The following is a 72,089-nucleotide window of genomic DNA, read 5'->3' on the forward strand; positions in this document are numbered from 1 at the left end:
TCCCCATGCGTGCCACAGGCTAATGTGCTTTGTATGACACCACCGAGACCTTTCCCGTGGCCATTTTTCACAGAATGCATCATTAAAAAAAAATCTTCCCATGAGCTGAGCACCAGTGGCTCATGCCTGTAATCCTAGCTACTCAGGAGGCTGAGATCTGAGGATCAAAACCAGTCCTGGCAGGGAAGTCCATGAGACTCTTACCTCCAATTAACAGCCAGAAAACTGGAAGAGGTGCTGCGGCTCAAGTGGTAGAGCACTAGCCTTGAGCTGAAGAGTTCAGGACAGCACCCAGGGCCAGAGTTCAAACCCCCTGATCCCCCCCAAAAAAAATCTTCAAGTGAAATCCACATTAGCAATAGACATTGTCTTTTTTTTTTTTAAGTCGTGGGGCTTGGACTCAGGGTCTGGGGCTAGATGTTGTCTTTTTTAAGGATTATGTGGAATTTTCTCACATAGGTATGCTAGAATATGATGAATCAATCCCCAATTATTAGTTGTTTCAATGTAAGTCCCTCTTATGTCTCACAGTTAAAGCATACAATTGTTACATTGTTATATAAATATCTTTATACATTTATCCACTTATTTCCTCAACTCTTAGAATTGCATTTCTAAGTAAGGAGATATGTATTTTTAAAGGTTTTTTTTATATAATCTGCCGAAATCCCCACCCCAAAGTGGCGCCTAGATAGGCTTCCAGCAGATCTCTGACTGGATCACTAGTGGCCTCATCTGGTTTCTTGGTTGCCCATCAGGTTTGTTCCAACAGAATCCAGTGGCCAAGTACTACCAAGCACATTTCCAGATGAAAAGTTTGTCATTTTTCCACATTGGGATAGATTTGAAGAAATGATACTGAGCTGGGCACTGATGGTTCATGCCTATAATGTTAATGGGTCAGGAAGCTGAGATCTGAGGATTGAGTTTAAAGCCAGCCTGATGGGAAAGGTGGTGAGACTCTTATCTCTAATTAAGCATCAAAAACAAAGCTAGAAGTAGAACGATGGCTCAGGTGGTAGAGCACTAGCCTTGAGCAAAAAAGCTCAAGAAGGACTACACATCAAGCTCCCCTATGACCCAGCAATCCCACTTCTAGCATTTACCCAAATGACTACAAACAAGGCCACACTAAAGCTATCAGCACAACTATGCTTATTGCAGTTTTATTTACCATAACTAAGATATGGAACCAACCCAGATGTCCCTCAGAAGATGAATGGATCAGGAAAATGTGATATATAGATATAGATACAGATATAGATATATAATGGAATTCTATGCTTCCATCAGAAAGAATGACACCGCCCCATTTGTAAGGAAATGGAAGGTCTTGGGGAAAAAAATCATATTAAGTGAAATAAGACAAACCCAAAGAAACGTAAGTCCCATGGTTTCCCTTATTTGTAATAATTAGTGTACATTTAGGATAATCTTAGCAGATACGCAGACTAGCTCAAAAGCTATGTACATATGACCAGATAAGATGATGTTAAGCAAAATGAATTCCAAGACATGGACACAAGAGGTTTTACTTTGTTGTTGTTGTTCTCAATGTACTATGTGATTTCTTTTGTGTTTTTCCCCGTATGGTTTATCCCCTGTTGTCACTGTATTCAATTTTGGTGTCCTGGGAATTGTATTTACATTTATCTGAAGTAGGGAAGGGCAGGGAACAATAAAATAGTGAGACAAAGGACAAAGGAGGAACCTATGCAACAGTGATACTCACAAGACAATATGTTGGAAATGATCTGTACATCTTGCGGGGAGGGGGACAGAAAGAAGAAGAAAAATGAGGGAAGGGGTAACAAGTCAGACAAGAAATTAATCACTACCTTACTTATGTAACTGTAAACCCTCTGTACATCACCTTACAATAAAAATATTTTTTAAAAAAAAGCTCAAGGACAGTGCCCAGGCCCTGAGTTCAACCCCCAAGACTGGTATCAAATAAAAAAAGAAGTGATACAGCAGTGGGAAAAGGGTTTCTCATCAGCATGCATCTTACTTTTGATGACTTGATGATGATATCGTTTCTTTTTGTAAATCTGCAGCTTGAGCTCGTGACTATTTCTGTGTAGTAATATTACTATTCTTATTTTGCTCATCGGTATTTTCTAACTTTTTTTTAGATATCCACACAATACTAGTGTAACTTTTCATCCTCAACAGAGATAATATCTTGTTCTGGATAATTCTTCTGTGACATTATCTTATATACTGTAGACTCTTTAGCATCACCTTTGGCCTCTACCCATTCTGGCCAATAGAATTCTCTAATTGTGACAACCAAAAACATCGATAGATTAAACCAAATGTCTCAGAGAATCAAAAGTGACCCAAATTGAGGACCATGCTACTAGAGTAATCAACACTACTAAAACATATGCAGGGTTCTGTGGCATAACGTAATTCCCAGTGTTTCAGAAGTAATATCTTGATTCTTCCCAACAATCATTTGGGGGTGGGTACTATTATTATATCCATTTTACCTATAAAGAAACTAAGAACAAAATGTTTGAGTAACTTGTCCAAGATCACACAGCGTGAAAATACAAGACCCCAGATTGAAACCTTAGCAAACCCAGAACCCATGTTCCTTGTCATTTTTCTGTAGCTACCTCCCATCAAGAGCTGTGTTCTTTAAAGGTTCTTTTTAATCACTTAATTTCTCCAGAAAATCTTTTAGTATTTTCAAATAATATAATCATATTCACATTATCAGCATTTGCTTCACTTGATCTATTTGTCCCTCTTTTTTATTTTCCTTCTCTCTCTGTTTTTCTCTCTCTTCTTCTTTCCTCTCTTCTTCCTTTGTATTATATCATTGAAGCCCCTATACAGCCCTAAAAACTTCAGCAATTTTATTACATAGATATAATATCATCATACCTAACAAAATTAACAATTATTTCTTATCAATTCTTAAAGTTTCCTAGTCATCTCAAAAATACTGTTTTAAGTTCTTTGTTGTTTTTGTTGTTGTTTTGTTTTAAGATGGAGTCTCACTGTGTTGTTCAGGCTAGTCTTGAACTCATGGGCTTGACCCTCCTGCCTCAGCCTCCAGAGTAGCTGGGACTACAGGTATGCGCCAATGTACTTGCCCTTATAAGTCTTAAAAGGTGTCTGCCTTGGAACACTGAATAATGACCAGGAGGTACTTCCTACCTAGCCTAGTGACTCCTGGACAGAAGAATGGTAACCATGTCAGTACATTTTGTAGGCCCTCCACCTCTGATAGGAAAATACAGAGCCCACCCAAACAGTCATGATCCAATTGCTGGCTTTGAGGGTATGAGTCTTTGCATGAGAAAGAACAAGGTTGATCATCCGAGTTAATTTTAATAACAGCAGGGAATTGCCTGACCCTTGGAGTTCCTCAACTCAGCTTTTCTAATGCATATTTATGATTTCATTTTAGTGCTTATTGATTTACTATTAGCCTAGAAAACCTCTGACTCTTGCTTTTTGTTGTCCTTGAAGCACAGTGGAACTCCCTCATGGATCTATGGTTAAAGACTGGCCTCTGAGGGGTAAAGCCACCAGGATAGAGTGGGCAAGATTCTTTGGAGACCAATGGAAGTTGCTGCTGGCCTACCACTGCCATGGTGGGTTGGAGGCAACCAGCAAAGCACTCCATTCTAAACCTGCAGCAACAAGTTACTGTACCATCAGTGACTTGGAATAATGCACATTTATTCTCTTAGAATGGCAGAAGTCAAAAGTCCAAGGTCAATAGTACTAGGAAAACCTCTGGCCTCAACAAAAGCCTGGCTGGGCATGCCTATAATCCTGGTACATGCAACATGGCAAGAAACAAAAAGCCTCCAGGTGTTGGCAGCGCAGAGACAAATTGGTTTTTAGCCCCTGAAGTGGCATTTCTTAGGTCCCTTGGCCCTTGGGCCCTTCCTCCATCTTCAAAGTAAGCAGCTAACATCTTGCTCCAGCGGTCGCATTGCCTCCTCCTGGGTCAAATCTCTCTTACTTCCCTCTCTTAAGGGTTTATGATAACATTTATAGCCCATAGTCCCCACCTCCATAAAAGGTAATGCTCTCAGGCTTGGAGCTTTTGGGGACGCATCACTTTACCTTCATCGCTTGAAACTGAAAGCGTTTCAAAAATTACTACTTCTACGTGTCAGTTTGGCTAGGCCACGGCACCACAGTATCTGAATATTGTTGTAAAAATACTCTTCGATGAAATTAACACTTTAACCAGTGGACTTTTGAATAACAAAGATGAGTCTCCATAGTGTGGGCGTGGCTCACCCTCTTGGCCAATGACCTTCATAGACACAGAGGGACGTCCCCAGAAGAGAGAATTCTCTCTGCAGACTGTCTCCTGACTGAAACTGCCGCGCGTCCTCCAGCAGATCTTAGACACTCACACCTGCGCAATCACGCCAGCCAATTCCTGGTAGGCAGAACCAATTTGCTTTATTTCTCTAGAGAGCACCAGTAGAGTGATCCTAGTTTTAGGATTTTGGTATTTTGTTCTTCGTAGATTTGTTCGTTGATTTTTGAGCTGTAGAACGACTGCATCACTGAGCTGTCTGAATTTTACACCTGAGGCTAGCGCCACACTCTGGTCTTGACACTTCCGTTCTGTACCAGTTGGATAACACGAGTCAGCACAATGGCTGTTGGAGGGGAATGGGAGTGTAGAAATGAGAAGGGGTCATGGTGTGCTGCTAGAATGTGCTTCTTGATCTGGTGCAGGTTATATGGATCTTCTCTTGCACATTGGTAATAAAAACTGAAGTCACCAGGTTCATTTTCATATCACACTCACAGAAATATCTTCTTCTATCCAAGATGCTGATTAAAGGAAATACTTAAAAAAAAAACATTCTAACTCCAAAAAAATGGACACTATTATAAAGGTGCTAGAAAAACTCATGGGGGGGGGGGAGGGGGATTGATGTGACAGAATTTAAATTCAAGGACTTGTTCTTACTAGGCCAGCACTCTACCACATAAGCCACTCCAACAGTCCCTTTCTATGATGGCTATCTTTAAGACAAGGTCTTGCTTTATGCTCAGCCAGCCTTGACTGTGATCCTCCTACTGTGTTTCCTTTTGTTACTAGGGTAAGAGGCACCTACCACTGGTCTCGGACTCCTCATCTCCGCCTCGGACTCCTCATCTCCGCCTCCCAAGTAGCTAAAATTACAAGCTTGCGCCACCATGCCCAACAACTCTCACTACTTGTAAGAGTATGGAGTTCTGTTGGCCTTCATGAGAATCTGAAATATCAGCATCATTGCAGGGCATTCATCGCCTTGACAGCTTCTGCTTGCCTGTACTGAAGAGCAGCCCACGGGATCCAAACACAGCTTTGTCACTGAGGGAGATGAAGCCAGGACATGAGCATGCTTTCTCATTCTGACCTCATTACCTTTCTATCAGGCCTTTCTTAGTATTTCTGCTCTTGAATTTCTTCCTGTTTTCCAGGGCTATAGTGGAACTAATCTTAAACTGCTTATTCACACAAATTCCTTAATCCCATTCCTCACTGTCGAGAGTCTGAGGAAGAGAATGGAGCATCTGTACCTTATTTGTCTTCTCGATTTAACATGCAACTTCACTTAATGATGACCACACGGTATCTTAGTGTGTTGATATAACAGAATACATATAACCAATTCACATTTCCATCTTAAAACTGTCGACGGTATCATTATATAAAATTGTAATTTATTCATGTATTCTGAATAAAATCTTTTAATGCCTGTCAATGAAATAGTAAAATGAATTGGTGCTCTCTCTCTCTCTCTCTCTCTCTCTCTCTCTCTCTCTCTCTCTCTCTCTCTCTCTCTCTCTCTCTCTCTCTCTCTCTCTCTCTCTCTCTCTCTCCTCTCTCTCTCTCTCTCTCTCTCTCTCTCTCTCTCTCTCTGAGTGTGTGTATGTTCCAAAGGTCAATTATGTAACTGTACCAATATATTTAGTATAAGAGAGTAAGAAAGTTAGATTGGGGTAGATGTGGCCAAAAGATACAAAATTTCAGTTATACAGGAGGAGTAACTTCAAAAGATCTATTCTGTTAAATAGATCTAAAACTGTAGATATCTACATTATGTCTACAGTTAGTAAAAATATGTTACATACAATATACTGAAAAGGAAGGTTTTAAGTATACTCATAGCAAAACAATAAGATATATTAAATCACCTGATGTTGTCATTCTATGCTGCATACATGTATCAAAATAACATGTTGAATGTCTTAATTATACACAATTTTTGCTTGCCATTATGTTAATTATATAAAAATTTTACTTGTCATTATGTCTAAACAAATGTTTAATAAAGAAAACCAGATCAATCTCTAAGGGGGCCAATCCCATCAGAATTCTCTATTTTGGGGCTGGGAATGTGGTGTAGTGGTAGAGTGCTTGACTAGCATGCATGAAGCCCTGGGTTCGATTCCTCAGTACCACATAAACAGAAAAAGCCGGAACTGGTTCTGTTGCTCAAGTGGTAGAGCTCTAGCCTTGAGCACAGAGATGCTCAAGGACAGTGCCAAGGTTCAAGCTCCACAGCAGGCAAAATAAAGAAAAAAAGAAAAGAATTCTCTATTTTCTTGCCCACCACCAAAAGATCTTGTTCCGAATCAAGAGAAAAGTGGAGAGAGTTCTAAACTGTTAAATAAGCTCAGTCCTAGAGAGGAAATGGATGATGGTGTCAATGGTGTCAATCCTTTTGGTCTTGGACTGGCCTGGAATGGCAGACTTCTCCTGGGTTACTAGGATTATCAGTGTGCATCACCAGCACCAGCCTGCACTACTGATTTCTTGAGAGAATGCCTTTCTGTCTTTTTTCTATTATAGTTCCTCTAGTAGTCAAGGCCCAATCATGTATAAAATTCTTTATTCTTAGGATTTTTCACTTAATATTTTACTGAGAACATTTTTTCAGGAGAAGTACAATCAATATTTTAACCTTTAATTGTATGCCTATGTGCTATTCTCTCCACTGACTGTCCAGTGGAGGCAGTATACAACATCTAATTGTCCCTCTGTTGCTGGACATTTCCAGCTTATCCAGTATTTTACTGTCATACTATGAATGAAACCTTTCTGGACTTTATTTGTACAATAAAGAGTTGTAGACATTTTACTAGGTATCTACAAATGGTGGCATGTCAAAATTTCTATAATTTCAAAAATAAAGGGTTTTTGTCTTCTGAAATGTTCACATGCCAAAGCTTCATTTCAACCTGAATTTTCTTTCTCTGACAATGGAAAGCTTTTGCACACAGCTGTAGGTGCTCACAGCATTGGAAGAGTGACTTTAGGTTCCAAAATCCTACTGCAATTGTCCCATACGAGCAATAAATTAAACACCAAGAGTTACCTGTCTCTGAATGATGTCTCTCAGCTCTACCCACTATTGTTGCTGGCTTGGGCAAATATACCTGCTGTTGAAAGATCATCTAAAATTACCTTCTGGAAGGAATTGTTTTGAAAATGAGGCTTCTAATTAAACAGTAATTAATGTTTCCTTTGGTTTTATGCATGGATCTTAATTAATGCCTAACTAGTTGAACTGTATGGTTTCAAAGCCAGGGAATTAGATGTTTGTATCAACAACTCTGTTTTCTCTAGCACCCAATGGAGTTTTCAGCACCATGGTCAGAGCACCTGCCACACACCCATGTCCACTCAACCCTGCAGAAATGAGCAGCTTAGAACCAAGGAATATTAGGGCTGAACTGGACCTCAGCTGGCTTCAGATCCAAAATCTTTATAAGAAGTTGACACTCAGGAAGGTAAAGTGACTTACTACTTGCCTTCACAAGGTGATGGGGAAATGATCAAGAGACGAGAAATAAAAGTATGATATCTTGAGTGATTTACTGAATGTAGGTTGCTAGAGAAAGAAAAGATACATTATATTCATAAGCTGCTTGGTTAAATGACAGCTCCCTTGTGAAACTACTTAAAGATAATAATTAATTAATTTTAGAAGAATAGAGGACAATTTCAAATATTCTCAGCCAGCAAACTGGAGAAATGACAGGGCCAAATGAGAAAGAGCAGCCTTGCTCCTTCTCGTGATGGGCTTGGTTTGTGTCAGGCTGAAGGCCGAATGTCTATGCACTATCTACAGACTACAGTATTAAGCAGATCCACAGCTGAGAAAAGAGGACAAGCTAAAGACAGTCCAGAGGCACCTGCCTATCCAGGCAGTCTGGAATGACTATAGAACATGGAAGAAGACAAGAGAAATCAGGGAAGTAACAAAAACAAAAGTGATTGAGCACCAATATCTAAGGAATTTGTCAAGACTTAAAATACTTGTTTAGGAAGTAGCCTTCAGATGAGTAAGCAGGGGGATAGGGAAGCACTCAGGACAGGTGTCAGTAGAGGTAGGGAGAGGAGACAGGCTAGAGGAAAGAGTGTCCAACAATTGGAGTACACACAGCAGTTATTTTTCCTATATTTGCTCTCCTATTTATTATTTTTTTTGTCAGTCATGGGGCTTGAACTCTGGGCCTGAACGCTGTCCCTCAGCTCAAGGCAAGCACTCTACCACTTGAGCCACGCGCCACTTCCAGTTTTCTGAGTGGTTTATTGGAGATAAGAGTCTCATGGACTTTCCTGCCCAGGCTGGCTTTGAACCATGATCCTCAGATTTCAGCCTCCTGAGTAGCTAGGTTTACAGGCATGAGCCACTGGTGTCCGGCTCTATTTTTTTTTTTAACAAAACCCTGACTTTCTTTCAAAGCAACCATGAATCTGTGTCACAAACGGACTTCATTTCCCAGGCTTCTTTGTGGTCCACAGCACAACCTTCCAGCCCATTATAAGCAAATGCATAGCTACTTAGGAAAACTACTATATTTCTGACAGAAATGGCCAAATACCTGGCCTCTCACTTTTGCCCTCTGCCTTTTCTCTCTTCTTCCTTCTCCTCCCCCTCTCCTCCTCCTGTCCTCCTCCTCTCCTCCTCCTCTCCTCCCCCTCTCCTCCCCCTCTCCTCCCCCTCTCCTCCTCCTCTCCTCCCCCTTTCCTCCTCCTCTCCTCCCCCTCTCCTCCCTCTCCTCCCCCTCTCCTCTCCTCCTCCTCCTCCTCCTCCTCCTCCTCCTCCTCCTCCTCCTCCTCCTCCTCCTCCTCCTCCTCCTCCTCCTCCTCCTCCTCCTCCTCCTCCTCCCCTTCTCCTCCTCCTCTCCTCCCCCTCTCCTCCCCTTCCTCCTCCTCCTCCTCCTCCTCCTCCTCCTCCTCCTCCTCCTCCTCCTCCTCCTCCTCCTCCTCCTCCTCCTCCTCCTCCTCCTCCTCCTCCTCCTCCTCCTCCTCCTCCTCCTCCTCCTCCTCCTCCTCCTCCTCCTCCTCCTCCTCCTTGTTTTTCTTCTGTTCTAAACCCAAAGGTGGAGCAGCTGTCTAGTAAGTATGGGGAGAAGACACATAGGATAGATAATAGGAGTGAAAAAATGAGGAGAATCCTGATTCCTGATCCTTCTGAGCACATCCCTCCATCTCCCTTCCCTATGCTCCAAACCACTTTATCCTTCAGATCCACTTTCTGCTCACAGGTCTACTAGCTGACCTCCTTCATACTCACCTCATGTCTTAACCACACTCTTCAAGAGTCTTTATGCTTCAGCCATATCTGCTCGTCTGCTGTTGCTATTTGTCAAAAACTGAATACTTTTGTACTGATCTCTGCTTCAAGTAGTTCCACTGTTCTTCACTGCCTAGTGGACAAAGAGGACTTAGTCCCACGGTCAGGCTTCTATGGTTTGGCATTGTCTCATATAACAAAGCACACCAGTGATGATGACACACTTTTCATCTTCATGCTCCTTCATATAAATTGGTATTAATAGTCTCATTTTACAGATAGGAAGGACTGCTGACTCTCAGAAGGGTTGAGCTGCCTGCCTGGGAACACACCGCTGGCTGATGCAGAGAAGATCTGTGTGTCAAAATTCTTTCCACCATCTGCACACTGACGGCTTGTGCCTCAGGAGGCTGAGAAAACCAACCCAGAAAGAAAAGTCCATGAGATTCTTAACTTCAAATAAGCAGGAGAGGAAAAAAAAAAAAAGCCAGAAGTGGAGGTATGGCTGGGGGGCTACAGCACCCACCTTGAGTAGAAAACATAAAGAAAAAGCAAATGGGAAAAAAAAAGCAATTGCCTGAGGCCCTGAGTTCAAGCGCGCGCGCGCGCGCGCGCGCACACACACACACACACACACACACACACACACACACACACACAATTGCTTTCTCCAAGGCAGCGCCTGGGCGTGGAATACCATCCCCACCGTCCTCCTCCACCCTCAATGGTTGGCTCTGCTGAAGAATCTCAGCCAAATTCTCTCTTGCTCCTGGGGCCAGAGTGGGCAGTGCGATCCTTCCAGCCAAGCCCCCACTTCTCACCAGCGGGGATACTCAGCAGGGGGGCGTGGAGGAGGGGCCTTTCCATGCTCCAGCCGGCCTACATGGAGCCAGGCCCACATGGTTTGGAAGTTCAAAGCCATCCTCTGCAGGTCCAGAGCTGGAAGACCCCCCCCCCCCGAAAGGTGTTCACCCCAGCCCCGGGAACCTATCCTTCACCCCAAACTAATTCAGCGCAGCGCTGGCCAGGACCACTCCTCCGTGAGGCCACTACAGCGCCCGCCGGGTGCAGTCTGTAAGCTGTGGGTCCTTTGAGGGACCCCGGAGAAGCTAGGTGGAGGGAAGGGCGATTCCAGAACCCAGACACACACCCCGACTCTCCTCCTCCCACGCCGCCGCTGTAGATCACTCCGATGTGTAGCTGGAGACGCCTACTGCTCCCTAGCACATCTCCCTCCAGCTGTTCCCTAAACCATCACACCCCGAACCTGCAACCCAGACGCGGGCAGTCCAACAGCTGCCCCCTTGAAGAAACCGGTGCACGGTTCCCAACTCTCGCCAGCCACTAGCCGCCACGCGCCCTACACCCGCCCCAGGGCACACCCGAGCGCTCACCCCACCTGGGCAGAGGAACAACGAACCCCGGCGGTCCTGGGGAACCCCAACAAGACTGGAGGAGCCCCTTGGCCTCTCGAGGGGGAGGGGTCCTACCCCCTGCGCCCCCCGCGAGCCTGCCTGTGCCAGTGATGTAAGGAGCTCTCGCGCGTGCTTTCTCCCCTGCCGGGGCTAAAGCGCTTCCCCCCACCCCCTCCCCAGCCGGGACAAGCTAGGCAAGTCCTAGCCGCGCGCTCCCCGCTCCCCAGAGCGCTGCGTCCTCCTCTGGCTGCGCCCAGGAGCTGCCGCCAGAGCGGAGACCCACTGGGAACCAGGCTCCCTTTCGTTCTCCTTCCTGGATGTGGTATCCGTGGAGGGAGGGGAAAGCAGGCTTGTCTCCAGGGACCGAGAGAACCGAGGGGGCAGCTGCTGAGAAGCGCGGCGTCTGGAGAGACTCAGACTCTCCCGTCCCTCCTCGCAGGAGGCAGCAGGAAGCGGCAGGTAACTCTGTGACCCCCAACATGCGTTTTAGTGCATGGTGTGAGCGCGTGTTGCTATGGGGGGGGGGGGGATGCAATAGGAAGGAAGGGTGGCAGAGGGGAAGAGGACACGAGAGGGAGAGGGAGATCGCCAGCGAGACAGGGAGAGACAGAGATTACAAGAGAGACCGAGATTGCCAGACAGATACTGGGGGACGTTCCCAAAGAGCCAGAGACTGAAAGTTGGTGAGTGGGAACTTGGAGTGAATGTTCTCTCTCTTTATTGGCCCTCTGTGGTTTCGCCTCTGACAGAAGCTAAGGCAAACTCTGCTCCCCCGTCCAGCCAACAGCCCCCAACCTGGATGGAGTGAAAGATGCGGCCTGATGACATTAATCCGAGGACTGGGCTGGTGGTGGCCCTGGTCAGCGTCTTCCTGGTCTTTGGTTTCATGTTCACCGTCTCTGGGATGAAGGGAGAGACGCTGGGCAACATCCCCCTCCTGGCCATCGGGCCAGCCATCTGCCTACCAGGCATCGCGGCCATTGCCTTGGCCAGGAAAACCGAGGGCTGCACCAAGTGGCCCGAAAACGAGCTGCTGTGGGTCCGCAAATTGCCCTGCTTCCGGAAACCCAAGGACAAGGAGGTCGTGGAACTGCTGAGGACCCCTTCGGACCTGGAGTCGGGCAAGGGCAGCTCGGATGAGCTGGCTAAGAAGGCCGGCCTCAGAGGGAAGCCGCTGCCCCTGGGACAGGGTGAGGTGCCCATGGCCAGCTCCATCACCTCCCCCAGCCCCACCCCCACGCCCACGGAGGAGAGGGAATGCCACAGCCTGGTCCCCAGCTGCCGTCCCGAGGAGACATCCAGATACCTGGACGGCTACTGTCCCTCGGGCAGTTCCCTCGCCTACAGTGCCTTGGATGTCAAAGGCTCCGCCTGGGACAGATCGGACTGCCCTGAGCCAGAGGATAGCATCTTCTTTGTGCCCCAGGACAGTGTGATCGTTTGCTCCTACAAGCAGAACAGCCCGTATGACAGATACTGTTGCTACATCAATCAGAGCCAAGGCAGGTGGGATCATGAGACTATAGTCTGATCTTGGCATCCAAGGGTCTGGTGGCTGTATTGGTAGCAACAGGACGCTCAGCTCCCAATGGGAGGAAGTTGCTCGGCTCCAACAATCTACCCTGTCAGGTGTTGACCTGGTATGTGGTGAGCATGCACACCTCTGGTGCCTGATAGTCGTGTACATAGGCATGAGGAGGACCCATTTTAGGGGAAGTTGGATGAGGAGTAAGGACACTGGAAGAAGTCCCAATTGCTTCTGGATAATGGGAACAAAGTCCAATGTTTGGTTGAGAGCAAGATAAACTGAGAGTGGGCTGTAGATGCCAGGCGTTAAAGGAGGCCTGGGCTAGCCACAGGAAGCCTGAGGTGCTTTGTATCTGAAGAAACCAAAAGAAACAAATCTAGGGCTTTGTGTTATGAAATTATGTTTGCCTGTTGAAAAGCTTTCCACACTTATTTGGTGAAAAGAGAAAAAAATAGAGTCAGGATAATGATTCTATCATTAAACCTTGGTTAGATAGAATGGATTTTGGAGGAAGAGGAGTTAAAAACAGCTGAATTGTATGATCTAGTTTAGTGGCGGTGTTCTCAGAGAAGATGAGTGTGATCAGTTACATGAAAAATTTATTTTAAATTGATGTGCTACTTCTTAAACTCTGTTTAAATTGATTTCCTGAATATGTATCTTAAAAAACTAAACATTATTATTCATGTATAATTTCACCAGGTGCATAGTGACTTTATGTAATATTTTCAGAGAATAGAATTTGTTTTCATCAACACAAAATGAATTTTAAATATATATATATATATATATATATATATAAAAGTGTCTTTAGTATTTCTGGGACATATATACTGGTAAAACCTTTCTAAAACCTGGAAACTACAAAGTTAATACATTAGTCCTGAACAATATGCAAAAATCTGCGTAATGGCTAAGTTTCTGGAGGTATCATTATGGACAAATTTGTACCACATTGCCAGAGACTGTAAATGCAAGCAAAGCCAGAGTTAATCTGTTAGAATTAATTGAAGTCAAGCTTCTTATTAAATTCACTAGGTCAATGAACTTTACATGATAAAAAGTCTCTCTTTTTTTTGCAACTGAGGTTAAAAAAAATCAAAATGGTATCCTAAAACGCAGTGGTGTATTCTAAAATATAATTCCTATTTCTCCTTCTCTAGACAAAATAACAATCCACAAGAATACTATCCAGTCCCTGTTGCAGAATTATATTGAATTTTATATAGGAATGAGGATATATTCCATGGGGGGTGGTTTCAGGATTATCTTGTATCCCTCAAAGAATAATGACTTGTTAGGTTATTGGAGTGTTTTAGTCACTTTATCCCAAAAAGTGACTTGAGGACAAATTTTTAGGCTTATCTCTTCCATTATTTTAAGTCCAACTTTGTAGCAATTGTTCTTTCTTATGAATCATGCTCTTTAAAAAAATCACAATTTTCAGATTAAGTTTAAGGTCACAAGGAAGAAATCTGTATTAGTAGAGCATAGCTGTCAAAAAAATGGAATATGTGATATTGGACAGATTTTACATTGTCACACTTCAGTTTGCCACTCTGTGAGGTTGAGGGAGGGACTGCTTTATACTAAATTGTTTCTATCATTCACTCCCAGCTTGAACATTGTATGATATTACATCAAACACTCTCTATATGTTGCCAGGAAGTGAGTTATAGCAAAGTGCATGCCAAAATTATGCAATCTGTGATCAAAATTATGCAACATGAATTACATTTCTACTATTCAAAAGAATTTTGTGGATGTGTGAAAGCAGATGTATTTTATTACCAAGTATTATTTGTTCAACTCAATATATTTCTGGGAATGAAACTGAAGATGTAAAACATTTTTGAGGAGAAACTTTGCACTAAATATAATTGACTGTGGATTTAAGATGGGGAAAGAACTTCCTAAAATCATGATGCCTTTTAATAATGTCAACATATTTTGAAGTTGATAAATAATAATTAGATAGAGGAGAAAATTATTGGCTAATACAAAGGAACAAAAGCTTTCTCTAATGTGTTTACCAGTGGAACACCTTTAGAAGTAGGAAATAGCCAGACAGGTGCTCCAGACTCAGCAAATCTTACCTAGGTCTCGAGGATGTCTGTCATGTCAGGGATGGCTTGGGGTTTGGGAAAGTTGCTTTCTGATTTCTTAGAACCAGCTCAAACTCCTTTATATGACACACACATACGCACACACACACACACACTCACACACACATCATCTGGTTTCCAAATCAAGAGTCAATTACTGACTTAGAGACACTAGGTAATTTATCACATTTCCAAGATCTATTTCAGAAGAAATCAATTTCAGGTTTCTTCTTCCATCTATTCAGATGCTGAAGGTATCTAAGTATGCATTTGAGGGAATATTTTCCTGTGCTAAAAGAATGGTCTGCAATGGTCAAGCTGGGGCGGGGGAGGGAATATAACTTTGTTTACTAAAACCAATGAAAATGTGTGATTGTGTCATATGTAAATTTTCTTAACATCTTCAATTAGGCCACTCCATCCTATAATCAGGAAGGTGCCTCAATGCTCTAAACCAACCTTTGCAAATATCATCCAGGGTAAAACTGATGTTCTTTGGAACGAGGGAGAAAAAAGAGAAGAAAAACACTCCCAGCCCTTTAGAACAGACAAGAGTAGTTTGTTCCAATCAACAATTTTAGACAAGATGATTGGTAGCCTTTAAGAACTTCCAGACAAATAGAAATTTAAATACCCATTAGCTTCATCTACTTTGCTATTAATCCAAATACCTATTTCTACTTGATTATAAGTAAGCATTTTATTTCCAAAATTTCTCTATTCAGTTTCTCTTGTTCTCTATCCTTAACTACTAGGCACATGAGTTCTTTTCCTAAACTGTTTCTGTCATTCTTAGAGGTAAATTCAGCCAAGATACCCAAGCTGGGCCATATTAGACAATTATTTCAAGAATCATTTTCTATTACAAACATCCTCACAAAACAAAACACAGACATACGCTGACACTCTCTTCCAAACCCTACAAACCAGCTCCTCGGAAAAGGTTTTCAATACTATGGATCTTAATATCTATTAAGTTGGCAAGTGGAAGAAGGGAAGATTCATTCTTTTAAATGTTTTTTCTCTTTTGTCAGATCCAATCTACTAATTTGTTAATGTTACCCCTTTGGTTCCACAGCATCATTTATTTAATGAATTCACTATAAATATTTATTACTGTTATTTTATCAAATTAAAGGAATTATTTTCAAGAATCTACAACCCTGGTCTCCTAACAGAAGCTTTATATTTCTCTTCAGGAATCTCATCTTCCAGATCTCCTTCACTGCACTTGTGACATACATATTATAATAGAGTGATTTTCTTTTTCATTTCTCCTTTGAATCTATCCTAAGCATGTTTCTGTGTGGTATTCCTAATTAAAAATAATTATGTCATATGATTCTTAGTGATACTTGATAATTTATCATATATTCCTTACCTCATACCAACTTGTAATAGATTGTGTGTGTGTCTGTGTGTATACACACACATGTGCACCTGCCTGTGTGTACCAGTACTGGGGCTTGAACTTATGGTCTCACACTTTTACTTGGCTTTTTCCCTCAATGCTAGCACTCTGCCACTTGAGCTATACTGCCACTTCTGACTTTTTTCTGGTTAATTGGAAATGAAGTCTCACAGACTTTTCCTCCTCCGATTGGCTTTAAACTGTGAGCCTCAAATCTCAGCCTCCTGAGTAGCTAGGAAGACAAGCTTGACCTACAAACACCCAACAGGCGTGTTTTTTTAATATGTTCCCTTGCTATTTTTGTAATGCTGCTACACGATGTGCAATCAGCCTATAAGGATGAAAATGTGCAATTAATAAGCAGTCTCCCTATAGAGGAAGAAGCCAGAGCCTCCATCCTGTTATTTGCTCTTCTGGATGCCCGGCACACGGGAGACAGCCACCAGGCTGTCTCAGGATACTGCTCCTCAAAACCAGATTATGGCAGCATCAGTCTTCACAAGCAAAATGATAGATTTACAGAACAACTTGTAATATTCCGAAAGCATTTTTTCAAATATCTCTCTCCTCCTACATTTTAGATTTCTTTCAGGTGCACCTGGATTGCTACCTATTAATGACCTTTAAATGGTCTGAAGGTAATAGTCTCCCAAAGTTTTCAATTAAAAAGAAAAAACCTAAACTGAAGAAGGAAATGTGAGCCAAGAAGATCATAATCAGTTTACAAAAAAAAAAGTCAGCATTTTGGAGGTTTCAGTCCATGTTTTGGCAGAGCACCCCATCCTGAGACAGAGCAAGCTGCCTCGCCCCCAGGGGTCCCGACATCTCCTTCAAGGTCACATCCTTGGTAACCAGAAGACTTCCACCCAGCTACTGTTTAGGTTTCCACCACCTCCAGTAATACCAAGCTGGGGACCAAGCCCTTCAACCACATGGGCTTTGGAGAGACTCCAGATCCAAACCATAGCAAAGGCCTTTTGTCTCTCACAATGTACCATGGGCTTCCCACTCTATGGACAGTCAACAGGAAGGAGTTCCTATAGGCTGAGTCTCCCTTACCCAAAATTTAGTAGGACTAAGAATTAGTTTAGATTGGAGAATTGATTAGATTTGGGAACATCCACATAGACTTGACCGAGTAATCATGCCTCATTCAGAAATTCTTTTTTTTTTTTGGGGGGGGGGGGTCCAGTCGTGGGGCCTGAACTCTGGGTCTGGGCATTGTCCCTCAGCTCTTCAGCTCAAGGCTAGCGCTCTACCACTTGAGCCACAGTGCCACTTCCGGCTTTTTTCTTTTTGCTTATGTGGTGCTGAGGAATCAAACCCAGGGCCTCAGGCATGCAAGGCAAGCACTCTACCACTGAGCCACCTTCCCAGCCCCTCATTAAGAAATTTTAAATCTGGTATTCTATAAGATAAAAAACATTGTGACTGTCACAGCAGTGGAGATTCCAGATTTTTGAAGTAGGGGTAATCAGCCTGCACATGATGCTGACCCCATGCTCATACTAGACAGACACTGGCACTATCCCCACGGTCTTTGGTGAGCTATTCCAGGAACCCACCCTGGTTAGGAATCCTCTTCCTGACCCCAGATTAGAGCCCATAGACATGGTATCCTTGGCAACAGTGCAAGATTTGAATGCTTTATCCCTAGTAAAGTACAAAATTCCAAAATGGACCAGTTATTAAACACAATATAAAGGCTATTTAAAAAAACAACTATATTCCTGTCTTTGATAGATCCATCTCTAGAAAGTGAAACATAAAAGATGCTTTTGCTCCCCAGCAACAAATCCTCAAAGAAACTGCCCCATAAACAAGTGGGCTATTTAATAAACAAGTGGACTAAAGACTTAAAGAGAAACTTCTCTGAAGAGGAAATAAGAATGGCCAATAGACATATGAAGAAATGCTCAACCTCTCTAGCCATAAAAGAAATGCAAATCAATACAACATTGAGATACCACCTCACCCAGTTAGAATGGCTATAATCAAGAACTCTAATAACAACAGATGCTGGAGAGTATGTGGCCAGAGAGGGGAACCTTACTGCATTGTTGGTGGGAGTGTAAATTGTTCAACCACTTTGGAAAGCAGTATGGAGATTCCTCCACATAGAGCTTCCCTATGACCCAGCAATCCCACTTTTGGGCATTTACCCAAAGGATCACAAACAAGGCCATACTAAAGCTACCAGCACAACTATGTTTATTGCAGCATTATTCACCATAGCTAAGATATGGAACCAACCCAGATGCCCCTCAGTAGATGAATGGATCAAGAAAATGTGGTATATATACACACAATGGAATTCTATGCCTCCATCAGAAAGAATGACATTGCCCCATTTGTTAGGAAATGGAAAGACTTGGAAAAAATTATATTAAGTGATGTAAGCCAGGCCCAAAGAAACATAGGCTCCATGGTTTCCCTTATTTGCAATAACTAGAATATGTCTGGGACAAGCAGAAAAGATCAAAAACTATGTACATATGACCATATATGATGATGTTAAGTGAAATGAACCCCAAGATAGGGACACAAGTGGTTTTTTCTTTCCTTCTATTGTTTCTAATGTATTTATAATGTACTGTGTGTGTTTTTTTTTGTTTTTTTGGTATGTTCCTCCCCCACGTTATAACCCTGTTTTCACTGTATTTGATGTTGGTGCCCTGCATCTTGTATATACACTTCTCTAATTTGGGGAGGGGAAGGAAAAAAACAAAATACTTAAATAGGCATACAGGTTAACCCACTGTAACAATTAGATATATAAGACACTATGTTGAAAAACAAACTTTACAATTTAGGCAGGGAGGGGGGGGAGGGGAAAGGGTGGGGGAAAAACAAAGGAGGAGGTAACAATCCTTGATAGGAAATGAACTCATTACCTTTCTCATGTAACTGTATCCCCTCTGTGCAGTATTTTTACAATAAAAAAAAACATATTTTTTAAAAAAGATACTTTTGCAATCAATCTTTTTAAAAATTTCCATGGTAATGAGCTATTGTATATGAGACAACTCTTCAGGATGAAACAAAATCATATTTTTTTAAACTGGGCTTTTGAACCTCATTTGTCTATCATTCAACATGAAGAATATGGACAATTGCCTTTTGCATAAGTGCACCAGGACCCGCTCAGAAAGGCCCACGGGGCCTCCCCTCTCATCCTCATTCTATTCCTCAGCGTGCCCTGATCACTCTGAGCCTTTGCCAGAGCCATTTTTCCTGTAAGGGCAGAGACCGTGCTGTATTCATCTTTCCCTCACCTTCCACAATGCATCTTGTCTAGCTCAGTGAAAATTTCAGACCATTTCATCCTCCTCAAAGCCTATTCCCTTTCTATATTGCATGCATTCAATATATTCATCGCCAACAACAATACAGGTTAACACAGGCTTCTGTGGGTTGAGACCCTAACTTATGCTTACTCTAAGGTTTCAGGGAAATCATATCTTACATAACCAGGAGAAGAAAGAGATAAATGCTTCCAGAACATTCCCTAACCCCATGACTGACCTTAACTCCCACTGCCTGCTCCTTTCTCTGAGTCAGTGGCTGCACCAACTACATGACAAGAACGGATGGTTCTAGGAGCATGTGACAACCAATCTTCTGAATTTCCTCTTCAGAAAGAGGTAAAGCAATGTGTTCGGGTGAATCTTGCAAGTAGGTCAAAGGAATAGAATTCCCTAGCGTTGACTATTGTCTTTCTATTGAGTGTCACTCCAATAGTTCTTCATGGGGCCTTTGCGACATCCTGGTCATTCCTTGGGGTCAGTGCTAGGGAGCTGAGCCTCAGATTCTCACCTTCACCCACACTGAAGTTCCCTTTATCCATAAAGGCGATGAGATGCATAGAAACTGGCTTCCTCAAGAACAAGATGACAACAACTGTTCCTCAATTCCCAGGGCCAGTATTTGAAGTCAGTCTTAATAACTTCCAATCCATACAGTATTTCCCTAGTCCCAGACTAGGTAAAAAGGATTTCAATTTGAGTGATTTTTTTTCTGGGCACTAAGGAATATTAGGGTAGCCTTTAATAAGAGCAAGAAAGATATCCTTGGAATGAAGGAAAGGAAGAAGATTGTGCTCTGAAATGCCAGCACAGTGAACAGCCAGCAATCCCCACCAAGCCACAGTCTTCCATCATTCAAATCACTGCTTCTCAGTTCTCATTTAGAAATAAATGTTAGAAAATGGACTTAGAGAATAAGCCATACATAATATTATCAAGATGTAAAGAATAAAAGGGAAATGCCAAAGAATTTTTTTGTGAACATACTGTACAGAGGGGTTACAATTATATGGGCAAGATAATGAGTACATTTCTTATCAAGCATTGCAGCCTCCTCCTTTGTTTACCCTTCACATCCCTTCCCAGCCTCCCCCCACCCCCCATCCAATCCTCCCCCTGCCAAAGAATTCTGACATACTTTTAAATGGCTAAGAAGATAGATTTAAAAGTATATTACTTTAAAAGCACATGCCAGAGCTAGGCACTAGTGGATCATGCCAGTAATCCTAGCTACCCAGGAAGCTCAGATCTGAGGATTGAGGTTCAAAGCCAGTTTTGGCAGAAAAGTCTATGAGACCCTTATCTCCAATTAACTAGCAAAAAGCCATAAGTGGAGGTATGGCTCAAGTGGTAGAGAACCAGCCTTAAGCAAAAAGAAAAAAAAAGTTAAGCAAGAAGTTCACGCCCAATTGCCAGCACTAGAAAAGAAAAAGAATAAAAGCAAAATTTGACTAGAAGTGTCCTTCTGGACTTAGTTAAAGGAAATGCAAAGTTGATCTTGCAAATAAGATTAAATGGATTATTTTTTCAATAATAGATGAAAAAGTAAGGTTTAAACCTAGGCAGTTACAAGAATATAAAGTGAACAATATTAGCTGAAGTTAAAAAAATAAGATAGTAGACTCTTCTTTTCTTTTCTTGTTATTATAAAGGTGATGAACAGAAGGGTTATAGTTTCATAAGTCAGGTAAAAAGGACATGTCTTTTTGCACAATGTCACCCCTTCCCTCACTCTCTGCCAGTTTTTCCCTCCTGTCCCCACTCACCAGTTGTATAGTTCATTTTCAACATAGTGTCTAGTGAGTAAGTATAATAATTTTTAATCCATAAATTCAGCCAAATATTCCTACAGAAAGAAGAAGGATGTGTTAAATGCCAGCACTAAGAGCCCAAACACTTGTTCTAAGCTGAGGCAGAAGCAGACAAGGGACAGAAGTTCTGCTTACTTCTGTTCCCAGGACGGATTTCCTCCAAGCTAGCTCTCTCCTCTCTGGTTGCCAATATTTGGTATTCAAACAGTTTTTTGAATCTGACTTCAAAAGCAAAAGCAACAACAACAGCAACAACAACAAAAAGACAACATAAACTGCTTTGTTAAATGTAACTCCTGGGGCTGGGAAGGTTGATCAGTGGTAGAGTGCTTGCCTTGCATGAATAAGGCCCTGGGTTCGATTCCTCAGCACCACATAAGCAGAAAAAGCCAGAAGTGGTGCTGTGGCTCAAGTGGTAGAGCACTACCCTTGAGCTGAAGAGATGAGGGACAGTGCCCAGACCCAGAGTTCAGGCCCCACAACCGGCAAAAAAAAAAAAAAAAGTAACTCCTTTTCCTGGCAAGTGCAAGGCCCTGAGTTCAGTCCTTAGCTCTGCCAAAAATACATAAGTAAATAAATAAATACTAAAAACCAAAAATTAAAATTAAGTAAAAACAGATTGTTTCTCAGAAAAATAAAAAAGGTTGACTTTTTAAAAATCCTCAGCCCAGCAAAGTAAACAATTAACAAAGGAAAGAAATAAACTACAAAATGGGGAGAAAATATTTGTAAACTGTAATGCTGCTCACAGTTTAGCATCCAAAACAGACAAGGAGCTCTAACAACTCAATTGCAGAAGACAATTGATTAAAAACAGGCAAAGGAATTAAAGAGATATATCTCAAAAAAAAAAAAAACACAAAACATACAAAAAGGCAATACATCTATGAAAAATGCTTAAAAATCACTAACCATTGGGAAGAGGCAAATTAAAATTACAATAGTATATAACCTTCCACCTGTTAGAATGGCTATTATAAAAACAATGAAAGATAGCAAGTGGTACCAGGTATATAGAAAAGGAGTCTCCTTTGAATACTGTGGATGGGAATATAAATTAATACATTAGTTACATGAAAAGCATGGAATTATCATATGACCTGCAAGAGGCCAATGATAATAATGATGTTGGCCCAATTTATTTCTCTGTGGTCAACATTTTCTGTACCATAAAAATATTCCTTACTTTCTCTTTGACCTCAGCTGTCTGCAAGGCCCATCTCAAACTACACAGACGCACCAGTTCTTCAAAGTGACATATAGTCACATAGCTGTGAACATATATTCACAGATCTGTGAATATATGTGACCAAGCAAAATATTGTCATAATGATGGGAACTACTAGGCTAGGCCAAGATAAATTGGGATATTTGCTTATTCCTATGTTAACTGATCCATATTTCATATCTGATAAGACCTATTGCGTACAGAGTACCAAAAGAGACGTAGTAATGAATGAATGTAGAACCTGTTTAGGACCATTTGTTAAAGTGCTCACTGACCATACTAAAAGGAGAGCCAACATGCGATATCCCATGGGGATTTTCTCAGAAACAGCCTTCAGTGAATTATACTTTGTGAAGTGTATATGTAGTTTATGAGTCAGTGGCCACACCAAACACATGACAAGAAATCACATGCATCTGAAAGCACTACTCTTAGAAGTCAGATTTCCAGAAGTCATAAAAGAATGATGAATCAAAGGAAAGAGGCAAACGTTACACAAAGTTGGCCCTTGTTGTCCCTCGAGTTGTCATCTCCCAACAAAGAACTCTTCCCTCAGCAGGAAGAATTTGAGTGATCAAGGCAAAAGTGCATCTTCTGGATGTACTTTGCTTCCAGATGTTCACCTCCCAGGTTCCCAAGATTGCCTAGTAAACATTGCCAGGTTCTACCTGAACCCTAGACATTCAAATCAGTGACAGAGACCTAATACAGTATGGAACCCACTGGAAATTATAATTCCTGTCTTCCCCTAGTCCCACTCCATGAAACCTGGAACCAAAAACCTCAGCTTTTCTCAAGACCTGAGCAAATCGCATGAAAGCATATCAATAGTTCCTAGATGCTAGTGTACATGACAAATCAGAATCACATGTAGGAGTTACTAAAAGACAGATAGCTGGGACCACCTCCAGAGTTTCCAGTTCAGAAAAGTTCACATTCCTAGGAAGTTTTCAGGTTGTGCTAGTGATTGTATGCTTCTTCCTCTTCTCTCTCGGTCCCACTCCCTGGTTTTCTCATCCCCCCCCCCCCCCACCGTGTCTCTGTGTTTCTGTCTCTTACCTCTTTCTGCCAGAACCTGTCACAGACCCTGCTGCCAGCTACACATATGTAACAGCATGTGGACCTAATGTCTGGCACATAATAGACATTCATTAAATAACTTCATTGAAGACATTTAATAAATCCATGTGTTGGATTTCTGAGACAAGCATTCTCCTTCATAGAAGTATTCCTCTCCTTCCCTGATGGAAGTAGATCCTGGTCCTACCCGCTAACTTACTCAAATGTGCTCATGACTGTTTCTAGATCTTGTGCAGGCAATGTGCCTCAAACCTAGACCTTTTTGACTAATGATAGGCAATGGGTGATTTAGAATACTGTTTGGCCTGGCAAAACAAACTCTATCATGGCCAAGTTTACCCAATCATTCCTGGCTGGTACATCTACCTGCCAAGCAGTTTCAGTTCCCAGGACCCTGGCCAAAGCTTTGAGCCACACTGGCATCACAGAGAAGGTATGAACCAGATTCCTGTGTGAGATTTAGACCAGAAATCTTGGAAGCTTTCTCCATCAGTCAGAATAATCAAATAGACCTATGGGTTTTTTTTTTCTTTTGTAGTTTTTAATCGCGCTTTTTGTACATGAACTCCAGTGACCAATTTCATTCTTCCCTGAGTGGGATTTATATTTGTGGAAGAAGAAGGAGGAGGAGGGGGAGAAGGGAGGAGGGAGGAAGAGGAAGAAGGAGTGGAGGAGGAAGAGGAAGAGGGAGGAGGAGGGGGAGGGAGAAGAAGAAGAAGGAGAAGAAGAAAAAGGAGGAGGAGGAGGAAGAGGAGGAGGGGGAGGGGGGAGGAAAGGGGAGGAGGAGGAAGAGGGAATGGAGGAAGAAGAGGGAGGAGGAGGGGAAGGAGGAGGAAGGGGAGGAAGAGGAAGAATGAGGGGGAGGAGGCGAGGAGGAGAGGAGGGGAAGAGGAAGACGGGAAGGAAGAAAAAAAGACAACTCTGGCCCTAAGAGCAAAATACTCAGACTTTGATGTCTGATTAGGACAATAAATTCTAAGACTGAAGGTTTTTACAAGAAATTTGAAAGAAAGAAAAAAAACCTGTTGTTTATCAGAATGCCAACACTTCAGTGTTCTCCCACATCCATCCAGCATCACTGAGAACGTCCAGGTAGCCGCCCACATGCAGACACCTCACAAGAATGACCCATCTCTGCGAAACCACAGCTTCCCACTCCTTCTCTACCACTGTTTCCCTTGGAAACCAAAGTAGCAGCTGCCTGCAAAGACATCGCTCCCTCCTTACTCTCAGTCCCAAGGACTAGCAGCCTGCTTCCTTCCTCAATGAGAACATTGAGGTGGATGGTGTGCCGTTGGGGCCAGTATAAAAACCTTGCCACCCAGGGTTAGCTACACTGCATTCCCTCCAGCGATCTTTCCTGGCTAGTTCGATGTTTCTTCTTCATTATAGACAGTATACCGTCCATTTCTTCTCTGTAATAATGATTTGCGTACACAAATCCTTGCTATTCGTTATCATGCTATTTAAAGTCTAAGGGTAGCCAGTGGTTACAGATGATAAAGACAATTTGGGTAGCTCTGAGAGTTGAACTCAGGACCCCATGTTGCAGTGCAAGTGCTCTACTGCTTGAGCGACATTCCCAGCCAAAGATCAAGATGCATTGTATACATAAACTGCTTCGTTAAATGGCAAAAAAATCAATACATAACCTAAAAACTAAGAAAAGAAAGAGAAGGAGTGAGTGGGTTGGGAGGACTGGGTGAGAATGTTGAAAGGAATGACATTGATGAAAAGGCACTGTAGTCATAAACTGCTTTGTTGAATGGCAACTCCTTCGTACAACTACTTAAAGACAGTGAAAACACTCCAAGAAAACAAAGTGAATTCTAAGGGTAACAGAGACTTCTGTTTGACATCTGCTACAGAGTCCTCACCAAGCCTTTTGCTTGATATACAGTGAGTTGGATTATGTAATTATTGCTGAACATGATAATAGCTCAATGGCAGTTTGAACATTCATTGATGATTCTTGTCTGAATCGGTTGTTGACTTAACAGATGCTAAATATTCATTATTCTTCACTAATTTATCAGTTGTAATTCTATAAATATTCATTTTTCTTCACTAATTTATCAGTGGTAATTCTATCCTAAGAAAGAACTTCTCCTTCTCCTCCATCTGTGTCCACATATTTGTTTGTAGGTATGGGTTTGTATGTAATGGGTTCTAATCTGCTTTACTGAGGTATAATTGATACCTATCAATTTTTAATCATCAATTGTCATAGATTATTATTCTATGCAATAGGTTATAATCTGTCACTATCATTTTTAATTGTAAAAGTATTCCTGACTTGGACAAGAGAAATCATTTCCCATTTGTTTCTGGGTCTTCTGAAATGCCTCCATCTTATTTTAAATACTTCGTTATCTTCTCTCAAGATGTTTTTATACAGCACATCAGCTTCCCAGTAGACAAACACCACCTTAACCCAGTGATCAAAGATATTATCACAAGAGACACCTCCTGAGACCATGAACCAAGGACACAGTAACACTTTGATGCTCTTTCTTCCCCCCCAAAAACTAAATAACCTCAATATACTCATGAGATAGCATAAAGCTCCAAACTAAGTGACATTGTACAATTTTACAGGATAATAAACCTGTACTCTTCAAAAATGTCAACTATTTAGTAAAAAAACAAAGACTAAGAAATGACTGTGACTAAGGCGATAGGAGACAAAGTGCAATTCATGATCTGGGGTCAGATACCAGATGGGAGTGACGAGAATCTGCTAGTAAGCATTATAGGGAAACAGTAAGAAAAGTTGTGAGGAAGTCTGGAGATTATACAATAGAACTATATCAATGTTGCTTTGCTGATTTTGATCACTGAGCCATGGTTATATAAAAAAACATCTTCATTCCTCGGAGATAAACACTGAAGTACGTAGGAGGACAGGAGCATCGTGTCTGCACTTTACTCTCGAAAGGCTCAGAAAAACAACACTGTGGTTTAAGTGCACCCAAAAAGTGGGTGCTAGAGATTGATCCCCCTAGTGTGACAGTTTCGGAAGGGAGACAGTGTTAAGAGAGATGTTGGAGTTAAGATAGCTCTGCTCCCATGAATGGACGAATGGTGATTATAGAAAGAGCTTGAGGCTGCAAGCTCAAGAGGCTGCTTGCCCTCTTACTCTCCACTTCCTGCCATGGAATGATATAGCCTCAGCAGATGCTCCTCTAAATCTGCCTTCAGAATTATGAACCAGTACCTTTCTTTGTTCTCAGGTATTCTGTTATAGCAGCAAAAATGAACTAAGACAGTCAGACAAATGTGGTCATCAGGGAGAAATATTCATGGAGAATGAATGATGGGTATACAATATTTTTCTTCACTGTTCCTTCAACTTTCTGAGTTTGGAATTGAGTGAAAGGTTACAAAATTAGCCAAGTGCCAGTACCTCAGGCCTGTAATTCTGTCTACACATGTTTGCATATCATCTTTGAGATGCATAAAATTAAAGATAAACATTTTTGGACTGGAAGAAACAGTTTACATATGTAATTTCAGCTACTTGGGAGGTGAAAATTGGGAGAATTTTAGTTCCAGGAAAGCCCAGGTAAAAAATTAGCAAAACAACCCCTTCTCAACAAATAAATCAGGGATGGGTTCATACCTGTGGTCCCAACTACATAAATAAAAGGATTAAAGTCCAAGCCAAGACCTGGCCTTATCTGATTGAAAAAATAATTAAATTGTTTTTCTCCCACTATCCCTTCCCTCTCCACCACCCCCATGTCCCCCAAAAGTTGTAAGGTTCATTTCCAACATAGTGTCTTGTGAGTATCATGTCACAATGGGGGTCATCCTGTGTCCTTGTTTCGGCATTTTGTTTTCCCCTTCCCTTCCCCAGATTAGATAAATGTATATACAAGACACAAGGTACCAAAATCAAGTACAGTGACAGGGATATACAACAGAAGGAAGAACATATAAAAGTATCAAGAAAAAAATCACAGAGTACATTAAAAATAACAGCAACAAAGAAAAAAATAATTAAAGTAAAAAGGACTAGAAGCATGACTCAAGTGGTAGAACACACCTGCTGAGCAAGAACAAGACCTTCAATTCAAACCCAAGTACCACAAAAAAAATCTTGAAAGAAGTTTAAAAAAAAAAGGACATCTTATCTGTAAAAGAGCAAAGATAAAAATCACACCTGCATTCTTCTCAAACAAAAGCAAGGAAGAAGAGAATAGAGTGAAATTTTTGAAAGGGTGAAAAGTAAGTCAACCTAGAATATTCTATCCTATGAAATTAGGTTTCTTAGACAAAAAAGTAGGGGAGAGTACTTTCCTTTACCAATGTTAAGAGAACAAAAAATACGTAAAGTTAAACAAAAACTTTTCCTTATCCTTAACTGATAACAGATAGCACATTATAGTAACAATAACAACTTATACATAAATAAAATGAATGGCAACAATAATTTAAGGAACTGTGAAGGAAGAAATTGAGAACATTTCTCATAAAGTACTTGAACTACCTTCAAAGTAGTAAAGTTATTGTAAGGTCTGCTCCTGGATGGCTAGCAGACTCTACCCTCCTCGCAGCAAAGTCTCCACCCAGTACCTGTGTTACCTAGGCAACTGGGACACCTGGAAGATGTCACATCTGCATCTGCTGAGGTCACATCTGAATTTGATCTGGCTACACCTTTCTCCACCCATACCCTAGATAAGGCCTAGCCCAGGCCCAGACGCCCTCGCTCTGCTCTTTTCTAGCTTTTTCTCAGCTCTTTCCTTTTCTCTTTCCCAGCTCTCTCTGCTCTTTTCTAGCTCTTCTCTTTTCTAGCTATTTTCTCTCTTTTCTAGCTCTCTTTTAGCTCTTTTCCCCAGCTCTCTCTCTTTCTCTCTCTCTTTCCCAGCTCTCTCTCTTTCTGAGGCCTTTCCCAGCCTCATGGAGGGCCAATATGGCCTGGTGCCAGCCAGAACGATGAATAAACCTACCCCTTACCTGAATACCACGTACGTGGTGCTGTTGTTACTCGGCTACCTCTTTTTTAAAAACCTAACAGTTATTTGAACGTGAACTGTATACTGTAAAACACCACTAAAAGAAGTTTATAAAAGAAGTATAACTGATATGCTAAGAAAGAAAGGCTCACACTTGGTAATCCTAACTGCTCAGGAGGCTGAGATCTGAGGATCATTTTTCAAAGCCAGCTCTGGCAGGAAAGTCCATGAGCCTCTTATCGCCAATTAACCCTCAGAAAAACAGAAGTGGTGCTGTAGCTCAAAGTAGTAGAGCATTAGCCTTGAGCAAAAGAGCTCAGGGACGGCGCCCAGGCCCTGAGTTCAAGCCCCATGACAGACCAAAAGAGAAAGAGAGAGAGAGACTGAGAGAAAGAGAAGGGGGACATAAAGAGAAAGAGAGGACGGTAGGAAGGAAGGGAAGAAGCAAGGAAGGAAAGAAGGGAGGGAGGGGGAGGGAAATAAAATCATATCAACTGTTCAATTCAAACCACAAATAGCAGGGGAAAAAAGAGTGGGACACAAAAATAGAAGCAAAGAACAAGGATAGCAAACGAAAATAGAGCTGAGAGCCAATGTCTCAGGCCTACAGTCCTATCTACTCAAGAGGCTGACTCTGATCACCTGCAGTTAGAAACAACAAAGGCAGCAAAGTCCCTGACTTTTTTTTTTTTTTTTTTTTGTCAGTCCAGCTTGAACTTGAGGCCTGGGCACTGTCCCTGAGCTCATGCTTAAGGCTTTCTACCACTCAACCACTTTAAGCCACAGCACCACTTCCGGTTTGGGGTGGCTAATTGGAGATAAGAGTCTCACAGACTTTCCTGCTTGGGCTGGCTTCAAACAATGATCCTCAGATCGCAGTCTTCTGAGTTTTTAGTATTGCAGGCATGAGCCACCAGTGTCCTGCTCATGAGACTGTTATCTCCAATTAACCATCGAAAGGGCAGAAGTGAATCTATGGCTCAAGTGGTACAGCCCTCACCTTGAGCACAAAAGCTCAGGGACAGTGTTTAGACCCTGAGTTCAAGTTCTAGAACTATCACACACACACACACACACACACACTTAATGGAGTTCAGTGGTAGAGAGTACCTGTCTAGCACGTGTGAGGTGCTGGCTTCAATCTTTTTCTTAATATATATTTTTATTGTAAAAATACTGTACAGAGGGGTTACAGTTACATGAGTAAGGTAATGAGTATATTTCCTATGGAGCATTGTTACCTTCTCCTTTGTTTTTCCCCTACCATTCCTTTCTTCCCCACCTTCCCACCTCCTCCCTCTCCCCCTCAAGTTATAAAGTTCGTTTTCAACATAGTGTCTTGTACATCTCATTGTTACAATGGGTCAACCTGTATCCTTATTTCAGCATTTTGTCATTTCCCTTCCCCTCCCCAAATTAGAAAAATGTATATACAAGATGCAGGGCAATGGAATCAAATACAGTGACAACAGGGGTTATACCATGGGGGAAGAACATACAAGAGAAACAAAAACATCACATAGTACATTTTAAATACCTTAACACTACAAAAGCAAATAGAGAATTATATACCATGCTAACATAAACCAAAAGAAACTTGCAATAGCTAGATTAATTTCAAATAAAGCAGATTTTAAAGTAAGGATAATTACTCTTATAGAGGTAAAGAGGGTAGCATGGTGTGAACTGGGTGGTCTGAAGGCTATGGGCTGCAGTCATACTTGGTGTGACTATATTTGGAGATAAAGTCTATTTAAGAAGATACAAGTAAAGACTCTGATATAATAGGATTAGTGTGTCTTTTCCAGAAGAAAAATGAGTGTGCCTCCCCCCCCCCCACCTCTCCACCTTACATCTCTCATAGATTGACGTGTAAGAGTCTGTTAGGTAGGACAACCTCTCTAAAGCTATGTGGATTCTATTTTTTTGTTTGGGGAGGGGCCAGTCCTGAGGCTTGATCCCAGGGCCTAGGTGCTGACTCTGAGCTTTTCTGCTCAAGGATAGCACTCTACCACTTGAGTCACAGCTCTGCTTCTGGCTTTTTTTGGTGACTGATTGGAGATACAAGTTTTACTAACTTTCTTCCCAGGCTGCCTCCAAATCACAGTCCTCAGATCTCAGCCTCTTGAGTAGCTAGGATTATAGACATGAGCCACCAGCACTTGGCTATGAAGACTCTTATTAGCTTTCAGAAGTCAGAAATGCTTTGCAATAATCTTTTAAAAATCTGTTTTCTCTTTTTTCCTTTGAAATTAAAGTTCTTAGAACAGTTTTAGGTCCATGGCAAAATTAAACAGAAAATGCACAGAATTGCCTTAACTCTCATCTCCCTCTCCACATGCATAGCCTCTCTATTAGCAGCACTTCACATCAAAGAGACACATTTGTTACAATTGATGAGCTATGATAACATATCATTAAATCATTGCCATGCAAACCTCATGTGTTTACATTAGGGTTCACATGGTATTATAGATTTTATACTTATTAACATAATGTCATCCTTGTACCATTACCTAGAGAAGAGTTCCATGGTCCTAAAAGCCTTTGTGTTCTATTTGTCCCTCTCCTCTTAAATCCCTGGTAATCACTGGCCTTTCTATTGTCTTCATAATTTTACCCTTTCCATGTACTTGGAATATCATGTAGTTGGAATTATATACAGCTTTTCAGATCACTTCCTTCATTTAGTAATAGGCACTTAGGGTTTCTCCTTGCTTTTCTTTTGGTGACTTGATAGCTCATTTCTTTTCAGTGCTGAATAATATTCCACTGTTCTCTTAATAAAAAATGAGTGTCAACATATACCACATTTTCTTGATCCATTCATCCACTGAAGGGCATTTGTGTTGATTCTATATTGTAGTTATGGTAAACAATACTGAAATGAACATGGTTGTGCTGTTGGCTTTAGTGAGGCCTAGTTTGTAGTCATTTGGGTAAGTACCAGAGTGGGATTGTTGGGTTATAGGGAAGTTCTATGTTTAGTCTTTTGAGGAACCTCTATACTGCTTTCCAGAGCTGTTGAACAAGTTTACATTAGCACTAACAAAGTATAGTGATGCTCCCTTTTGGCCACATACCCTCCAGTATTTGTTATTATTAGTTTTCTTTATAATGGCCATTGTAACTGGAGTTAGATGGAATCTCAATGTTGTTTTGATTTGCATTTCAGAAAGAATGACATTGCCCCATTCATAAGGAAATGAAAAGACTTGGAAAAAATTACATTAGGCAAAGTAAGCCAGACCTAAAGAAACATAGGCTGCATGATTTCCCTCATTTGTACTAATTAGAATGTGCCTATAAATCTACAAGTAAACTCAATGGATAGTAAAAGACAAATAATTGCACTTGGACATAATTAATTAAACAGCACTCTAAACATTCACACAGTGAGAACAAAGAAGGATATCCTTAGGAGAGGATCACAAGCTATGTGCTTATGATCATATAAAATGATCCTTATTGAAATGAACTCCAAGAAGTGGAAACAAGAAATTTTTATTGTACTGCTTGAAGTTCTTTTTTTTTCTTTTTTCTTCGATGTATTCCCTTTTGTCACTGTTTTTTTATTTCTGTCTTTTTTATTTCCTTTGTCTTATATATACATTTGTCTGATTTGGGGAGGGGAAGGGGAATCACACAGTAGAAACAACGGTGAACCAACCCAGCACTGATATTCATTAGACACTATGTTGGAAATGAACTTTACAACTTGGGAGATGAGGGGGGCTAGGAGGGAAAAAAAATGGGAGAAAATGAGGGAGGAGTAAACTGTTCAAAAATAAAAATAAATAAATAAATACATAACAAAAAAGAATGAGCATTGAACCTTGTAAATTGTTTTTCTGCACCTATTAATATAATCCTGTGATTTTTTTCTCTTTTAACTTGTTGTGATAGATTACATTATTTAATTCTTCAGTGTTGAACCAGTCTTGCAAACATAGACTAAATCTCATTTGATTGTGATATGGAATCTATTTTATACATTGCTGAACTTGCTAATGTTTTGTTGAAGACTTTTATATCTGTAGTCATGATGCTGGTCTATAGTGTTTTACCAAACTCTTCTTTTGTTTTTGGTATTAGGATAAAGCTGGCCTCATGTAATGAGTTTGGAAGTATTCTTCCTATCTTTTGAAAGAGATTGCAGAGCATCAATGCAATTTCTTTTGTAAATGTTTGGTAAGTTCATTAGTAAATTCATTTGAACCTCAGTGCTTTCCATTTTGGAGGCAATGGTCTATTAATTTAATTTCTTTACTAGATATAAGTCTATTTAGATACCTGTTACTTATTGTTGAGTTATGACAGACTTTGTTTTTCACAGAATTATCCCATTTCATCTAGGTTATCAAATTTGTGGATACAATTATTCATAATATTCCTTTATTATGATTATTAATCTCCATGGTATCTGTAGTGATGTCTCATATTTCACATTTTAAATTACTAGTTTGTCATTTTTCCATATATATCAATATGGCTAGAGTGATTAGTTTTGTTGTTCTTAAATTTTTCTTGCTTTTGTTGATCTCCTGTCTTCAATGTCATTGATTTTTTTTACTCTAATTTTTGTTTATTTTCTTCTACTTATTTTGGGTTTAATTTGCTTTTCCTTGCTAGTTTACTCAGATGTCAGCTTAGGTTGTTGATTTCAGATACTTTTCTAATATTTGCATTTCTAATATTTGCATATATACATTTCCTTTTAAGCATTACTTTCACTACATCCCATAAATTTTGATGAGCTCTATTTTCATTTTCACAGAGTTCCAAAAGTGTCCCAAAACAAAATGTTTTTTTGGTACCTGAGTTTAACTCAAATCTTGCACTACTTGGTAAGCACTCTACCACTAGGGACACACCTCCAGTCTCAATTTCTCTTGGTATTTCTTCTTTAGCCTCTATATTTTGGGAAGACTATATTCTAATCTCAAAATGTTCTGGGATTTTGCTGTCATTGGTTTCTAGTTTAATTCTACTGTGGTCTCTCATCTCAATGTGCATTTTATGGCCCAGAATATGGTCTATCTTGGTGCAAGTTAGCTTGAGAAGAAAATTGCTGGATAAATAGTCAATAAGTAATCATTATATCTAGTTTATTAATAGTACTGTTCATCTCAGTCATGTTCCTATTGATTTTCCTTTTAATTTGGCATATAATATTTTTTCATTGTTATTGTAGAGTTGATATACAGAGGGGTTACAGTTACATGAGTCAGGTAATGAGGAATGAGCACAATTCTTTTTGAACCACGGCTCCCCTTCATTAGCTCTCTCTCAGTCTTTCCCTCTTTTTCCCACCCACAAGATGTACAGTTCATTTTCCAGATAGTGTCTAGTAAGTACCACTGTTGTATCTGTTCAGCCTACTCCACCTTTTCTGGGCCCCCCCCTTACTCTCCCAAATACAAACAAACTAACAAACAAGACCAAAGAACACAAAAGAAAACAAACCTCAACAATGGCAACTGAAAAATATCTTTTGTTTCCTTGGAGTTCATAGAATATTATTTTATATGATCATATGTGCATAGCTATTAAGCCTTTGTCAACCACTCCTGTGAAGGTCCTCCTTTGGCCTCATGAATGTCTAGACTCCAATATAATGTATCATGTCCCAGTGTGTGTGCATATGTATTTTTAACCAATCCGTGTGTTTATTGTAGATTTATAGGCACATTCTAGTTACCACAAATGAGGGAAACCATGAAGAAACTATGTTTCTTTGGCTCTGGCTTACTTCGTTTAATATAATTTTTCCAAGTCTTTCCATTTCTTTATGAATGGTACAATATCATTCTTTCTGATGGATGAGTAGAATTCCATTGTGCCTATATATATATACATATATATGTATATATATATATATTAAAAAAACATCACATTTTCTTGATCCATTCATCCACCGAGGGACATCTATATGCAAACTCAATGCAATACCCATCAAAATCTCAAAACTTTTTTCAAAGAAATGGAGAAATCAATCCAAATATTTATATGGAATAATAAAAGACACAGAATAGCAAAAACAATCCTTAACAGGAAGAACAGTGCTAGAGGAATATCAATACCAAACTTCAAGCTTTATTACAAATCCATAGTGATTAAAAAAAAAAAAAACTATTGGTTCTGGCTCAAGAATAGACCCGACACCCAATGGAACAGAATAGAAGACCCAGAAATAAGCCTACAAATATGTAGCCACCTAATATTCAATAAGGAAGCCAAAAACACAGGTTGGAAGAAAGAAGGCCTCGTCAATAAATGGTGCTGGCAAAATCAGCTATGTGCAGAAAACTGAAGCTAGATATTCATATATCACCCTGGACCAGAACCACTCTAAATAGATCAAAGACTTCAATGTAAGACCAGATACTGTGGAAATATTACAAGAAGTGGTAGGGAAACCCTAGGCCTTCAAGGACTTCCTATATAAAGATCCAGAATCACAACATCTCAAAGAAAGACTGGATAAATAAGATTGTATCAAACTGAAGACCACAGTGATTTTCTACTAGCTGGATCTGTTCATGTCTGATAGACACATGTTAGAGCTTCTAACTGATGGTGGATATATCTATTTCTCTTTGTAGTTTGGTCAATTTTTGGGGGGGTCCGGTCATGGGGGCTGAACTCTGGGCCTGGGCACTGTCCCTCAGCTCTTCAGCTCAAGGTTAGCGCTCTACCACTTGAGCCACAGCACCACTTCTGGCTTTTTTCTTTTTGCGTATGTGGTGCTGAGGAATCGAAACCAGGACCTCATGCATGCAAGGTAAGCACTCTACCACTGAGCTACCTTCCCAGCCCCAGTTTGGTCAATTTTTGTCTTTTGCATTTTGGTCTTTTGTTTTTAGGCTCATATATACTAAGAACTGTCATGTCTTTTTAGAAAAATGAATCCATTTGTCATTATATAATGCACCTTTGTCTTAGTCATCCTATGCTCACATAACAAAGTCCTATAGGCTAGGTAGTTTAAATAACAGACATTAATTTTCTTAGAGTTGTAGAGTCTACAAGTGTAAGAACAGAGAGCCAAAACAGTTTTTCGTGAGTATTCTCTTCCTAGTTTGTTTGTTGCCACTGTTTTGTTTATATGGTCATATGACCGCTATCTTGTATAAAGAATCAGAGAAGAGGGAAAGATGGATGGAATGACATAGGGAGGGAGAGGGAAGGAGAGAGAGAAGGGGGGAGAGAACACATAACTCTATCCTCAAAGAAGAATTTGAAAACTTTCTAGATTGTTTTTGTAGCTCAGATTTTTTTCAATTAAATTACTTCTGAAATTGCTATAACGAGGACAAAATACTCACTGAAGCATAATGGAACAGTTTAAGAACCAATAAGTTCACCTTATTTATGTCAATGTTAAAAATACTCAAGAGAAATGAGGGAAAACAATCGGAGGGATGACATTCATCAAGCCGTCTATATCCATAAGCCAGTTTTGTTCAGCTGAAACCCCTTTATACACCTAATTGAAGATAATAATAGAAAAATATACTCAAAAGGCTTAACAAATAAATGGAGCTTCAAACATCACAAGGCCAACAATTTTTATGACTTTGCACAATCTTTTCAAAGTTAGCTCACAGAATTTCCTAACTCAATGGTATTAATACACACATTCAAATGAATTTAAATGAAACAGTAACAAGAAATTACATTTTTTAAAAAATCTATTCATGGGCTGGGAATGTGCTTAGTGGTAGAGTGCTTGTATTGCATGCATGAAGCTCTGGGTTCAATTCCTTAGTACCACATACACAGAAAAAGCCAAAGTGGCACTGTGGCTCAAGTGGTAAATGCTAAACTTGAGCAAAAGAAGCTCATGGACAGTCCCCAGACCCTGAGTTCAAGCCCCAGGAATGGCAAAAAAAAAAAAAAAATCTATTCATTTCTTTCAAAGACTATAATTCTAAAAAACATATAGTTTCAAGTATGTAAACTTCCCAGCTCTGTGTAACATTAAACAGGGAATGAGATGAAAAATAAAACTTTCATAAATTTATATATTGGACTTATTTTCTAGCTTACAATTCAGTCAATAGTGAATTCCAGATTCTCGGGCCAAAAATCGAAAACACTGACTGAAAACTCCGGATTCACATTTGCAAAGTTCGAAGTACTAAGGTATTTCATTTACATAGTATACAGCTAAAAGGACTCTAAATGGAAGGGAATGTTTACATACAAGTGACTGTTTCTAAATATTTCCTCATTTAACTCTATAACACATGAGCTGGATACTTCATTCAAATTTTTACAGATGAGGAAATTTCAGACAATGCAGGTGACCCTTGAGGCAAATGGCAGGCCTGGATCCAAGTCTGCTGTCTTGCCTTGGATATTTATAACTCATCATACCATCTCCCTTGAATAACTAAAGGCTGTGAAATTACATATGTTTAGTGGTTAGTGTATATAATTCAAATATCAAAAGCAAGCATGTAGATTTCTTGCCCCTGTAAGGAGAAGTACCTTTTTTAGTTTTGTTGTTGTATTGGGAATGGAACTAAAGGGTATCACCTATGTGGTACCACTGAACTGCATCCCTAGCCCAAAATACATCATGGGTGGAAGCAACATGTTGACCTGTTGTTGAAAAGATTCTCCCAATAATATTGCAGACTCTCTCTCTCCTCTCTCCTCTCTCTCTCTCTCTCTCTCTCTCTCTCTCTCTCTCTCTCTCTCTCTCTCTCTCTCTCTCTCTCTCTCTCTAACACACACACACACACAAACTATCAGAATGGCAGGTTCTTCATGCTTGTTCATAGCCCCATTCCCCAAATATTAAGCATCTCAGGACATACAACATCAACTCTGAATAACTGCCTGTAATGTCCATTGTTTGTTCCCAGTAATTGATGCAAATATATGGTGCAATCCTTCCCTACCTAACCTGCAAGAAGAAACAGCATGTAGGCTTCCCCTGTGCCTGCAAGTCTGCTGCTTACACCTGACTGTTGACTTGTATCCTTGAAAGTGAAGCTGCCTGTGTTCTCAATGTCTAGGAGATGCATTTTGTGGCACTCAGGATAGCCTCTTCACAAACACAACATGGCCAGACAAAGGACAAGGAAGAAGCAGAAGAAAACACCTAGTTTACACTTACAATTACTCATATTCTCACTGTTATACTTGCCTCTCTTTGAACTGCTTGACTCTTCTATTTGAAGTCTAACATCAAAACACCAACACACATATTTTAATGTATTGTGTGGGGTTGTATTCCTGCTATAAAACAAATACAGATTAAAGAAAGTCTGAGGGCAAAAATCTCTGTTGTCATTCTCTCCCTTGGAAAGAATGTCCACCAGTGCCACACACACACACACACACACCACAACCTCACAGCTCCATTTTAATTGTTCTACCATTTTGTTTTTGGAATAGATTTGATACCTCAATTATGTCCTTGTCTCTGACTTCCTCCATCTTCATAGCTAGTTATCTAGCCTCTTACACCTTACATCTAGTGATTCATTTCTCTCAGCCCTGGAATGGCTCAGATCCTCAACCTCACAATACTGACATCAGCCACCTCCATTAGTTTATCCTATTACTTGTCCTGAAAAACAACATTTCTCTTTGAACCCAGAAATAACATATTAAGACATTGCTGTGTGTCTCCGTGGGATGAAGAAAATTTAACACAACTCTGTGCAATAAGCATTGCTTACCTTCCTTCTGGCTGAGCAGGTTACAGAAGCTTCCTACACAAAAACTCCAAGTGGCTAGGACTGCCAGAGAAGTGTATGAGCTCCACTGGGGCCCCTACTGAGTGAATAATTTAAAAAATCCTGAAGGACCCATGGAATACCTGCCCCTCATAGCCCTCTAATGCTGACCCATTTACAGACACAAGGCACAGAGCTTGGTGAAGATGAAGCACAGCCCACAAGTCCATTTGACTTAGGACAGGCCTCCTGCACTTGGACTCATGGTCCGTTGTGCAAAGGTGGAACTCTTTCACTATTCCTTAAACCTGAACAGAAATGGTGCATTCTTCCCAATAAACCTACATTGGCCAGCCTTTGGCTAGTTGTTCCAGGAGGCTAAGGGCATTTAATTCTGCAGCTTAGAGCTCCTACTAGGTAGCTGTGTAGATCACCAACTACTGAAAGTTTAGGGAATGTAGTAAGCATACATTAATAAATATAGTTTCTCAGAAAAAAAATGTATCTTTGAGAAAAAGTTCACTGAGCACTTGGGTGTGGCCTGAGGTGGGATCACTGGCCATACTTCCGACCACCTTACTTGCTGAATCTCCTCATTGTTAAGTTCACAATGAACACAGTCATCCTAGCTCCTCTCTCAATGTCCAGGATGCCAGCATAGAAATGTTTGCACCCAATTTGGTCAGAGAGTTAGGAAAACTTTTCTAAGCTGAGATGTCATACGTTAGAACTGGATTTTAAGACAAGAGAGGCAGAATGGAGTGTAAAAGGGTAAAGGGTGGAAGGAAATAAGGATAAAGGCTGGAATAAAGTGGGGACAAAAGTCAGAATCAAGTGGGGGTAAAGGATGAAATGAAATGGAGATACGAGTTGAGAGGCTGGGAAGTGCAGAAGACAGTGCAAGTCGCGGGTTTCTGATTGTGGAAGGAGGACATTTACTCTCCCTGCAAATAAGGCAGGCAACTTCCAAGAACGTCTCTAGCATGGGTATGGCTGAATGCTTTCAGGCTTCTATCCTTTATTCTAACTCCTTGGTTAAAATCTAGAGGAAATTGAAAAAGACTTCATATCTTTGGGGGGAGGGGGTGGCTTCTTTCTGAAGGATAGAAAGCAACCCATGAAACAGAAAAAGGGGAAAAAGCTTCTAAAAGCTTCCAGTTTGCCTTCTGTCGCTTGACTTAAGACCAAAGGGAAGCTAATATAAATAATATTATAAATAATATATATATATAATAATATAAATAATAAAAGGACACACAGCTCTTCACAAGGGTAGAGCGGACCTGTCTGTCTTTGGAAGGTGTTGACAATTACTTTTAAAAACAAACCCCCAGGCTGGGAATGTGGCTTAGTGGTAGAGTGCTTGCCTAGCACGCATGAAGCCCTGGGTTCTATTCCTCAGTACCACATACACAGAAAAAGCCAGAAGTGGTGCTGTGGCTCAAGTGGTACAGCGCTAGCCTTGAACAAAAAGCTCAGAGACAGTGCCCATGCCCTGAGTTCAAGCCCCAAGAATGGCAAAACGAAATATCACACTCTTAATAGCCACAGAACATTAAAAAAAAAAAACACTTCTAAACCCTTCTCTCCAAACTTGGGATCTTATTACCTGTTACTTCCATGAGAAAGCAAAATAAATAAATAAATAAACACTATCTGTCAAATCTTCCTTTGATATCACAACAAGAATAATTTACTCTATAAACAAGAAGTCAGGGACTAATGAGGCCTCACAGGACAGTAGGAAGCCTGGAGGAGGAAATTATCTAAAACTCTGAGTCGGACAATGCAGTGACTGGGTGGCTGTGAGAAAACACATAGCAGGGGCTGGTGAGAAGACAGGGCATAGGAAGGAAGCAGATGTAGAAAGGGAAGCAAATGAACTTAGGGATGGCATTTGACCATTTCAAAATGCTGTTGAAAGCTAGTCCTGCCCTGACATGTTTAATGAAACCTTTATCTGCCATCAATACTGGGCAACATCCCTGACATCAGACAGTGCCCTCTGAGACCCTGTGTCTACATGTGGACCTGGTCAGGAACTACACATGGGAGAGGGGTGGGGTGGGGGGGTTAGTTTTAACTGCAATGGTTTCAGATGATCTCACAAGGGTGGGGAATCTATAAGGCCTGTGAAATCACATGATCTGTCCCAGCCAAGGCAACCACAGGCCGAACTCAAAATTCAATAAATCTAAAAGCTTTTATCATAGCAACACAAACATCAATACCAATTAACATCACATGCCAAACAATCCTTTCAGGGGGAAAAAAAAAAAAGTCTCCCTACTCCAGAAAGGAACAGATGTTGCTCTGCCCAGATGGCCTGCAGATGCCACTACAGTTTCAAACTCTAATCTCAGTATCTCATGAGAAGCATGCAGGCAGCTGACCTACATGGCTAGAAAGGGTCAAAAGCTGGGGAAAGCCAAGTAGACAGAAATACCTGACTTTAAACCAAGTTTGAGAGCAATTTGTGGTTAAGTACCTAGGGAATTCAGTTAGAAGAGCTTCTCTCTGGTCCTTGAAGGGGCCAGCAGTGCCCCCAGACCCCATTGGGATGTGCAGCTGACTTAGTCATGATTTCCCTCTTTTCCCTGGGGAAGAAAAATGCAAGTGTTTAATTAGAGGAAAAGCAGCCAACTCAGCCAGAAAGACAGCCATCCTGTTACAGACTTTCAACTCATTGAACATGACAGCGGACAGCCTCAAGTCCACCCAAGGGAACCCGAGGCCCTCAAGGATTGGCATCCCCAGGAGAGAGCTCTTTAATTGGCTCCCCCAATGCTGCTGAGTGTATGCTCCACGTTCATTGCCTGGACACCACAACACACTGGCTGACTAATGAGTCCCGGTCACCCACACACACTCACTAATGGGCTAAGGAATCCACATGTGCTCCCAAGCCAGGAAGAGAGAGAAACTTAGACTCTGAGCTCCTCAGCACTTCTTGTGGGGATAAAAGAGGATGATGATCCATTAACTCTGAGGTCTGACATCATTTTAGGACAGTTACCATGCAGGCAGTATCCCCAAATGAAAATTCTGTGCCCTTCCATTAACTGTGGTTCAATAACAGCTCCTCCAACAGGGGTCAGGACTGTGGCCTCTGGTGTTTGGCAGCTTCCTCTCTAGGCATCACTTGGATGCATTTGCAAAAGAAGCATGCCTGTCTGTATTTGCCCACCAGATCCCCATGAATTCATTGAGGTTCATGTCAAAAGAGAGGCATCATGCAAGCAGACGTCGTGTAAAAAAGACAGTTCAGAGTTAAGCCACAGGAGTGAGTTTGCTTCTCCTGGCCTTTTCTTCGTGGGTTACCATGACATTCTCTCTAAACATATTTCATATCTTAAGTATGCAAAACTAGCACAGGAACTATTTGGACAAGTTCTGAAGGGACTCACTCACCAATAATGTGTATGTATCTCACTTTTTTTTTCCTTCCCTCTCTAGTTACAGGACTGGTTTGTTTGGTCATTCCCTAAGGTACACATTCATTGTTGCTCTGGCTTTCCATCTCAAGGAGCTAGAGCAGAAGGAAGTATCCTGATCACACAAGGGTGACTTGGTGCTGGGGGAAAGAGAGCCAAAACTGCCAAGCTTTACTCTCATCTCCAGCTTGGAGAGAGTCAGAAGCTTCTTCCCACACACAATCATGTCAATTACTTTCATACAATTGATTTAATGGCGTTTCGTAGGGACTGATCTAAAATGCAGCGCTGGCTGGTCATATGGTCCAGTGGTGGATCACTTGCCTCACATACTAGAAGCTGCAAGTTCCATCTTCAGCAGCAGAGATGGGTAAAGGGAACTTCCCTAGGAGTACCTCACTGGAAATGAGTTCATGAATTAATTTTTTCTTTTTATAGAAGCCCAAGGAAATGAGAGAGGACTCTATCCAGGGACAGGGAAAGATAAGGATACTGAAGCCAGCCTGAAGGAGAAGGATATAGAAAGGGACTTGTGGGGGTGGGAGGGAAACAAAGGACATATGTTGCCTATTTCACAACTTTTCCATGGATTTCTGTCTCTGCCTCTCTTCCTTCCTCCCTGACTTCCAAGAAAGAGCATCTCAAACGACATCTGATCTGCTCCGAAAGGGATGGAAAGTATATTATATCCTTTAGGGGCCAAAGGAAATGTGCAGTCCTCCAGCAGATGTTCATTCCAGCATTCTGAATAGATTACGATATTGGTCAAAAGTCAGAGGATCTCCAGTTCCACCTGTGGTGGAACCAGTGGTGTGAACTGAGTTTACTGAGCATGGAGACACACAAGACTGTTGTGGCGGGAGATTTTTCTCCCCAGGCTATCTCTACAAACACAAGAAAATCAAGATCCACTTGGACTTGTAAATTCTCATAACATACCAGTATGTAGTCTTCAGTTATTTCCAAGATTTGATATGCATTGGAACTGCACTGCATTCTCAGAGCTGAAATATAGATGAAAGAACACAGTTTATAGAACTAGACACCATCCCCTTCCTTTGCCTTACACTAAAAAATAATAAGTGAATAAAAGATAATAAAACAAATCAGACAACTCTGAGAATAACTATGGAAATGTTATGCTAAAATCTCACCTGGAGAAGAGGTACCTGGGGACACATCCCAAAAAGTATCCGTTGGTGTTTTACATAATATCTTGTGTCTGACCAGCTTTTCTTGTAGTAGATATGTGGCAGAGCCTGCTCACTGGGAAAGCCTTGCATAGACTAGATTGAAAACGCAGTGCTTGCTCATTTTGGACAGTTCACAAAGGTGGGGAAACCAGGTTGTGCTTTTGCTCTAATCATTCGGTGTGTGTGTGTGTGTGTGTGTGTGTGTGTGTGTGTGTGTGTGTGTGTGTGTGTGTGTGTGCGTGCACATGTGCATGTGCATGTGTTCAGGTACTGGGTCTTGAATTCAGGGCCTAGGAGCTGTCCCTAAGCTTTTTTAACTCAAGGCCGGTACTCTACCACTTGAGCCACAGCTCTACATCTGACTTTTTGCTGGCTAATTGGAAGAAAAGCTCACAGACTTTTTCTTTGGGACAGGCTTTGAGTCCTGATCCTCAGATCTCAGCCTTCTGAATAGTTAGGTTTACAGATGTGAGCCACCTGCACTGGGTTCTAATCATTCTTGTATCCAGATGGCAAATCTTCACATCAGATGAACCACATCATGACTTTTTCTTGCATGTGTGCCAGTATAAAACTCAGGGTTGACCTTTAGCTTTTTTTGCTCAAGGCTGGCACTCTACCACTTGATCCACAATTCCACTTCTGGCTTTTGGTAGTTAATTGGACATAAGCATCACACAAATTTTCCTGTCCAGGATGGCCTTGAACTAAAATCCTTAGATTTCAGCCTCCTGAGTAGGTAGGATTACAGGTGTGAGTCACAGGCACCTGGCTGCACACAGTGAGTTACAGTACGGTTACAGTACTGCACTCACCTCAACTACTACCAAGTTACCAGTTTCTTTAAATGGTGTCATTTATTCTTTTCCATGAAGAGAAGTGAGATTTAGTGAGTCAAATATCTAAGTATAAAAGTAAGACTTTTTTCTTTTCCTGGCTATACCCAAGCTTGAATTAAGTTGTGCTTGTAAGGCAGGCACGCAATTGAGTCATGCCTCCTACTCTTTTTTGAGCCTTACTTATTTATGCTTCTCATCATAGCTTGGAGGATGTGCACACTCTTAATACACTCAGATTTTTCTGTTGTGAACTTCTTCCTCGGCTGGCTGTACACTGTGATCCTCACAATCGGTACTTCCTGAGTAGCTAACATTACAGGCTTGAGCCACTGTGCCCAGCAACCCTTTTTACTTAACATCATCTGAAGAGCTAAAAGACAATCCATAAGTAAATAACTTTCTCAAATGTGTTTTAACTGTATTTAAATCTTTGTCTGTTGACTATCTATATGAGCCTAGTAGGATAATCTCATCCTTGAGGCTAGGAGGTTCCAGAAAAAGCCCAAGCACCTACCTCCTATCTTCCCCTGCCCCTTCCACACACTGAACTGAAAAGAAATTCTGATGTAGCATCAAATGCCCCACCAGTCAGCAGAGGTTGGGACTTGGAGTGGTTACGTTAATGGGGCTAAGTTTACGTATGTAGTGCTTCTCTTTCTAGATTCTCCCACGGTTCTTCCCTCCCTCCCTCCTCACCCCCCTGAGGTAAGAAGACAGAGGCCCTTGTCCCCATACTCATCCCCACACTTACAAACAAAACCAGGGGGACCTAGGGTAGGCATGCAGAAGTCAGCTGAGGAAAACGGACGTACTTACTCAAGCTCTGGAAAGAGACTGTTCTTCTAAAATTAAACGCTGGATCTCAAAGAAAAACATTCTGACCTCCTTAGGGTCTTTCTAGTCTTCTCTTAGAAGCAAGGGGAAGAGGCCATAGAGGCCTGACCATGCTCTACCCCCCCTAGGCCTCCAGTGAGGGGGCAAGGAGGCCTTTGGCTCTATTCAGGCTACAGGTCTACATGTCACCAATTCCTCTGACACAGTAACCCTAAACCTCGATAAAGGGACAATAACTAAGTGAGTCACCCCAACTCCTATGGTGTTTTTGGTGGTGGTAGTGGTGGTAGTTGTTTGGGGGGGGGGGGTTGTTGCTGTTGTTGTTGTTGTTTTGCCAACCTGAGGCTTGAACTCAGAGCCTGGGCACTGTCCCTGAGCATTTGTGCTCAGGCTAGCATTCTACCACTTTAAGCCACTTTTGGTTTTCTGGTACCACTTTTGGTTTTCTGACAGCTAACTGGCGATGAGTCTCACAGCCTTTCCTTCCAAGGATGACTTTGAACTGTGATTCTCAGATCTCAGCCTCCTGAGTAGCTAGGATTATAGGCATGAGCCACTGGCACTCAGAAACCCCTGTATTTTTATTGCCCTGCTCACCTGATTAGCTTCCGTAAGTTAAAAATGACAAAATTTGTGTAATTCCAGCCAGACTAATTATTCCCTAAACAACTGTATTAATTAACCAAGCCAATCGTGTCAGAACAAAAATTATCAAAAGTGTATTACTTCCTGTAAAGAAGATGATAAACCTTAAACAGCACTTGCTGCTTCTAATTTTTAGGTTAAAATGAGCTTTTGGAGCCACCTTGGATAACCATTGGTGCTTGTTGGCACTTATCATGTGCCAGGTACATACCAGTTTGGAAAGTACAATGATGCTTCATCCCTTTATCATTCTTAGGAAGTGTCTAGATTTGTCCTCATTGTGTTGGTTAGGTAACTGAGAGTAAAGGAGGTCACATACATGCCCAAGAGAACAAAACTCACAAATTGCAGAGCCAGGATCTTAAAGTCATTACTTTAAACTCTTGAATAATATCACTCTAGACCCTAAAAGATTCCCCCCTTAAAGAGTCATGGGAAGCAGGAAATGGATGTCCTCTGTGAGAACACATTTTCCTAAAAGGAACGCCACATTCTGAGCTTTTACCAACCCAGTGGAGAATTTGCTAGCAGGCTTTTAGTAGAATCTCATCTTTTGCTGCTTACAGCAAACGTTTAAAGAGCTTCCATTAATAAGGGAAAATACTCTGGAAAATGGTAAAAAAGCCTTTAACTATCATAAATTTTCAAAAATAACACTGAAATGACCTGGGTCATACGTCAGAACAATTCCAGTGGAAATGTCCCCATGGATAGTTAGCTTTTGAGTACAATGGTCTGAATGCTCCCTGGAGCTAACCTACACTTTAGATCACTCTCTTCCTGACTTTTCTTCAGAAAACTTTTGATCATAATTCTTCCTCTAAACTTTAGGGATATGAATCTTCTCCATCTCTTGTCAATTTTAGAACACAAGAATGTCATTCTCAAGAATCTGAATCTATACTTTATAGATATAATCAAGAAGACAGTACCTTAACTCCCAGATTTTGTGAGAGAGTATGGACTCAACTTCAAAAAAACACCAATGAGGGGCTGGGAAGGTGGCTCAGTGATAGAGCGCTTGCCTTGCATGCTTGAGGCCCTGGGTTCGATTTCTCAGCACCACATAAGCAGAAAAAGCCGGAAGTGGCACTGTGGCTCAAGTGGTAGAGTGCTAGCCTTGAGCTGAAGAGCTGAGGGACAGTGCTCAGGCCCAGAGTTCAGGCCCCATGACCGGACCCAAAAAACAAAAACAAACAGAAAAACACCAATGAAAAAACACTAACGACCTAATCACATGAGCTAACCAGTACCAGATAGTACTTTTCCATTAGCATACTTGGTGTTTAAAAATACTTCCCCTTTCAGTGTTGCATTGACTCTCTTCTCTACTTCAGTAGACGAGAATAATCTTCCTTGAATGTCTTACTCCATCCAGTGCAGTTTTTCTTTGATGCTTTTGACTCACTACAACCTATGTCAACCCACCTATAAGAAATGACTCTGCTTGTAATGAGCCAGGGACTGCAGATTCTCTCACAAGGGGAGGTGGAAATGAGTGATGAATATTGCCAACTCATGTCTTCTAGTTTGTAATTAGTTGGCAGGAGGGCTTCAAGGAAATCATCCCAATGGGCAAAAAGCAGCACATTCAGCCCAGCTTAGACCTCCACCCTTCCCCTGCCGCCATCTCCAGAGCTACTTTCCACTCACTGGAAGTTCACTTGGGTTTGTTATAAACTTCTTTAGAGACACTGCACTGAACTCAAATGGGATGCATGGGAAATGTTTGGACCCCACTACCTTTAAGATCTTGAAGGGTACAGATTGTGATCAGGCCACTGAAACAATACCTTATACTTCACAACATGCCCAACTTGTGTAGTCTTTTATACAGAGCCCAGAGGGTGCTTTCCCCTCCCCATTAAGCATCCATTCTCAAGTGACCAACTGCAATGTTGATGCCCTGAATCAGATCTGCTGGATTTGACAAACTTAAAATTTTAGAGAATGTTTTGAAGCCATCAAACAAGGGAAATACCAAGTAACTTGATGTATGGAAAAACACACCAACTAGTTAATCCCTTGAACCCAGATCAGAGAGGGTATTTTTTTTCCTGAATCAGGACTTGAACTCAGGGCCTTGTACTCACTCACTTGGCTTGCTTGCTCATGAGTGGCATCTACTGCTTGAGCTATTTCTCCTTGGCTGGTTGACTCCATCTAGGAGTAAGTTTATGGTATCTTCAAGTACACAATATTGGAGCATTTTGGTCCCTATAAATCCAGCAACCACCGGCCCTATTAGAAAAAATATGGATTCACAATCTATTGACCTATAAATTGTGGGCCTGGGATAAGAAAACATGGAGCTACCATAGGAGCTTCAGACCGTGCTAGAAACTGGATCCTTAGGTAGAGCCATCATCACTGTCAGGCGAGGTTGTGTAAAACACTCCAAGATGCAGAAGCAGATACGAACAGTATGACCGCACAGAAGTGAACTAGGACTGAGAGTCCTCAAGGAGGAGGCTGCAATGCTTGGTAAGAAATGTATGCATTATCTTGCCCATGTAATTGTAACCCCTCTGTACAGTATGTTCACAAATAAAATAAAATTAAAAAAAAAAGAAACAACTAGAGACTGATCATGGATTCAGAAGGTGTGAATAAACAAGCAGGGAAAACTAGCTACCTGGAATTGTTGAGATCCTGGAGCCTAAGGTAGCTAAAAAACAAATCAAGTAGTAAAAAACAAGTAGTATTGGAGAGGGGAGAGGAGTAAAGAATGTCGACTCAGAGTAGGTTTTAAAAGCAGTAGTTTCAAGCAGCAGTACATCTGGGCTGTTTGTATAAGAGCAGCGGCAGCAGCATCTGACTAACCCCTCCCACCACTGCCAGACAAGTTATAGAAGACTTTTGTTTATAGACTGCAGGAGAAAGAATATGCGAACCCAAAACATAACACTTGGACATAAAAATTACTTTGAACTAGAGACAATTGAGAATTTTCAGATAGGGAAGGAATCTGTCTACCCTGTCCCTATTTGCCTAAAAGCAAGGCATAAATTTCCCTTGATGAAGTTGTCGCACTGCCTCCCCATGTGTGCACGCATGTGTGCACACACGTGTGCATGCACACACGTGCACACACACACACACTCACACCATAACAGGAAAGGCAAAAATCAGAGAAATATGCATAACAAACTTTACTAAAATAATCCTTCTCTCCCATTAGTTTCACTCCATATATTTACCTCCCCACAATGTATAGCGCTCAGAAGCCAGAAACAATTCTGATTCTCCTTTACAAAAGCAGCCGTCTTTGTTAAAATGGTATGTAAGCCTCTAAGACTGAATGAGCTCATTGGGCTTTTCATTTCATTGGCCCTGATAGACATATCAAATAAACTTCTTTCTCTTGTTAATCTGTATTTTGTCAGTTTGATTTGCAAGGCCCCAAGAACTGAGCCTGAGAAGGTAGAAGAAAAATATTTTTTATGAGTTGGTAATCTTTTTTTCTTTTTTTTTTCTTTTATTGTGAGAATACCATACAGAGGAGTTACAATTACATGGGCAAGATAACGAGTACATTTCTTATCAAGCATTGTTGCCTCCTCTTTGTTTCCCCTCCCATTCCTTCCCACGCTCCCCCCCTACCTCCCCCAACCCGATCCCCCCCCCCCCATCAAAGTTGTAAAGTTCATTTTTCGACATAACGACTTGTACATCTCATTGTTGCAATGGGTCCATGTGTAGTCCTAGTTAAATGATTTGTTTTTTCCCTTCCCCTTCACAAATTATACCGACATCAAATATAGTGAAAGCAGGGGTTATACCGTGGGAGAAAAATATTTTATTCTTCCATGACAGAGCATTACTTCAACTGTGAAGTAAAAATGCTTGACTACTCTTAGTTTTATTGTTAAGGGTTGCTGGGAAGGTAGCCTCTAGCCACAGGCTTGATGGCATTCTGTCACCTTCTGTGAAGCACTTAAACCCTGAAGCAAACAATTATCCACCTTTATTCTCTCTCTTCAGGCCAAGGTCTATTACAGAATAATTTTCACCATTATGCCATCAAACCACTAAAATCACTGTCACAGTTCAAAATGTGACTCTGTTGCTGACATCCAATTCCTTCAAACCCATGATAGTTTCTCAGTGTTTGGAGGAAATGCCTGTTAAGATCTTGGTTGGACTACTGCAAGCTAATTATTCGTGTATATTGATTGGGCTTTCCCACCCACTGTCAGCTAGAAGGTTGGCTGTGAATGCCAGCTGAACACCCAGGGATTGCTTTGAAAAAGTGAGGGTGAGAAATAGAAACTGAAGTCCCAAGCTCCTAGCTGTCAGAGCAGCAGTGCTCAGAGTCAGGTTCAGTGGTCAGCTCTGCTATCAATCTCCATCTCCAATTTAGGAGCTAAGTACTCTTCTACAAAGTCTATTCTTCAAGTTCTCTCCTGTAGCATGGATAAATAATATCTGCTCTGCCTGGTTATTTCAAAGGTTAACTAAGCTCAAATAAATAAAGTATTAAACATAAGATCTGTCACATAATAAATCTTGATTGAACTTTAGACATTAACATTATCAGATTTCCAAATAGTATGCTTAGAGAAATGAACTGCTTTCAAGTCATTGTTGTGAGTTCCTAGCCTCTTTAGAGAGCTCTCTAAATGTGATTATACAGCAGTTGGAGAGTATCAGTAGGAAGAGCTAGTTTGTAGCCACAGCCAACTTAAAGTTATCAACATGACATCCCTGAGTGTATATTTGGCTCTTGGGAGCCATAAGAGCTGATTCCCATAAACTACTGATGGTTGTCTGAGAATTCATCTCAAAGGTCCTTAGGAAGTTATTCATATACTCTCTCTCTCTCTGGCTCTCTCTGTCTCTGGCTCTCTGTCTCTCTGTCTCTCTGTCTCTCTCTCTGTCTCCCCCCCACCCCCCGCCGTGAATTCTATTGAAAATACAAAGATCTAGTGACACTAGCACAGCACTGCCTGGCATTTATCAGAACTGACTGATTGCTGCCTCATCTAAAGGGGTCAGATGAAGCCACGTACCGGTGCCTTGTGCCTTTAATCCTGGCTATTTAGGAGGCTGAGATAAGGAGGATCGTGGTTCATACCAGCTTGTGTATATGTATGAGACTCTTTCCCAACCTGTGCCTGGGTGCAGTGGCACACCTGTCATTCTAGATACATAAGAGACTGAGTTTGGAGAATGTGATTCCAAGCCAGCCTCGGAATAAAATTCCCCTAGATCCCCATCTCAAAGGAAGAAGATGGGCATAGTAACATGTCTGTCATCCCATCTAAAACAAGAATCAAAATATAGGAGGATCATGGTCCAAGAACATGCCTGATCAGGAAGAAAGAGCTCTTCTCTAAAACAGCCAATGTAAAAAAAGAGCTGGAGGCATGGCCCAGAGGTAGAGTGCCTGCCTGGCAAGCAGGAGGCTTAGAGTTAAAACCCCAGTGCTATAGCAAAGGGGGAAGTAAACAGCGAGGACGAGGAGGAGGAGCAGTGAAAAGTTCTGAGGAGGCTGAAGCCAAGAGCTCTTCAGCTCATGGCCGGCCTGGGCTATATAGTGAGTTCACGTGATCCTTGATCACATTGCAAGACCCTATCTCAAATAAAGAAGGGAAAAAGGAAAGTTCCCCATCCAGCTTGATGTAGCCTCACCAAGCCTCTTTCCTGACCTGCCTGGCCCCAAGGCAGATGTCTGTCCAGAAGGAAACTGGGTTACAGACCATCTATTCCAGCCCTGGGGCTGCTGGCACCGTGTAACAACACAGATGTAACTTTGCACTTAGAAGATATTCCAACAGCCTGCCCATCCCACATACCCACTGATGAACAAAAACACATTCCCAGTGGATGCTCAACTCACCGTAGAAATTTTGACAGGGATTTCCAAAGTTTGGCCCTGCCTTGTGGCCTATCACCTTAACAGTGAAGCCAGAACCACTGTCAGACGAGGGCAGGGAGAAGAGGATAATGCAAGAAGTCTTTGAAGACGTACAGGCATGTTTGGGGCAATAGGGGATCTCATTGCCTCTCTTCCTCTTTCTTTGCAAACTGGAGTTATTTCCAATGTTGTGCTCGGATCTGACCCAGCCTTTGCCAGGCTGCACTGCAAACAGATTAAAACAACAGCACAGATATGACCCATAGGGCTCAGAAGATTGATTTGTTTTGCCAAAACTCTTGCAGCTGATCATTTGGCCAATGTGAGCTCCTGTTTGCCTGTGTCCCCTGTGGGTACTATTTTAAGGCAAAGATGCTCAGTGGAACCAAAGGGCTTTTCCACTGTTCCCTGTTCCTGTTATAGACAGAATGGGGAGAACAAATTTGCTAACGTTTTTAATAGGAAAATTTTTCACCTGAAAGAATAACTTTTAATTTTTGCAGTATAATTAATTTCCATTGAATAAGGAACAAAGAAAAGCTGGGCCCAGTGGCTTATACCTGTAATCTTAGCTAACTGGAGGGTGAGATCAGGAGATTCTCAAGTTTGGGCACCAGTCCAGGTAAAAAAGAGAACTTATTCAAAAATAAACAATTCAGTCCTGGTGCCAGTGGTTTATACCTGTAAATTCTAGCTTGCTGAGGGGCTGGGAATAAAGAACCACAGTTTGAGATCAGCTCAGGCAGAGACATTTGCAAGATTCCTTCTCAACCTTTAACTGGGTTCCCACATGTCATCCCAAGCCATGTAGAAGGCTGAGATTGGGAAAATTGTGGTTCCAGACCAGCCCTTCTCCATCTGGACCCCAGAAGAACACCCATCTGCTCTCTCACGTGACTAGTTCGCCTTTTCTAGAATTTCATCCCAATGACCCCATTCCATATGTTGAGCTCAAACTTCCACTTGGTATGTTTTTAAAATACCCACACACCATGGCACGCACTAACATGCTATTCCTTTTTTATTACTGAGTAATATTTCTTGGTGTAAATATCTCATGATTTTCTTTAGCTATTCACCAGCTGATGGACATTTGGGTTGTGTCCACTTTAGGGTTATAGCAAATAATGCTGTTAACATTTTCACATCATGATGTTGTGTGTTGCACATTTTGTTCCAAAAGCATGTATTTAAAAATTAGAGTGTGGGAGGAACCACTTCTCTGAATAGCTAGACTCTGGAATAAATGCATATAATTACAGTCTTGGAGGCTAAGGTTTATATAACATCTTTCCACATGCACTACTTTATGCCTTTTTGTGCATTATGTATGTAAATATATAACACAAGGTCAAATAACCATTTGACCTTTTAAGCTATACATCTGTTTGATTTTTCCTGAAAATGAATCAAATCACAATATTAAATGCCTCTCTGTGGCCTCAGTGGTGCTTAATGTTCTTTGAAAAATAATTTTATACCCTTGGCAATTTGTTTTGCTTTTGGGTTTTTGTTGGTTTTATGTTTGTTTGCTTCTTGCTTGTCTGTTTGAGGGACAGGAAATCAAACCTTGAGGCTTGCACATGCCAGGCAAGTGCTCTACCACTGAGCTATATCCCTAGCCTTTGTACATCTTATTTGGAAAAATGTCTGTTTAGGTCTGTCCATTTTTAATTGGGTTATTTAGGGGGTTTGCTATTTAGCTGAATTCCTTATGTGTTCTGGACCTTAATCGCTTATGAGATGGGTAGTTTTGCAAACATTTTCTCTCATTCTGCAAGTTGTCTTTTCACTTGCTGTTCAGAACATTTATTAAATGTCGCTAAATCTTATTAATGCTATTAAATCTTGCTAAAATAAATCTTATTTTATCGTTGTTACTGCTTTGCTTCTTGGTGGGATATAATCCTATTTGTCTGTTTTTGCTTTTGTTTTTGATACTTTTGAGTTCTTGCCCATAGTCTTGGTCCATTTTAATTTCCTGAAACATTTCCCCTATATTTTCTTCTAGCAGTTTTATAGTTTTAGGTCTTACATGTAAGTCCTAATATATTTTGAGTTGATTTTTTAACTGGTGAGAGATAAGAGTCTAATTTCATTCTTCTGCACATAGCTATTCCAACAAGCACTATTGGTTATTTTCAAGGTCAGATCGGCCCGGGTTGCAAGCCTCGTGTGGCACTGGAGATAGCAGGCATGTGCTACTATGCCCAGCCATTGGTTGAGGTGGGTCTGTCCTCAACCACATTCCTCCATCTCTGCTCCCCAACTAACTAGGACTATGGACCTAAGCCACCATACCCAGCAACCCAACACCATTTATTGAAGGATGTCCTTTCTGTATTCTTAGCACTTTTTATCAAACTTAGTTGGCTACAGAGGCAAGGGTTTACTTCTTCTTCTATTCTGCCCCATTAGTCTATGTGATGCTACTATGTCCGTGTTGAAACTATGAAGTTTTAATTACTACAGTTCTTCAGAGAATTTTGAGACCAGGAGGCTTGGTGTTGCACAGTAGGGTGACTGCATATGGTAGAGATGCACTGAATATGTCAAAGAGCTGGAAGAAAGGATTCTGAATATTTTCACCATAAAAACTGATAAATGTTTGAGCAGATAGATATGCTTAACATGAGTTAAAGATTATACAAGGTATTAATACCTAAAATGATCATGTGGTACCCTATAAACATATGTAATTGGAGGAGAAGCACTGGAGTTTGGACTCGGCCTTGTGCTTCCTAGACAGGTACTCCACCACTTGAGCCATGCCTCCTGCCCTTTTTGTTTTAGTTATTATTCAAATAGAGTCTCGTGGGGATTTTTTGCTCAGACTGTCCTCAGATTGTAATCCTTCTTACCTATGCCTCCTTCAGAGCAGGATTAAAAGCACGAACCATCATGCCTGGGTTATTTATTGAGGTGGAATTCTGCTAACTTTTGCTAGCTTTGAATTATGATCCTCCCAATCTCTACCTCCTTCCAAGTAGCTAGGGTTACAGGCAAGATCCATTGCAACTAGCTAATGTACAACTAGCTAATGCAACTAGCTATGTACAATGTTTAGTGTCTTTATGTGTTCATTAAAAGTATAATTTTTTTAATTTTAATGTTAAAAGGAAAAAGGTAATACTCATTAACATCAGTATGCAACACTATGTTGGGGATGGGAATGTATGTATTTGGAACCAAAAAATCCATCCATTCAACTAGAAGTAGGATTAATCTATGGATATAGAGGTGAGATGAGGGTGACTTTAGCAGGAGTCACTGGTATTGACACTGGTATTGACAAGAAGTTGGAGATGTAGCCAAAGTTTGGGTAAAGAACTGTTCACTTGGGGGCTGACTGTTTATATAAGTAGATAACAATTCATTTTTACTATATATACAAATATATATGTATATGTTTACTTTTAACAAAAATAAAATTAAAAACCTATTATCATAATCGCTCACTCTTGGGACCAAGAAGATCATATGTATAACTGCCTGGCATTATCCTGACAGATAATGCAAGTGCTTAAGCAGTGCTCATTTCATTCCCTTGCTCTCATTTCCAAGGAAATTGTTTGGTAAAACACTAACATTACAAACACAGAGTTCATCATGTTATTTCTCCCTTATCTACTGGCCACACAGATGGGGCCACACTGCCCCCTCTGGGGCCCAGAAAGGAACACACAGTATGCCCTCACAGCCTTTCCTGCTCCATGAGTGGCTCCAGCATGGTTTTCAGCTGCACATTGGCTTATGAAGCAACTCTGTGGCCCTGCACATAGCCACTAGGCCCAAGACTAGGCTTACAACCTCCCAGTATGCAGGGTTCCACTGGTCTTGGGCACCCAAACACCACGTCCAAAAACACACGAGTTAATGACAGTTTGGGTGAGGAAATTTCTTGGTCCATCCAGCAGCACCAGAAAAAAAAACACTCTGTGTCCACTGCAGACAAAGGTCCTGCCTAAGTACTGAATCTTAGGGCCTTGGGATGCTAACATAAAAACGTTTGTAGCTAAGGGGTCAATTATTTTTCAGCAGAGCTCTCTGGGTAGAGTTTGCCAATCTTTACTAGGTTCTAATCCACCAGGTCTCAGAACCAATACAGTATCAAATTATGGTTTGGGGGAAAACACTTTGGGGAACTTCTAAAAGACCACAAATGTCATCCTACCAATTGGCCTTTTTGCCACTTGAAAACACTCTTTTGTTTGTTTTTTATGTTTTCTTGCTTGCTTGTTTCATTTGGGGCAGTACTAGGGGTTGAATTCAAGGCCTTTGAACTTGCTAGGCAGGTGCTCTACCTCTTGAGCCATGAGCCATCTCCCTAGCTCCCATTTGCAAATATTCTGAAACTAAGTTTGACTTTAATTGCTTTAAGGGTTAATAATTCACACTGAGAAAATTCTACCAAAAACCACAGCTCAAGTAAGCTGAAAGAATAAGATAAAGCTAATGAAGGTACCTGGTTTATAATTAATCATTCATTTCAATAAAGTTATTGAATTATCATCATTACTAATAATCATTATGCTAGTGATTACTGTTGTAGTGGATAGTTAGGCTAGAGGGCAAATTGAGGATTAGGAAAGCTTTGGCAAACATTTTAGGTCACTGAAGAATCTTATAGTGAGCCTCACTTTAAAAAAAGCTAACATATTAAGCATCCTGGAATTAACAGAAGAAATACTACAAGAGAAAGTCAGTATATGAAGGCACAGGATGGCCTGAGCATATTTATGTTTTTTGTCCAAAAATGTCCTGTGGAAGAGCAACAGGGGATGAAGCTGTATAGTGAAGAAGTAACTTTGCCCAAAGAGAGGTCTGGTCTTTCTTTTGCCCCCTGGCTACTGACAGTTGGTTTCAAAGCCCATGGAATTTTTTATTTTGCCTCCAACCTCAAGAAAACTGATAGCTAAAGAGGTCAGGAATGACTAGAGATGAGGAGTCAGCCATGTAGAAATGTGAGCCAGACCCAACAGAAGTTCTAGACAACAAAGCTTTGGGTGAGCTGCTGTGGTTGACAATGCTTTATGTGTCTTTTCACGCATGGTGACCACAAGGAGGTCATTTGTTCATGACCATGAGGAGAGAATGCATTTGAACCCCTCCTGGTCCTGCCTTTAGATGCCTCTTCCCTTGACAGGTTCAATTTGTATTCTTTGGCTACAACAAAACTTTAATTAGTATAACCCTTTCCTGAGGTCTGAGTCATTCTAGTGGATGATTGAACCTAGGAGCAGTTGGGGAAAGCCCCAACTTTGTAGCCACCTGGTCTGAAGTACAGATGATCTTAGGTGTCACCAAACTTGCATCTGATTTCGGAAGTGAGAGACTCTGATGAGGATTCAAATTGTGTGGCTGGCTGAAGATATCGCAAAAGCTGAGGCAGTCAGCTATGTAGGGCACAGGCGAGTCTGAACATGATGCTATAGGCAGCAAGCTCTTGATCAAGAGACCAAGATTAGCTAAGTATGGTGTCATAATAGTGTAAGAGGCAAGAGGCTAAGAGACTGAATAGGAGACTGGTTTTTGTCCAGATTAGGGAGGTGAAGGTTTGGCCCTAGGAAAGAAAAGGAAAGGATTAAGTAATATTTGTGCAGAGCATCTGCCCGCCATCATCAGAGGTCTGAGCCACAAAACAATTTTATATGGTGGGCAACATGACCATCTCTACTTTACAGATATAAATACTGAAAGCATGAAGAGATTGATTTATTTGTTCAAGATCATCCAGCAGGAAAGTGACAGAGCTGAGATTTGAACCCAGCTGAAATCTGACTTGAGAGCCTGACTCATAACCATTCTACTGCATAATGTCTACCATGCATATTTAAAGAAACAAAAAGATCAACAGTACTTCCTGGTCATCTGGAGCTAAAGAGACTGATTTATTTGTTCAAGATCATCCAGCAGGAAAGTGATAGAGCTGAGATTTGAACCCAGTTGAAATCTGACTTGAGAGCCTGACTCATAACCATCCTACTGCATAATGTCTACCATGCATATTTAAAGAAACAAAAAGATCAACAGTACTTCCTGGTCATCTGGAGCTAAGAGGGAAAGTTCAGGAAGCGTTAAGGACAACTCTGGAGTTTTGCACATTTATAAATAAAAATGGAGGCCCCCAACGCCCAATTCTATTTACTATGAGCACAAACGACATTGGCCCAGGAGATCTGTGTCACAGCTCCAGATCTGTCACTAGCAAGTAAAACTTGGATGAGTCACTTAACTTTCTGGTCCTCGAATTCCTTCTCAGTTGAGTAAATCTCTGAATTTCCTAACAGCCACAAGAGGCAGAGTAAGCTCTTGAATCTGACAGGTTTGGGTCCTGCTGTATGACTTTGAGCATATACCTGAGTTTTGATATTATCATTTGGGATATACAGATTGTGATAGTATCTAAATCATTGGAATGTTGAGAGAGCATTTATGATGACCAGGAAGCCATGCAAAAGACACAGTATTCAGGGCTGGGAAGGTGGCTCAGTGGTAGAGCGCTTGCCTTGCATGCCTGAGGCCCTGGGTTCGATTCCTCAGCACCACATAAGCAAAAAGAAAAAAGCCGGAAGTGGCGCTATTGCTCAAAAGGTAGAGCACTAGCCTTGACCTGAAGAGCTGAGGGATAGCACCCAGGCCCAGAGTTCAGGCCCCACGACTGGACCCAAAAAAAAAAAAAAAAAAAAAAAGACACAGTATTCAATCCACAGTAGTTTTCGTGTTAGTTTTCTGACCCTAGCATGCAATGTGATCGTGCAGGACTTGTTAGCCCTAAAGACACCATTCCATATAATTCTTCTTAGAAGCAAATAGCTAATTTCCAATCCTGATTAATAATAATATGAGAGAAACAAATATTCTCATCTATCCTTGATATGGGTGTGACATCCGGTTCTGTAGAGATACACACTATAAGCAGGAAAGGGTCACACTGACACACAGCCAAACAGTGCAAGAACAATAAAACAGGCAACCCTAGAAGGTGAAGATTTGGCATTGTATCACACATGGACCAAAATCCAAGTCGATCCATATTTTTTTTTTTTTCAGTCGTGAGGCCTGAACTCTGGGCCTGGGCGCTGTCCATCAGCTCTTCAGCTCAAGGCTAGCGCTCTACCACTTAAGCCTCAGCTCCACTTCCGGCTTTTTCTGCTTATATGGTGCTGAGGAATCGAACCCAGGGCCTCATGCATGCAAGGCAAGCGCTCTACCACTGAGCCACCTTCCCAGCCCTTCATCCATATTTTCAAAAGCATAACAAAACAGAATCTTGGTCGCAATCAAGCCTTACATGCTTAAGTACTTCATCAATTTTTTTTATCAACTCCAAGCAAAATTCACTTCAAACTTAGCCAAAGGATTATTTCAGCTTTCTGTTTTCATTCTTCTAGCGGTGGCCATCAGAGACAGGCTTATGACCCTCACTCACAGTTCTGCGTAATGAATCTACTCTTGGTAAAAAAAAAAAAAAAAAAAAAAAGGAAAAAACCCTTTAGATCTAGGGATTAGTGAACATCAGAATCTCTGCTTGCTGTGTATTTTGTGCCCTATTTACTCATTAACTAAGAACTGCTCAAAGTCATCTTTTTGCTGGGAGCATATTTGATCTGAACATCTGTTTGGTGATTCTGAAGTAGAAGAACAAGGAAGAAAAGCCCAGAGAAGAAAGTAGCATATAAGGCAAATGCAGTTTGATTTCACTATATGATAGGAACTTAAATAATGTCATGTTTCCCGGTAATGAAACAAGGAATTACACGAGCACAGTAGTTTCATCACCAATGTTACCTAGCAATGACTCCAGTTACCTACCTTTCAGTACAGAAAGCAGGCATTGTGGGAGTTGAAGTGTCTCCTTCAATGACCTACGTGAACAGCAAGGGAGCAATGAAGGTGAAGTGCAGAGATGGGTCTCAATCCTGTTCGTTACAGTGTGAGGCTGCAAGCTCCCTGGCTGGTCTCCTGTCATGTGCTGCCTCATACGCCCTGTAGTTCCAGTGCTAACACCGTGCCTAGGACACATGAAGCCCTCATAAATAACACATGGAACAAATAAGTTGTAACTTTCTTAGTCTATTTGAATCTTGCTTCAAGGTTGATAGAATATTTAATTTTATTCCTTTCTCAAGTTACACAGTTAAAACAAGTTAAAACTTGTCATTTGCACAACTACTTAAAGATAATAAAAATTGCCAGGATGTGTGTGTGTGTGTGTATGTGTGTGTGTGTGTGTGTGTGTGTGTGTGTGTGTGTGTGTGCTGGTCCTGAGACTTGAACTCCTGCCTTGGCACTGTCCCTGAGCTGTTGTTCAAGGCTAGAACTCTATCATCTGAGCCCCAGCTTTCCTCACAGACTTTCCTACTTAAGCATAATCCTCAGATCTCAGCCCCCTGAGTAGTTAGGATTACAGATGTGAGCCACCAGTGCCCAGCCCTCTAGTGATTTTTTAATATTATAATTTTATCTAAATATTATTTCATTTTTGCTACTTTCAAGATTCTCCTCTCTTCACTCATTGGCCATGAGGAAAGTGAGAGGCCAATGCAAAACACTGGGGGTGGGAAAAGGAAATGCCTCTAACTGAAATATCATCAGATAACATATACTACTTGTATTAACAAATATGAAGACGTGGAGGGCCACTCAACTATCTGCCCAAGATCCTGGCGAAAGAAAGAAGGAAGGAAGGAAGGAGAGAGGGAGGGAAGGAAGGAAGGAAAGAAAGAAGGAAGGAAGGAAGGAAGAAGGAAGGAAGGAAGGAAGGAAGGAAGAAGGAAGGAAGGAAGGAAGGAAAGAAAGAAAGAAGGAAGGAAGGAAGAGAGAGAGAAAGAGAGAGAGAGGGAGGGAGGGAGGGAGGGAGGGAAGGAAGGAAGGAAGGAAGGAAAGAAAGAAAGAAAGAAAACTACAAGCCTATTTTGTATGTTACAGGATGAACAACATCGAAGTATGTTGCATCAGGAAATGAAGATAGCAAAATGAAACTCACTGAAAGCTGTTGAATAATAAGGAGTAATGAGAGTGGGGAAAGCAAGAATAAGCAAAAGAATCAATCTGATTAAAGTATGCTGTATGCACATGTGAAAAATCATGGTGAGACCCCTTGTAAAACAAGTTCTGACTGGAATGTGATAGTAATGGGAAGGTGTGCCATCAGAGAAGGTGACTATAGTCAAAATACTTTATGTCCATGTGTGAAATGAAACTCATTGAGAGGCAGAGGGGAGGGACAGACAGTGGCAGAGAAGATGAGTCTGATCAAGGTACACTGAATGCATGCATGGATATGTTAAAATGAAGCCCCTTGGTGCCACTGATTGATGGTAATAAATAAATGCAGAAACAACATATAATAACTAAATCCAGTTTGTTTCCCTTATTATTGAAGAGAAATGGTTCTTGGTGGCACACACTTGTAATCCTATTTACCCAGCAGTATAGGCAGGAGAATTGCTTGAGCCCTGACCCTCTAAACAACATACTAGGACCCTGTCTCAAAAGAGAGAGACAGAGAGACTCTAAAATCAACATGTGGACATTTTCTGAATTCTGCCACAAGAAAAGCCATTGACACAATGGAAGCTACTAAAGTTTGGCTTTCTGGCAACTTATAACTTAGGAAAATTAGCATTTTTATATCAGAGATTCATTGCCATTGATTTCCAGTTCCCCTTCCCCTAAAATTTACTATTATTGCATATCTCAGGAACTCCATTGCTGGTCACTGACCCTCATCTCCTGTCATCTCTGTTGTGTAGCCATTGTTCAGATTAAGCAGCTTATTCAGTGTAGGTGTGGAGCTGTCGGCTCCCTGAGATGATGTTCTGGCCCTAGGGAGGCTGAGTGAAGATGGCAGCTATGTCTGGAAAGGAGTGAAGAGGTAAAACAAGGTAAACCTGGTAAATAATCAGCAGGTCCTGATTAGGCAGAGGTATCTCCTTATTCAGCATATTTTTTAAGCACTCCAAAATCTGAGCTGGAGACACCAGAAAGTGACAGGCTTATTAGTTGCTGTAATGTGTGTGTGTGTGTGTGTTGTTAATAATAAATTGAGTTGAATTTTCCTTCCGTGTTGTTGGTTTGGTGTGGGGAGTTGGGTACTGATTTTGTTTGCTGCTCAGCTTCACTTCACTTTTGGTTTTATGGATACAGTCAAAGCACAGACAGCTTACTGGATGATGGCTCCACTCCCTAACATCTGGACCCTCCTGGCTTCTGTCAGTCAGATGAAAAGGTTTATGTAACAAGAGAGTTACACAGAGTGAGGACACTGTGCAAAGCTCATTTCCAGAAGGCCTACGTTGAAATTAATTTGCTCACCAGTTACCTTCATACTATTTACCTTCTACAACTTCTGTTTCTTGGTGGCAGTGTGTTTGCATTTCTTCACGTGAGTTTAGAACTGACATTTTGCTAGGAAGAACTGTGATGCCTGCCCCACGCCATCACCTTCACCCCCACCCCCACGCCACCCCCACATAGCTGAAAGGAATCTCCATTATGATAACACATAGCTCTGGGCCTCTCTTTAAACTCCCTGCCTCAGTTTCTCCATCTGTACAACAAGGAAGGTCCAATTAGGAACTGACTGCCTTGAGTGCTTACCAAAAACTGAAAATCATTTCAGTTTCAACCTCACAGTTTACAACTTTTAACTTTTGGGTTCTTCTTTGAACTTTAAAACCTTTCCCATCAACAAGGTGACCTTGGTCCTGCCTCCCTGTAAAGGTAGCCACTGTATCCTTTCATATAAAAAGGGAAAATCTCACTGGGCACCGGTGGCTCATGTCTGTAATCCTGAATACTCAGGAGGCTGAGATCTGAGATCAGAGTTTGAAGCCAGCCCGAATAAGAAAGTTTGTGAGATTCTCATCTCCAAAATAACCACCCAAACACTGGAAGTGGAGTGGTGGCTCAAGTAATAGAGTGTCAGCCTTGGATGGAAAAGCCAAGTGGGAGTGGAATGCCCTGAGTTCAAGTCCCAGTACCAGAACAAAAAAAGAAAAGAAAAAGGAAGATCTGTATATATGCCTTCTTGCTTCAGATTTTAAAACCCACTCCCTAAAATAGAGTAAACCTTTCAAGAGCCATTTCTTGCTGTTTTTGCTCAACAGGATACCTTTTAGCTCTAGCAAGTTTGTTCAAGTTTTAAAAAGGAGGGGAGGGAGGACAAAATTACTGAAACAAGGACACAGAATGACTCGTTGCAACAATGATACTCACAAGACACTATGTTGGAAATGAACTTTACAACTTCTGCAAGGGGGGGAAGTGGGGGTGGGGGAAGGGAAGGGGGAAGGGGGTGGGAGGAGTGGGGGTAGTGGGGGAGGGAAGGGATAGTAGGAGAAAAACAAAGAGGGGGTAGTACAAGAAATGTACTCATTACCTTAGTCGTCACTGTAATCAGCATCTTTACAATAAAATAATTTTTAAAAAAGGAAAGGAGAAAAAGTAGGGGTGGAGGGACTTAACCAAATCACATGATACAATTCACATGACTTCCTGTTTTAACTATAAGGTAAACTCGCTGCTACCTAGCTCACAGGCCTGCACTGTCTGTATGGCAGACACCATTCTCTCCACCTATGGACAATCATGATCACATTATACAATCCTATAGCAGGTTCCTACCTCTCTGCCTTTACATTTGAAATCATAATAGCAGTTATTTATATATTTACCTGAAAATTATGTACAATCTGGTTACTCTGACTGAGCCTGACAAGTTAGGTCTAGAATTCCATCATCACAAGCTTGTTTTCTGTTCTGAATTAGAACAATTGATCGTGTTCAAGGAAAAAGACACACATAGTCTGTCTTGGTGTCTGCCCTCTGCTGTCACCATCTTGACTGTCAGTCCTCTAGGCCCAGTAACAAGGGGATTGTTTGTATTGTTTGCCTGACCACATGGATTGTGCCTAGACAAGCAGATTTTTCTCTAACTCAGGCTCCCTTGGGGTCACTGCTGACATGGAGTCAGGGGTACTGCCCGGGGTGAAGAGAGAGAGAGCTAATTGGAGGCTTGGAAGCTCCGACTGGGATCCTATGGATACCATTTTTGACTGAGCTAGTACTTTGGAGATTTAGATTGATGCCTTCCCTAACTCAAGACACTTTGAGGACCCAGGACCTCTCAGAAGTATTTTAAAGCAGGCCCAGCTCCCACCCTGCAGGGATTTTCAATGTAGGTGATGTGAGAAATAGAGGCACTGCTGGTTCAGAATGCTCCTGGGCTTTATGCTCTGCGGGGAGGGGGGGGGGGAGGGGAATGGCACTTTTTTTCCCCCACGTGGCTGTTACTTTCTTCACAGGAAGTTTTCCCTAAGCACTGGGAAGTGCATGAACAGTTTTATCCTGTCGTTGAGAGTTGGAGGTTAAAATTTTTAAGTTTGCCTGGCGCTGGTAGCTCACGTAATCATAGCTACTCAGGAGGCTAAGATCTGAGGATCATGGTTCAAAGCTAGCGGCTGGCAGGAAAAGTTTGTGAGATTCTTAGCTCAAATTAACCGCCACGTGCCACCCCCTCCCCCCCCCCCCCCAAAAAAAGCTGGAAGTGGAGCTGTGGCTTAAATGGTAAGTGCTAGCCTTGAGCAAAAGACTTCAGGGACAGTGTCCAGGCCCCATTACTGGTACATACACACATACACACACACAAAGCTGGTTATTTGAATCTCTAGGCTGTTGGATAGAAGCAAATCATCTAAGATCTTCATTCTGTCTACAAGGTAAAAACAATCAGAGTGATTTACTGGGCACATTTAGCCCTCATTTTGCTTGCAGGAAGCATGGGACCCCCCCAGAGGGATAAAGGATGAATATTTATTAGAGTCTAATAATAGTGGGAAAAATCAGATTTTGCATTTTTTTCAGGGAAAGAAATAGGATGATATTTTTATAGCTCCCTTAGGAATTTCTATCTCAATAGCCATCTTTTGATATACATATTCATAATCTACTCTGGTAATATGCTAAACACTTTTAAATGCAGCATAATCTGACTATATTGCTACTTCTTCTAGACATTGCTTATTGAAGCTTTTCAAAGTGTAGTCAGGCTTCTAACTGATATTTCCAGGACCCATACCCTAGTCACTGAGCAAGGCACTGGGGAAGCATAGACAAAATTCAGTTACCCCCACAAACCCGAAGTACATCATCCTGCTAGATATACAGCAATGTAGAGAGCTGATCACATTGTATGCTAGTTTGGATTGTGACAGCTGAGTAAATATTTAAAGGGTTACTTAGGAAGTATCGACATGCTTCTGCCACAAAAGGGGTAGCGTTCACCCAGCCATTCCAATCCTGGGCCTCTACCCAGAACATCACAAGCCAGGATACTGTAAAAACATGTGCACATCCCTGTTCATTGCTGCACTATTCACACTAGCCTAGCTATGGAAACAGCCCAGCTGTCTTACAGTAGAGGATTGGATACAAACAATGTGGTACCTATACACAATGAAATTTTACTCTGACATTTGCAGGGAAATGGATGGGCCAATAACAAATCATGTTAAGTAAAGTAAGCCAAGCTCAGAGAGAGACAAATGTTTTCTCTTATATGCAGAAGCTAGACCTAAAATACATGGGGACATGATAAATTATACAGGACTCTAGGCACTCACACACAGTGAGACCAAAGGAGGATACTTTTAGGAGAGGAACACAAAGGCCTAATACCTATGTGCATCTGATCATATCAAATAATATTTATCAAAATGATCCTCCAGGAAATGGAAACAAGAGGCTTTTTTTCTTTGTTGTTATTTTTGTTTTATTTGGGGGAGAGTAAAGGGGAGGCACAGAAATTGAAGGACAAAGGGGGAACAAATGCAGCAGTGGTACTCACTAGACAGTATATTGGAACTATCCAACTTGTGGTGGGGATGGGAGTGAAAATCTAGGAGAAAGCAAGGGAAGGGGTGACATTGTCCAAAAATATACGTACTCTGCTCAACTTACATAACTGTACATCACCTTCATAATAACAATTTTAAAAGATTAAGCCAGAAATGGAGCTATGGCTCAAATGGTAGAGTGCTAGCCTGAGATCTGAGGAGCAAGGTTTGCAGCCAGCCTAGAAAGGAAGGTCCATGAGACTTTTGTCTCCTATTCACTACCAAGAAGCAGAAATTGAAGGTGTAGTTCAAGTGATACAGCACCAGCCTTGCATGAAAAAGCCCAGCACGCGCACACACGCACACACGCATGCACACACACACACACACACACACACACACACACAGAGCAGCAGCAGCAGCAGCAGCAGCCCAATTGCAGTGCTGCCATTAAGCCCTTTCCTTGGCATCCAAAATAAAGATGCCTTTTCTTCCTCTACCTTCGATTCAGTGACTTCCTAATGCAAATGAAAATCAACCCTTAAAAAATTCACATAGGCAAGAATGCCAGATTTCAAAACAAAAGCGTAAAATTCTTGTCCCTGTAGCTTCACCAATTAGCTCAAGGAAATATATATATATATCAGAGAAACAAACTACACAGAAATGCAAAAACTACCCAAAACAGCCTTTCTTACTGCCTATTTCCAAATGGCATTACTTGCTGGAGAGTAGGCGGTTGGGTTTGTCGTTTCGCATACATTAGGTCTAAGGTCCTTTCTGCTACAAGTACTTCCAGGTGTTTGCTGTACTTCTCCACCTAAGCTTCTAGCACAAAGAGAAACCACTTCATGAGAGCACTCTGTTCCCTGTGTACCGATCTCTGATTCTTTGAAGGCTCTTGGCTGACAAAGGGATTTGAGGCTTGTAATTATCATCCTCTTGGAATCCAATAACCCAGCCAGCTGAGTGTTCCCTGAGAAAGGAACACCACAGAGCCTGGCCCTGCATGCTCCAGCAAACCCGTACCCAAAGGAATGAATCTCACTTAGTCATTTGGGTCCATTCAGTGCGGATGGGGAATAAGACAAAATCTTGTCCACTGTACTCACTTTGTTGGTGTTTGTCTGGTATGAAAGACGCTTTGCTTAAAGATGGGTGTGTTACCTGTGTGTCCTCATCAGCTGCAGTGATCAAAAGCAACAATCATGCACTGATTCATGGATGTTCTCAATAGAAATAGAGCACTGAATAACTTATCCCAGGCTGCTCTTTTCTAACCTTATCCCCAGCAGCAAGGAAGACTTGATTGAGACTGAGCTTTCCTTTCAGTAGCTTGACATATTTAATCAATATGTGACATTTGGTCATGTCACCAACATAAAGTTTGGCAATAAAATTCAATATGATATGATTTTATAGAGGACTATGCCTAGTTTTTATGTGCTACTTGTGTGTGCCCCGTTTGGACTGGCTGATAAAATATACCTTTGTACTTTAAATATAAAGAATCCAAGGTGCAGAGGTGCTAGGGTAACAGAGAACCGAAGAGGTATGTTCAACAGGGCAATTAATGACATGGCTAGAGCAAGATCCAAAGGATCTGGTTTGTCTTTTCTATTCTGCTCTATGGCTCTACCAGTAACTTTACTCAACCCTACCAAAGTCATAATTCTCATTTTTTTTGTTTTGGCAAGTTGGATGCTATGAATTAAATAAAGTGCGAGTGCATGTCTAAAACTACGAACTCTAGCCATATCTGAAGTTTCCTGATTTCTTTCTTTGTACATGCTCCATGAGGACATGCTTGCTGTGTCAGCATCATGGGAGTCTCTGTTATCATGCTTTTTATTTATGTTCTGTGTGGGCAGCAGGGGAGGCGGGGGGGGGGGGGGGGGAGGTCTGGGGGCTTGAACTCAAGGCCTGGGCACCACCCTGAGCTTCTTTTGCTCAAGGCTAGCAATCTAGCAGTTGATCCACAGCTTCACTTCCTGCTTTTTTATGTGAGTAATTAGAGATAATTTGTTAGGAAATGGAAAGACTTGGAAAAAAATATATTAAGTGAAGTAAGCCAGGCTCAAAGAAACATAGGTCCCTTGGTTTCCCTTATTTGCAATAACTAGTATATGTCTGAGACACGCAGAAAAGATCAGATAAGATGATGTTAAGAGAAATGAACAACAAGATAAGGACACAAGTGGTTTTTTCTTTCTTGCTATTGTTTCTAACGTATTTATAAGGAACCACGTGATTTTTTTATTGCTTTGTATGTCCCTTCCCCACGCTATAACCCCTGTTTTCACTGTATTTAACGTTGGGGAACAGAAGGAAAAAACAAATTGTTTAAATAGGGATACAGGTTGACCTATTGCAACAGTGAGATGTACAAGATGCTATGTGGAAAAACGAACTTTACAATTTCAGCTTAGGGGGGTGAGGAATGTAGTTGTAGAGGTGGGAGAGAAGGGAGGGGAGGGGAAACCCAAAGGAGGAGGCAACAATGCTTGATAGGAAATGTACTCATTACCTTGCTCATGTAATTGTAACCCCTCTGTACAGTATTTTCACAACAAAAAAAATTATTAAAAAATTAGAATCTCATAGAATTTCCTGCCTGGGCCGGCTCCAAATCTCCATCCTCAGATCTCAGCCTCTTGAGTAGCTAGGATTACAGACGTGAGGCACTGGTGCCGGGCCCCACAGCTCTATGACCATGCTGCTCACATCCTATGATTATGCCAAGGTCTTCTCCACTCTTTTCTGTATGTTTTCTCTGGCTTTATCTTCACCAATAGCTGTATCACAGTGGTGGCCCCTAAATTTTTACTTCCATCTGAGCATTTATTCCGAGTTCCTGACACATATTCCACTTGTCTTCCAAAACATCATCTGGATATGAATTCCAAAAAGCTATTTTAAAATGCCAAGAAGTTGTTCCTTGAGGAATCAGGTTGCTCTTGTTGATTTCTCTTTCTAAGACAAAGCCATGATCTCCTAGTCAGTCGATGTGACAACTTCAGAGTTAGCAATCATCAGCTTCCCTTTCTTCTTCATCCTCTCACCTCTACATAGTTGAGGGGCAAGGGCAACAATCTCAGGCCTCCCTGCAAGCCACTTCCTCTAGAGGGAGATCCAAGGAATATCCTCATGATGTGGCTATCCTTCCTATGAGAATGACTAAAAACAGAAACAACTTAGCTTTAGGAATAATCAGAACAGAAGGATGTGCCCAGCTTTGCTGAAAAATATATAATTTAACCATTCTGAAAGTTCCTTTCACCTTCACTGACTATTCATTTAACTTATATTTTTGAGCACCTCCTAGGTGCCTATCCTGTTCTAGGCATTTGAGCTGAATCAAGCAATAATGAGCTTGATAATCTCCCTTGAGGAGATTATAGACCATATAAGGAGGCATACTTCAATCCATTACCATATTATAGTTGACTAGTTGGTGATAAAATAATAGAAAATAGTATAGGTAAATGATATCGATGATGGGCCATGGAATGTAAGGCAAATGAAGAAACAGACATCACAGGGAAGTAAGGGAGGGGAGGAGGGAAGAAGGGACATGAGAGAAGAGAGAGAGGGTAAGGGAGAGAAAGAGAAGATAGGGCGTAAGGGGGAGGGAGGGAAGAGGGGGAGAAAGAAAAAAATTAATTTACTTAAACATATATTGAAGTTAGATCTAATCAGATTAATTGGGGAAAATGGAAATAGTGTATGAACCCAAATAATGTAGTTGCTTGCACAAAGCAAACTCTCTACTAGCCAGAATTTTATAATTCCTTTGGCTCGAGAGTTCAGGAAGATTTTCTCATTATTCATCTCTTTGTTCCTCATAAGCATTTTATTAAAGACACTAAAATGAGTTAATAATGGTTGATTGTTCTGAATGAAATTCCCATATCCCTTAATGAATCTGTTAAATGGCAGGCAAAAGCATATAAAATTAATTATTAAGATGCACATAATTCTCAATGGCTTTATATTTTAAATAAAAAATAAAAATAAATTGAAAGAATTGTGCCACACCCTCCCTTACCTCTCATTTCCCTTACACACTGTGTGTTCAAGACAGTTTTATCTATATGAAAATGTGTGCACAATTTCTGTGACCGATTGGGATTTATAAACCTGTAGGGGGAGAGATTTCTTAAATTAAATAAACAAAACCGAAGTGTGAAAAGAGTTTCTTTGAGGACTCACATCCTGGAAACCAAAAATCCATGTTCAACATTACAAATGATTGGAGTGTGGCTGAGACAAATCCCACAGGATCCCTGTGTTCCAGATGCAGCCTGAGTATTTTTAGTCTGCCTCTCCTTTAACTCTATATACCTAGATATGAACAGGAGGAACTCCTAATATCCACATTGACTTATTGTATGGGATTTGGGTTCAGTGCTGATCCAAACCAAAAGCATTTCCTGGTCCAGATATAACCATCATATACACATACATGCATACATCCACCTATACATATCTCTGGCTGGCTGGCTGGATGAATCCTGGGGAAAAACACTGTGTTCATGTCCCCCTCAAAACTAGAACTAGAATGCAGTTAGCTGTCCATATGAAGGCTCCCTGTCCTTGTTTTTGACAAGGCCTGTAAGTCACTAATATTTATAGAATAACCTGTGTGCAGCTTTTCTCACTTGCCCTTTCCCCAGCTCTAGAGTTCCTCTTGATTGCCTTTGGGGGAAGTACAGGGTTCGAGGCTACTAAAAAAGGTTCCGTAACTCATCCAGAGGCCTACTCTACACGGCAGAGCTGAGACGCAGAGCCAAACACATCCACCAGCAGGTCCCGTGAGGTGCCTAAGAGCAATGAGGGTCTGGGGAACACTGAGAGCAAAGGCAGGCAGCTGTGACTGCTGCTGGAAGCTGGGGTGAAGTTCTTCCCACTCTACTGAGAAACAGCTGATATTTGCCTGTCATCACTTAGTTATGCTTGCGGGCATGCTCTATCACTCTCTCATAAACGTCCACGAACATGTTAGACACAACACCATTCTTCTCTGGGTAGGGAAGAGCATGCTGTCCATTGAGAAAAATGGATGATTCGCTAGAGGATGTATTTAATAGAGTCTTACTAATTTCAGGTGATTTGGGGGTGGCAATCTCCAAAAAAAGAAACAGATGCTGAAATGAAGATGAACATCCCAAGACCAGGACAGGAATACAAGGCAAGTGAGGCATCTCACCAACACTGCCCTATCATGGCGACCAGCCCATCTAAACTCAGTGGCAAAAAGACAAGCTGCTCGTTTTGATGTGACATCTCTCACCAGTAAATTAAAAACTTTACACAACTTGCTCTTCCTCAATGACAGCAGAGCCACTGTTTGCCAGACTGAAAAAGTCTATGGGACTCCATCTCAATAGAGTAGCTGAGTGTGTTGGCAAGTATCTGTCCTTCCAGCAACTACAGGAAGCCTGGAATAGGCTGGTTGGGACACAGGCATACACCTGGACAAGAAGCGAGACCCTATCTTAAAAACAACCAGCAAAAAGCAGAGATGGAGGCATGACTCTGCAGTAAAGCACCTATCTAGCACACACAAGGTCTTAATTCAAACCCCAATACTGACAATTATACTTTTTTAAATCTCACCCTCTTTCATCAAATGCTATCACCTTCTCTCCAAACAGAAGCCATCCTTTACCCCACCTTCTCCCTCAGCCCCAGCATCCTAGTCCCCTCAATGTTGTCTCCTTTCCATTTCTATAGCACCTCCTCCTCCATGCCTCTAAGGCTGATGCCTTGCTGGTCAACGTCACTGTGAACTTGCATGCTGCAACTCCTCACTTAACTGACCTTCCACCTGCCAGAGTGGTCTTTCTCAAATAAAAATGGAGCATGAAACAATCCTATCTTACATAGGATACGCACTGCTGCTTAAAGTGACATGTATGGTCCGGCTCTGCTTACCTTTAACCAAAAAGATAGCCAAAGCTCTCTTTCCTCCCACATCCACAAGCTCTTGCTGTACTAGTCTATGTGCAATCTCCAAAATGGTCTATCTTTCTCTATATCCTACACATGCCATTCCCCCTGCTTCAGATGATCTCTCTTTCCCACTGCTCTTAGAAAATGTCTATTCTCCCTGGTGGCTCACCTCCACTCAGAACCTTTCCACAACCTAGTCCCTGCCACCAACTCCGGCTGGATGCCACTCCCATGCACCTGATATAGGTCTAGCACTGTTCTGTAACTCTGCTGACTTGTCTTCCCAAACCACCAACACATTTTTGAAGGTAGAGAGTATTTTCTGTTTGGTTTTGTCCTCTGTAGCATCTGGTAGAGTGTTTGTTAAACACACTAATAAAACTAGCCAGTGCCTACTAGCTGACAGAACTACTAGTTTTTGCTTATAGCTATATCACTTAGAGGCTAATAAGAATTTCCACCAGCATCTTCAGCCAGTGTCCCTGGGCACCAAAGGGTGGGCCTACCTCAAAACCCATTCTGTCTTGTTCTGCCTGTCTCATTATAGTGACCTACCTATTCCTATCTATGCCCCCAAATATAATAAATGATCGTTGCATCCACTTCCAAGAGAAGGCACTCCCAGAAAAAAAAAAATGCCTTCACTAGATTGCTAGGAGCGATGATGAAAGGCGGGCTTTGTGGCAGCATTTCACTGGCTATATCTCCTACCACTCATGAGGCTGGCTCTTGCTGGAAACCCCCATCGAGAGGAATGTCATCAATGACCAGAATGCCCATCACGCTTCCCTGTGGGCAGTGTTCCATCACAATAATAACATCTGGCACTTCAATGCAGCCTCCAGTGAAATCTGAAAATGTATGCCTCATCTAATTCTCTGGGAAAACCAATACAGATCAGAAAGGATTTATCTCCGACATGATCTCCTAATTCCCATTTTAAAATTTGACCTAGTTTTTCTGACCACATAGAGGAAAAGTATCTCCCTGGATTAAATGTTATGTACAAAGCTTGCAAATCTACCACCCACTGTGATGCAGAGCAAAGCATCCAGGAAAAACAAAACATCATCAACATAATTCACTTTGGGCCTGGTACTTTACATCCAGTATGTATAAGGTTGCAAAAGTCCCTGACTGGTTGCTATGATTATCTCCACTCTGAAGGAGAAATCATGGCTCATGGAGGAAGAAACAAGAGTCAGAGGTAAAGGGACTTGGCTAAGGTCTCTCATGGGTAATAGAACAAGCTCTTAAACCTGGCTTTGCCTAATTCTAAATTCATCCATGGGGTTGTAACTTTGCCACCATAGAGTCCAGCATAAAAAACAAATATCAAAATGAACGCAAGAGGTTTTTTGTTTTTGCACTTTTTGTTTTCTT

General features: G+C 41.4%; 1 protein-coding gene across 2 annotated transcripts; it reads left to right on the forward strand.

Annotated features, from left to right (window-relative positions):
• Positions 1–11,792: 11,792 nt before the first annotated feature.
• On the forward strand, positions 11,793–28,806 carry Tmem215 (transmembrane protein 215). 2 transcript variants are annotated; one of them, XR_006150354.1, is made up of 2 exons: positions 11,793–12,944; positions 28,783–28,806. XR_006150354.1 is itself a non-coding variant. In XM_042697627.1 (1 exon), exon 1 carries the CDS (start codon positions 11,793–11,795, stop codon positions 12,510–12,512), a length of 720 nt encoding a protein of 239 aa, XP_042553561.1. In that variant the 3' UTR covers positions 12,513–13,171. The 2 variants fall into 2 exon arrangements, 1 of the variants encoding a protein (XP_042553561.1); XM_042697627.1 differs by lacking the exon at positions 28,783–28,806 and having other exon boundaries at positions 11,793–13,171.
• The last annotated feature ends 43,283 nt before the right edge of the window (positions 28,807–72,089 follow it).

Source organism: Dipodomys spectabilis, unplaced genomic scaffold (assembly GCF_019054845.1).
Source record: "Dipodomys spectabilis isolate Male_0828 unplaced genomic scaffold, ASM1905484v1 ptg000006l, whole genome shotgun sequence".
NCBI lineage: Eukaryota > Metazoa > Chordata > Mammalia > Rodentia > Heteromyidae > Dipodomys > Dipodomys spectabilis.

Coding starts and splice junctions, on each gene's coding strand:
- Tmem215 (XM_042697627.1), top strand. CDS start 11,793: ATGCGGCCTGATGACATTAATCCGAGGACTGGGCTGGTGGTGGCCCTG.